Source organism: Lissotriton vulgaris, chromosome 7 (genome assembly GCF_964263255.1).
Source record: "Lissotriton vulgaris chromosome 7, aLisVul1.2, whole genome shotgun sequence".
In the NCBI taxonomy this organism is placed as follows: Eukaryota; Metazoa; Chordata; class Amphibia; order Caudata; family Salamandridae; genus Lissotriton; species Lissotriton vulgaris.
This window is the reverse complement of record NC_141695.1, coordinates 1,281,864,546-1,281,936,634: the sequence shown is the minus strand read 5'-3', so window position 1 is coordinate 1,281,936,634 and position 72,089 is coordinate 1,281,864,546. Positions and strand designations below refer to the sequence as shown.

The 72,089-nt window shown below is 46.6% G+C and overlaps 1 protein-coding gene across 1 annotated transcript; it reads left to right on the top strand.

The window, feature by feature from the left end:
* The first annotated feature begins 17,121 nt into the window (after nt 1-17,121).
* Nucleotides 17,122-59,794, top strand: PUS3 (pseudouridine synthase 3). Its single transcript, XM_086931858.1, has 5 exons — nt 17,122-17,279; nt 51,576-51,996; nt 54,180-54,727; nt 56,133-56,323; nt 59,175-59,794. The coding sequence occupies exons 2-5, from the start codon at nt 51,640-51,642 to the stop codon at nt 59,516-59,518; spliced, it is 1,440 nt and encodes a 479-aa protein (XP_086787984.1). The 5' UTR covers nt 17,122-17,279; nt 51,576-51,639; the 3' UTR covers nt 59,519-59,794.
* The last annotated feature ends 12,295 nt before the right edge of the window (nt 59,795-72,089 follow it).

The window sequence follows — 72,089 nt, the reverse complement described above, 5'->3', positions numbered from 1 at the left end:
CCAACTCGTCGGAAACGCGCTACCCCTAACCTTTAAAGAAATTCAGGTTAAGTTCCACCTCAATAATATTGAATTTTATAACTTCCTACACATTAAAGTAGCTATAGCTAAGACTAATCTGAAAGATGCCACTCCTTCACTCCTAGACTTATTCCCCTCCCTTAACAAACAAGGACACCAAGTCTCTAGCTTGTATAAATTAATGCGTCCGCAAGCGTCCTCCCTAAATGCACCCATCCAACAATACTGGGACTCATTTTCCTCCGAACCGAACTCGGACACGATTTGGGCCAGAACGTGGGAATCCACCACCCGCCACAAAATATGCCCTACACTATCTCAAACCAAGTTCTGGCTTCTACATAAAGCATTCTGGACTCCCAGGAGGTTGTTTCTTCATAAAATCAAGGTCGATGACACGTGTTGGAACTGCTCAGGGGTGGGCGGAGATCTGGAGCACCTAGTCTTCAAATGCCCCTGTGTTATCTCGTATTGGGACAAGATCTTTGGTTTCGTGAAGGAAGTCCTCCATATTACTCTACCAAGAGAATTCTCGTCGCTTGTTCTAGGTTTTGCCAAAGCCGTCACTCTCAATGAAAACGATAGAGCCCTACTGGACCTGCTGCTGACGGCTGGGGTTAAAATCATTCTTAACAACTGGAAAAGCACGAACAAAGCCTCCTTCCCTCACTGGTTGAACTGGGTATCGTACTTGAGAGGTGCTGACAATATCTCCTTGACCTCCACCCCGTGGAGACCCCCATCGAGGAAAATCTGGTCCTCGCTGGACACTCATTTTGATACATACAAACCTCCTTGAATCTCGTCTACAAGGCCTAGAGCGTGTCATCACACAATGTTCCATTCTGATTGTTAGCCAATCTATGTTTTTGCACATTCCTAACCACAGAGTGATGTATCCAGCTCCCGCATGTACTACAGGTTTGGGTTACGAAAATGTACAGCTTATGTAGCCTCTGCGATAGTGGGGCGGTGCCTATCTCCTTCAAGGTCAGGCTCTACATGACACCAGTTATTTCGGAATGTATGTGGACATTTTAAGGGTATTTTATGTAACGTGATGGACTCATTGTTTTAAGTTTTATGTTTTATGTACTCAATTGCATTATTGGTGACAATTTTCTGTATCCCTATTCATGTGACTGTAACTATTCGTACTGATCCGACTATTCATGTACTGATGATTCTCTTTACAGCTCCTAATAAAAAATCTTTTGAATTTAAAAAAAAAAAGTGAATATTTGAGACAAATATTTATGCATTTCCAGAACTTATAATCTGATGTTTGAATAAAAATGGTTGCATTTCTAAAATATATTTAATGCTGACATTTCAGTGATATGCCGCATGGTGTGGGAAAGAACTATATTGCATTAGTATAGTTCTTTACCTTGGTGCCAGGGGAGTATGTATTACCTATAGAGAGGCATTCCAAATTGATAAAGCTGGTTTACATTACTGGTTGCAGTCCTGTCTGGTGCACTGAGGTGATCACTGCTGGTAATCTTGAATGGGGGTCCCTAATGTAATGGTTTCAGAGGTGGTCACTATTACTACACTAATAATATTTATAAGTATCTCAGGATAATTTTCATTGAATATACGTAGTTCTAAGGTAAAGTAAAGGATGGCGATCCCCGATAGAAAACGAAACCCATATACACATATTCCTCAAACTGGACATATGCTTTGTGAGAGATCCGGTTTGTCCATGTACCTGGTATGTTTCATTGAGTGATGTATGCAGTACTGAAGAATGGAATAAGTTTGTTATTTGCGAGCTGTATTAGGCAACAGGGGCAGTCCTTGAACCACCTGGAGCTAGGGGCATAACATTATATAAAGCACAGAGGATTTTTTTTTAATGCTTACACGACAATATTATTTGCCCAACTGACAAGCACCACAGATTATGCATCAAACACAACTACCCATACAAAGGAAAAAATATAAATGTGTGCAACTTATTCCCCAACAGCTTGGTGCGTTGAATATTTCGACCTAATACAACTTTACCCAATTGGTTGGAGAAGCAAGTCAGGCCATCTCATTTAGTGAGCCTTGCTCTTTCATTAAGTTTTGAACCGACCTACGATGATCGCGATTTCTTTCAGCTTTGACTGCCCTTCCTTCAGACCAACATCCTGTGGCTTCTTTCATTAATCTAATTCTTGGCTATTCCTCCTAATCTCACAATGAAAATCTTCCTCATGCTCCAACCTACCATGTCACTAAGACGACCTTATGGTGGTTTTAGGGCAAAACCCTGTCGATGCGATTGGCAATTTGACTTTCACATGAAACATTGACCCTGGCGCTCACGATTAAATGTATGTGACTGTGCCTCTGACAGAAAACTGATGGTGGAAGTCCACTGTCTTTAGCTGTACACACTCCTTTGCAACTCTTTTTATCGTACTTGGTGAGCACTATGAGCACTGATCACCTTTGCTTCTAATTAAAAGTAAATTATACTCTTTCCACTAGTAGGGTTATAGTTGTTTCTGATGAAAAACCTGTGATGCTTGACAGCTCATAAATAGAATTGTGCAAACATAAAAAAACACTAAGAACCCCATGTGGTTTATCTGCTGTTATTTGTGAGAGGCAAGCTTGCGCTATTGCTGCTGTTCTGTGTTTGAACTCTGCTATGGTGTGGTCCTGTTCTGTACATGAGGGAAGCTTGCACATCAGATGAACAATACTTCACATGATCTAAGGGCAAGGGAAGCTGACTCTGCTGCTCCTATATTGTATTAGAACATTGGAATGTTGGGAGCTCCATTGAAAACAATGGAGTGCTCTGGGCTTATAATGGCTGGTATAAGCCTGGAGCTCCAACATTCCAATGTTTCTTTGTTCACAGCTCTGGCTGTGAACAAAGGCTTCAGGGAACCTGAGGAGATTCCAATCCCCTTACGCTCCCAAAAGTTTTTTTTTTGTTAGAACATTCTGTCCTCTAGTGACAGAATGTTCTAATAGCCTTATAGCCCTTCGTAGATGGGCTATACCGCTATTAAAGTCCCTCTCCCTTGTTAAAGGCCCTCGCCTTCGGCTCGGGGCCTTTAAAGCTGGAGGGGGCCTTTAAAGCTGGAGAGGGCCTTTAGCCCTCTACGGTGGGCTATAAGGCTATATTATTTGTCTTTGGAAAGCTTGCCCTGCTCCTGTTTTAGTGCAGTGGCCAGCGCTGTGCCAAATATGTGAGTAGTAGGGGACGTTTACGCTGTTGGTGATCTGTTGTACATGTTTTATGTGTTAATGAATCTTGCGCTAACCAATTGTTACTGTTCTGGGTCAGTGAAGCTCCACAAAACCTTTCGCTATAGGACCTAAAAACGCGACGCAGTCACTACTTATGTTTTTAGGTCTCAGCATCGAGACCTATTGCCACCGAATTCGCTCTCAAGGGAGACAGAGCGGTGCTCGAGCCTACCAGGGTCTGTGGACGCGCTTACCAGGCCGGCCGAAGGCACGCACACACACACGCGCAGACACACACACACACACGTGCCAAGCCCCACTTACCTCATCAGCGGCCTCAGCCGCCACTCCTCACTTCTGCTGCCACCGGTCCTCTTGGCCATGCACTCCGTGGGCGCGGGCTTCTCGCAAAGACGGAAGTCCCGCCCCACGACAGCGGTGAGCGTGCACATCCCGAAACCGGAAGTTCGGGAGCGTGCACGCTCACGGCTCGTTTGAAGTATGCAGTGAATTTCCTGGCACTTATTAGGCCTCGAGAGCCCCTGTCGCTGTTTCGTGCAGATTGCTTATTTTATATATATATCTCTTGTTTTTCCTGCCTGCCGGCTGTTCTCTGGGCCCGGTGCGGCCCGTCCTCCTCGAGCACAGACAGGGTGCTCTGTAACACAAGCCTGGACAGCCTTCCACCCATCATCCCTTGGGGCAGAATCTGGATGATACCGATGATTCGGTTAGCTTACAGGAAGTGCAGAAGACCCCGGGGCTATCCAAGCCAAGACTTGACAGCCAAGAAGAAATAGCTGGTCAGGAGAGTACCTGCCCCGGGGATAGTAGGAAACTCCTCGCCCAGCCTTAGACGGAGCTGCTGTCATGACAGATCTGCTCGCACCAGACTCAGAGGTATACCGCCGCTCAGCCCAGCACATCTCACAGCACAACCGGCTAGGCATCCGAGTCCTCTGCTTCCAACCTCACACGTGTCCCTGCCCCAGTCCCAGCCCCTCGTCAATCCAGACTCTGCCTCAGAGGGAGACCCGGCCTCGCGATTCCACACAGCACCCCAGACTGAGAGGGAGTCCCCCCAGCCCTGCACATCTCTCTGTGCGCCTTGTGGCTCAGCCTTGTAAGAGACCCCTACCCGCACCTCGCACGAATCACAGCCCCCCAGTTCAGCCCTAGAGGAAGCCACTGCCCCAGACCTGCCCACCTGCAGCGTTCACTCCACACATCTAATAGTACCCATCCTGCACCCCGCACAAATCACAGTATCCCTGCCTCAGCCCAGCACTGTTCATAGTTCCCTCGCCAGGGTCCAGTTCACACTTTCCCCGCTTCATCTTCGGAGGGAGCCGCTGCCTTGGACCCGCGCTCACCTCTCAGTGTCCCGGCTCAGTTTCAGTCCTGCACGCCTCATCGCTGCCCCTCTGTGTCCCAGCTCAGCCTCAGTCCGGCACGCCTCACCACAGCCCCTCAGTGTCCCGGCTCAGCCTCAGTCCCGCACGCCTCCCCGCAGCCCCTCTGCTGAGAATGCTTGCCTGGATCACCCTGTCCCTGGCAGGCTTGACTCTCTGCGGGAAGCTCTCCTCCTGCCATGGACTTGATTTCGACTACTCATTTGATGCCGCTGACGAGAAGAAGGCAGAGACGATAGACTACAAAGATCCCTGCAAAGCCAGTAAGTGACTGCGCACTCACGCACAGAGCCTGTTCTCATAGCGGGACCGAACACCGACTCACCTGCCCCACGCACTTGCACATCTAAAAGTAGTTTAAGTTTCTGTGATTGTGCTGAAGTCGATTCCTGTATGCCTGGTAGGGTTTAATAATAAGGGAATAATACACTTTTCGATTTTTGAAGATATTTATTTACATCAACGGTAAAGTGCAAAACATATCTCTCTTTCTTTGCATCATCTTATATTTCTGTCTAACCCTCTCTAATCTCTAGCTGTCTTTCATTCTAGCTCCAGACTCTCTGTTTCTACCTCTTCCTTCTTGGTCCGTCTCGGTCTCTGCCTGTCTTTCTCTCTACGAGGTCTCTCGCTTCATCCCTACCCCCACACACTATCTTGTTATCCACGTATCCTGCATTGTTATGTTCCTGAAGGTCCGCCCCCGGGGTCCGGAGGGACGGACAAGTTGGTCATGTGACCGCCCCATAATAAAAAGAGGTCGAGCACGTGAGAGGGCGTTCAGAGAGAGACGCGCCGACCGACCAAGCAACTTTATTCCCAGTGTCTGGCTGAGTTTATTCTAGGGCCACGTGTTAGGCCTAGTCAGGATAGATGCCCTTTGAGCGTAGATCCCATAGACATCAGCCCAAGGTCATCCTACTCCCTCATCACCCGACACAACAATTGGCGACGAGGGTGGTTGTCGATCCCCCGCTTGGGGTGCGTGTGTGTGTCCCTCTTGGGGTGAGGCGGCTGCGGGCACTCCCTCGTGTCCGCGGTGCTCGTGCCTTGCCACCGCACACCCCCCACTCTGCCTGCCGGGTGGACATACTCTGATCCCTGGCACTCATCAGGTGAGCGGCGCTGGCTTGCATCTTCCTGCGGCGAACAGGAGTCTGGTTAGTCGCGCGAGGGGCTCCTTCTGTGGACCCTCTACGCCTCAGTGCCACGCTGCGCTGGGTTGCACGGGCATACACCGCACCAAGATACGCCTGGCCAGGCGCTCCGGTTGCCGCCGCATCGTCTCCCGGCTGCCCGCGGGCATCCTCCCGGGAGTCCGAAGCGATGGCCAACATTCCGCCCATTGAGCCGTTTGTGGTGGAAGGTGCGCCATCCACTCTCGCACCGAAGTGGAAAGAATGGGTGGACAGGCTCTTCATATTCTTCGAGGCCACCAAGGTCCATAAGGAGCAGAAGCGTGCCATGATTCTCCATCTGGGTGGCAAGGACATCCATTCCATCGCCCGCACCCTTACGGAGGCAACTCCCAAAACCCACCACACACTAATAAACGCACTCAATGCGCACTTCGAACCGATGGCCAACCAAGACTATGAGCGCTTCATTTTCAGGCAAGCGCGGCAACTGCCAGAGGAATCACTGGACGCTTACCACTCGAGATTGAAGAAGCTAGCACTAACGTGTGGATTTCAGGACGTCACGGAGGAACTCAGAGGCCAGATAATTCAGGGTTGCGCCTCTGCTAAACTACGCGAAAGAATTCTGGAGGAGTCGGGGAAACCCCTACCAGACATTCTCACGCTGGGCCGCACAAAGGAGCTGTCCAAGGCCAGGGCAGCCCACATGGAAGCAGCTCTACAGGCCAACATGAAAGTGGAACCGGTGAACAAACTACAAGTCCGCCCACAACCCAAATGGGTGAAGCGAACAACAACTCCGCAGGGCGGAGCTTCGGCGCAATCATGTGGGTACTGTGGAGGCCCGAGACACCCGGCGCCAGAATGTCCAGCACGAGGCAAGATATGCTCCGGGTGCGGGAAAATGAATCATTTTGAAAAGGTGTGCCGGTCCAAAAAGTTTAGCAAACCACGCCAGACAATACACACAGTAGCGGAGCCCGAAGGCGCGGAAGGAGGACCCAGCAACAGTGATATGGACGACGACGAGGAGGAGCGGTCCGTACACAAGGTGCACATGATCGGCACGGCCACCCGACGCACCAGGACACTGCCCCAATGCGCAATACAAGTGGCTGATCAGGACATAATGGCAACTGTGGACACGGGCGCCTCAATAAACCTCATGAGTGCGTCCCTCTACGGAGACATGGCTACCCCTCCCAGCCTCCGTTCCACTCCGATCACTGTTTTTGCCTACGGCCAGGACACTCCACTCCGCATTCGAGGAAAATTTAAAGCAGCAGTCCGGCGCGGCGACAAGATCACGCGTGCCAACATTTTCGTGTCGGAGGAAGGTCAAGGCATGCTCCTGAGTTGTCGGACGGCAGAGGACTTGGGAGTGGTCTCTTTTGCGTTTGGGGTGCATGAGGAATCGGTGCAACAACTGATTGCAGACTTCTCTGACCTGTTTGAAGGGATTGGCTGTTTCAAGGGTCGGGAAATACACCTACATGTGGACCCCACTGTTCAACCGGTGGCCCTGCGACACCGGCGGGTGGCGTTTCATTTGAGGCCACTGGTCGAGGAAGAGCTACAGAAGCTGGAAGCAGCGGGTATCATTGAGAAGGTGTCCGGACCCACCCCCTGGGTATCGCCCATCGTGGTCACCAGGAAACCAAAACAGCCGGGAGCGGTCCGGATATGCGTGGACATGCGCCTCCCCAATGCGGCTATCAAAAGAGAACGGCATATCACCCCCACGATCGATGACCTGATCGGAGAGATGGCCGGGGCCCGGTGGTTCTCCAAGTTGGATCTCCGGGCGGGGTACCATCAGCTCGTGCTGGATAAAGAATCCCGGAACATTACGACGTTCTCCACCCACATCGGACTGCGCAGGTACACCAGGTTGAGCTTCGGGATATCTAGCGCTCCGGAGGTGTTCCAGAATATTATCCAAGAGCTCATCACTGGCATACCGGGGGTAATCAATGTCAGTGATGACATCATGGTACATGCGAGAACAATTCCCGAACACAACCAACGTCTGGCGCAGGTGTTCCGCAGGCTTCGCAGCGCTGGTCTCACTCTGCACCGAGACAAATGCGAATTTCTCCAGACCAAACTAGGGTTCTTCGGCTACGTATTCTCAGCCGATGGCGTCAACCCTGATCCTGACAAGGTCAAGGACATCAAGGATGCACCTCCGCCTACGACTGTTACGGAAGTCCGAAGTTTTCTTGGGATGGTGAATTACTGTGGTCGCTTCATAAGAGACTTAGCCAACCTGACCCTCCCTCTGCGTGACCTAACCAAAGACTCCACGCCATGGAACTGGGGACCCGAGCAGGAAAGGGCATTTCAAAACATCAAGAGTGCGCTGTCCAGCAACACCACCTTGGCATTTTTTGATCCAAGACATTCCACTCTCATTGCGGTAGATGCCGGACCAGCGGGATTGGGGGCTGTTCTAATGCAGAGAGCCAGAGACGAGATAGACTGGGCCCCTGTTGCTTTTGCCAGCCGGTCCCTCACGGACACTGAACAAAGGTATTCCCAAATCGAAAAAGAGGCCATTGCGATCCATTGGGGATGCCGGCATTTCCACTTGTACGTATATGGCAAGCCCTTCACAGTAGTGACGGACCACAAGCCGCTGCTGTCGCTGTTTTCAGGTACCTCCTCCAAGCCACCCCCTAGAATTGAAAAGTGGATCTTGCAGTTGCAAGAATACAACTGTGCAATCGAGTACCAGCCAGGGGCAAAGAATCCTGCGGATTATCTGTCACGACACCCCAGGGCGGCCACCCCAGAGGAGATGGACGAAGCTGAAGAGACGGAGGCCTATGTGCAGTGGGTTGTGGCCAGATCATGCCCGCGCCCCATATCCCTGGAAGAGGTCGTGAGCGCCACGGCTCAGGATGCCTGCCTACAACGGGCTAAAGATCTGCTCCGAACGGCTAACTGGCAGAAAGCCAAGGAGAGCTGGAAAGTGCTCACACCAGAGGCCCAGAAAATCATGGACAGTCTGTACCACGTGAGGGCTGAACTGAATGAAGACGCGACGGGGTGCCTCCTGCGAGGGCATCGCCTGGTGATTCCGACGGCGTTGACAGGACGAGTAGTTCAACTGGCGCACGTGGGGCACCAGGGAATGGTCAAGACAAAGGCCCGGCTGCGGACAAAGGTGTGGTTCCCGCTCATGGACGATATGGTGGAGAATGTGGTGCGAACATGCACGGCCTGCCAAACCACGGGCGACAGCCCCCGCGAAGCCCCCATCATCGTGGAACCCAGGCCCCGAGGTCCCTGGGAAAGGGTCAGCATGGATTTTGGCAGTCTACCGGACAGAAGACACACGCTAGTGATGATTGACGACCACTCCAAATATCCTGAGGTCGAAATTGTCACCAGCACCAGTGCAGACTGTGTGATCCCCAAGATAGAAAAAATTATTGCCACCCATGGAGCCATGCGAGAACTCAGGACGGACAATGGACCTCCCTTCCAGGGTCAGGACTTTGCGGAATATCTCTCGTCCCGAGGAACGCGTCACAGGCGCATCACACCGAGGTGGCCTCAAGCCAATGGGGAGGCCGAGAGATTCATGAGGACTTTAAACAAGGTCATCCGCATTGCGCATGATAAGGGACAGTCTGTGGAAATGGCCATTTTCACATTCCTCCGCAGTTACCGACAGACCCCGCACTCCACAACAGGGGTAGCTCCTGCACACCTTCTCCTGGGGCGGGTAATAACTGACTCCATCCCCCATCACCCCCAGTGGGCACCCGAAATGATAGATGAACATGCAGTGGAGAATAAGAGACGTTCCACATGTGACAAGATCAGTAAGAAACGTCGGGCTGTGGCCCCCCACTTCAAAAGAGGTGACTTAGTGCTCATCAAAAATCGGGCAACTGGTGGCAAATTCAAGCTCAGTTATGAAAAACGACCATGGCGAGTCAGTGGTGTAAAGGGCACCCGCATCACAGCCACTCGAGGACGAGACAGGGTGACTCGCAACGTGTCTCACTTTAAACTCTATCACCCCTCAAGCAGCGAGCCAAGGCGCCAGCAAGGCCACCGACAAACTGAAACTGCAACTACGTTGCCGTCTGGTGAATCCACATCTCAGCCCGAGGTCAGGCCACGTGACGAGCATCAGGTTTCTAGCGAGGAAGTGGGCGGCGACACGGAGGCCCTGGATGAGGCCCCAGATCCGGAGGGGGCCGACAGCGAGGCGCCAAGACGCGAGGAGGCAGTTGGAACAGAGCTGATGACTCATCGGGGGTCCCAACGCCAGCTACGTGACAACCCCACCCCCTCCGGCTGGCTGAGAGACTACTTTACGTAAGACTGTTCTCATTTACATATATGCACGTGATGTTTGAACTGAATGTACTGGCATTCAAAAGACGCTAAAGGCCTCGGCCCTGATGTTGCTAAGACCAAGAGTATGGTTAGACTATGTTCGATGTTTGCAGTTGGTTCTTGTTTTTTTGTTTCCTTGTTTTAGGAGGAATGTTATGTTCCTGAAGGTCCGCCCCCGGGGTCCGGAGGGACGGACAAGTTGGTCATGTGACCGCCCCATAATAAAAAGAGGTCGAGCACGTGAGAGGGCGTTCAGAGAGAGACGCGCCGACCGACCAAGCAACTTTATTCCCAGTGTCTGGCTGAGTTTATTCTAGGGCCACGTGTTAGGCCTAGTCAGGATAGATGCCCTTTGAGCGTAGATCCCATAGACATCAGCCCAAGGTCATCCTACTCCCTCATCACCCGACACAACATGCATGTCTCCTTACCCCTGGCCCTATAGCGTGTTTTATAGTTCTTTATCGGTCTCTCCCCTGTCCTTGTCTCTGTCCCATCTCCGGCCCCCACCCTCCCCTGGCTCAGCTTGGCTTTTTTTCTGTTTCTCTAGTCTTTCTGCGCATCTTCCAAGTATCTCTGTTTTGCGTTCCACCCCCTCTGTCTTTTACCTAGTCTTTCTCGTACATGAAGTATTTTAATCACTCAGAAGACCACATTGTGTGAATACACTCTGGTGTTCTCTATAATAAAGTGCGGACAGTGGGGGCAGGGAGAAGGTAAGCGTATGCAAAGCAGCTTAAATACTTAAAGTTCCACATGCAGCGTGGCTTCTGATGTGCTACCCTAGCATGCACGTCCAAAACAACCAACTGTGATGATACGTGGACGCGAGGCTTCATGCACGTATACTCAAAGGCAAATGGTCAACGTAATTCTTTTTATGTACCTTACAATTTTTTTTTTTATATAGTTCTTTCCATAGGGGTGGAAGCCTCACGTGGGCATAGAGGATTTTCCGTCAATGTCAATATGATATGATGACGCTCCTTATAAATGTTAGTTAGTGATACACATTCCGGGCAATCTCCCAAATGCACAGAGTGCTTGCTACGATCCTGCTCCAGCCGGGTTCCTGTAGAGCCACACAGCAGCCCTCACGGCGCGGAGACTGACACGCCCGATCAGGGTCGCCCCTCTAGATTCATATTATGTTCTCGGGTGGTGCAGATCTATTATTTCTCATCTACGCCTCAGCAAGCGGTCTCCCTCCGCTTCCTCAATAAAATATCTACTGCGCATCAAAACTGCAGATGAGCGGTGACGTAAGAGAAGGCGTGCGATGACGAAAGAGATTTCAACACTCATCAGATGCTCTCATTTCCCTGGATAACCTTTATCCTTGGAGCATACAGGGGAGGCCTGATTCCTAGATTTGGCTGTGACTTACTCTTGCAGTAGTCCTGGCTTACTCCTGCAGTCATGGAGTAAGCCAGGACCACTCCCAGCTTACTCCTGGAATTCAGGAATCCGGCAGCAGTAATTAGATCACACTTATGGCAGAATGTCAGTGAATCAGGCCAGTAATCTCCAAGGACCACTCTTCTTTACTTATTGTAGGTCTGTGGGCCTTTTAGATGCAACCTCCCCCACCACTTCTGGTGAGAGACTCCTCCATTCATCTACTACCCTGGCTGCCAATGGACTTTTATAACATTGCTAGTGGCTTTCACCCCTCCTGTATTATGCACTTAGTTAGACATGCCAACATTTCTCTCATCTGCAGAGTATCCTTTTCATTACTGAGCGCCTTGTATGACACCCCGCTTGAACCATGCACAGCATTGACCGCCCCTCTCTGGACTGTCTGTGATCTTTGCCCTTCGACATACGTGACCTCCGGGACTGGACCCAGTAATACGCCTCATGAGGCCAGTAGGGGCGCTCATGAGTAGCGCAGCATCCTTTCCTTCAGGTGACCATCTCACCAGGTTAAACATAGTAACCGCAACAGCACTCTCAGTTTGGTGGCTTTGGAGAGCTTACTTCACTTGCTCCAGCACGCTCTAATGTTGACTCCTCACGCACGCAGATTTCCAGTTCTCAAAGGTTTTGTAAACACTTACTCTTGTAGTACTCATGGCTTACTCCTTACAAGAGTAAGGCACACAATGCAAGTAATTTTTTATTAGGCCCATACAGGGTAGGCAGCTTCAACCAGCCCATTTCTCTAGTTTTGCTCATTTTCTCTCCATACCTCAGAGCACACATTGTCAGTCCTTGTGAGTCGCAGCGGGTGTGAGGGGTTATTCTCCCCTTCTTGAGACTCACAGTGAAATACACAGTTGAGAAGATGAAAGCTGAGCATCACACAAAGTGTAAGCTGTCAGTTTTTGGCAGTAGACACCAGGATGAGTCTCTGTGGACATTTCTAGGAGCAGCAAGGGTTTCACCCATGGGTGCTTTCTGTTCCTGATGCAACTCACAATGCGCCCCTCTTCGTGCCTGCACAATGTACATTTGAGTGCTGAGATGGTGGTTTACTGTACCAAGACGTTGGGGGTATACCCTAAGGCGTAAGATGACCCAGCCAAGGGGACTTGGGGGATATCTACGCTTTCAGAGACAAAATTATATTTCTTAAGTCAACATACAGTAACTCAATAGAGGCCAACAGTCAGTGTAGGAACCCTGTGTACAATTCACAACATTAGTTAAAAAACTATAATCTTCACCAGTGTTAAAAATAAACAGTTTATTATTAAAAAAATACAATCTTACAATCCATTAAGAAAAATTTATACAATCAAATACACATTTTAAAAAACCAAAAGTCGACGCGTGAGGAAGGGTCATCTTACGCCTTAGGGTATACCCCCAACGTCTAGGGACGTTTTGCTTGTTTTTCCATACTTGTTAACCCGGTCCCTTACTGGTTCTTAGGGTACCTCCCTCCTTGTGTTGTGGTTTACTGTACCACCCAGGCCTCCACACTAGCATCTGCAATAAGGCATTAAGTGGATTCTTGGCTCATTCATATTTATGAGCCGGACAGCCTGTGACTCACTGCACACTGTCAGATTATTACAGACAACCTCTTTGAAAATCTGGCCCCTGGTGCCCCTGTGACTTGGAGTAATCTGGTAATGCTACCGCTCGGATATCCATACTATCTTGCTGGTTCCATTGACACATTCAGTTTTGCATCCAGTGCCAGGCTGTGTCTCGCCTCGCCAGGGGCAGGAAGCGCTATATAAATACAATCACTTGTGTATCTTGTAAAGATCTCAAAGCCACAGCCTGGAACCAGCGCATCCACATTGAGGTTTTGGCATCACGGTATCATGAAGTACTTAGGGGAGTGATTTGCTGCTTGCAAATCCTCAATTACTGGGCTTGCAACAGCTAAATCAGATTTGCTCATGTACTAACCTCATTTTGAAATTTAGAAAACATTTTTCCAACTCGCAAAATTAATTTAGAATTACATACTAAATAGCAGTTTGGGAGGGGCATGTTAGGGGAGTACCTTCCAAATTGGGAATGTGGAGGGGACCTGTTTGGACCCTTTCCCTATCCGCTGTACATGCATTATCCCACTGAGCTATCTTACCAGTCGCCTTCCAGGCGGCCTGTCTTCCTGGTTAGGGGGCTTGAGGTCACATTGTAATGGATCCTGTGCCTTGAGAGAATAGATCGAGGTGTCCAGTGTCCCTGTTGAGTTTATACGAACTTTAACTGCCACCTTTCCAACTTGTAGTAAAAGTAGATGTTTCATGAAAGCCTGCACGTTGTACCCTGGCCCTCACATGGGCTGGATCTGGCCCGGGGAGAGACTTCATCTAGTGTGTGTCACTCCATTGAAAAAGAGAGTCCCCCCACATTCCAGCCTCTGAAAACCACTTCTAGCTTTTTGCAGTTTTAAAGAAGGCTGAAGTGAGGCTGCTTTCCAGTGGGCGAGACGCTGACAAAACCTTAAGTCATGTTGAATCCGTATGGCTGACGCTTTAATTCTTTTTCTCTCCGTCTCTCTCGCTCTTTCTCCCTCCACGTTCTTTCCACTCTTTCCAGGCCATCCCTCTTTTCTCTTCAATCTCCTTTCCATTCTCTCTCCTGCGCACCCTCCCCTATTCATGTCTCACTCTGTCGCCTCCTCGCGGTCTCCCGCCCCCTCAGTATGCCAGGGAGCCCTGTCGCCTGTCTCATCTCCCTTATCTCACTTGCTCCCACACCTCATCTCTTTCTTAAACAGTACAGGACCCCATTCACCAGTCTGTTCCCCCTCACCAGCGTTTGTTGCTTAGTGTCCACCCCTCCCCCAATATCTGTCCCTCATACCAGTGTCTATCCCTATGCATGTCCCTCCCCGGACATCTGTTGCCACCTACACTCATTTCTGTCTCCCGCCACTAGTGTCCACCCTCACCGCTGATGTCTGCTCCAACACCAGTGTCTGTCCTCACACAGGTGTCTGCCTGTTCCCATACACTAGTACCAGTCCCTCAGCAGCACTGACTGTTCCTCTTCACCAGCGTCTGTTCCCCTTCACCAGCGTCTGTTCCCCTTCACCAGCGTCTGTTCCCCTTCACCACTGTCTGTTCCCTTTAACCACGGTCTGTTCCCTTTAACCACGGTCTGTTCCCTTTAACCACGGTCTGTTCCCTTTAACCACTGTCTGTTCCCTTTAACCACTGTCTGTTCCCTTTAACCACTGTCTGCTCCCTTTCACCACTGTCTGCTCCCTTTCACCACTGTCTGCTCCCCTTCACCACTGTCTGCTCCCCTTCACCACTGTCTGCTCCCCTTCACCACTGTCTGCTCCCCTTCACCACTGTCTGCTCCCCTTCACCACTGTCTGCTCCCCTTCACCAGTGTCTGTCGCTTAGTGTCCACCCCTCCCCAATATCTGCCCTAACACCAGTTCTCTTTCCCTCATACCAGTCTCTATCCCCATACATATCCCTCCCTGTACATCTGTCGTCACCTACACAAGTGTCTGTTTGTGTCTGTTCCCCTTCACCAGTGTCTGCTGCTTAGTGTCTACCGCTCCCCCAATATCTGCCTTAACACCAGTATCTGTCCCTCATACCAGTACTATCCCCATACATGTCCCTCCCCATACATCCGTCGCCACCTACACTTGTGTCTGGCTCCTGTCGCCAGTCTCTGTTCCACTTCACCAGTGTCTGTCGCTTAGTGTCCACCCCTCCCCCAGTATCTGTCCCTCATACCAGTGTCTATCCCCATACATGTCCCTCCCATACATCCGTCGCCACCTACACTTGTGTATGCCTCGCAGCACCAGTGCCCATCCTCACCACTGAGGTCTGCCCCAACACCATGTCCGTCCTTACACCAATAAGAGTCTGCCTGTCTCCCTACGCTGCCACCAGTCCCTCAGCAACAGTGTCTTTCCCCAAATGTTGCAGTTTCTGTCTCAGCAAGGAGGGAGCGCATATTTGCAGACTGTAGACATGTGAATAGGTCAGCAGCTGTTAAGTGTCTGGGAACCACTAGAAATCCATTTCAGAAAGGCGCCAATGCCACCAGGAAGGCAACATTTTCCCTCTACATCCCTCCACCAGGCATGCCCTCCACGGACATGTAAGAGCAGTTAGAAGTGTGAGTGCATGGAAAGGAATGTGGGATCTGCCCCTTACGGACACCAACTGCTGGAGTCTGTATCAAAGGGTCGCCTCTTCCCCGCTTTCCAAGAAGCAGACTCAGTTATAGGTGAGACTCTATGTGTGGGTGGCTCTGTGTGTGTGTGTGGCTCGGTGTGTGTGTGTTGGTGGCTCTGTGTGTGTGTGTTGGTGGCTCTGTGTGTGTGTGTTGGTGGCTCTGTGTGAGTGTCTGGGTGACTGTGTGTGTGGGTGACTCTGTGTGTGTGGGTGGCTCTGTGTGTGTGGGTGGCTCTGTGTGTGCGAGGGTGGCTGTGTGTGTGTGTGTGTGTGTGTGAGTGGCTCTGTGTGTGTGTGGGTGGCTCTGTGTGTGTGGGTGGCTCTGTGTGTGTGTGGGTGGCTCTGTGTGTGGGTGGCTCTGTGTGTGTGTGTGTGTGTGTGTGTGTGTGTGTGTGTGTGTGTGTGTGTGTGTGTGTGTGTAGCTCGGTGTGTGTGGATAGCTTTTTTTGTAGGTGGCTCTATGTGTGGGTGGCTCTGTCTGTGTGAGGGTGACTCTGTGTAGGTGGCTCTGTGTGTGTGGGTAGCTCTATGTGAATGACTGTGGGTGGTTCTGTGTTGGTGGCTCTGTATGTGTGTGTGGGTGGCTGGCTTTGTGTGTTTGGCTCTGTGGGTGTAAATGCAATAGGTCTCGCATTTGCAAGCGATTAAGCTATTGGCATTGTAAATGACAATGCCATTTATTTAACGATTAAGCTATTGGCAATGTAAATGACAATGCCATTTATTTATGATTTTTTTTAAATTAAAAAAAATGTCATGAGCAATTACAATAGCTCTACCTTTAATAATGCCGAGACCATTGCATTGTAAATGCTTGTTTGTTACTGCACCTCATTTAAGGTCCCGAACATGTCAGTCTGCGTGTTCTCGATAATCGAAGCGGCTTAAATGTTGAAGTGATCACCCCGCAGCAGTCATTTCAATCCGACCTTGAGTCTGCTCCGAAAGCAGCAACAGAGTGTCCCTTCTCTAAGCAACTCTCGGACTAGACTAGGTTCTTGGCGGCTTCAATATATGCCTTTCTGCGCTGGCCGCACTGCACATGGATGTGGAAAAAGCTCACAGACGAACTAATCTCTTCCATTTCAGGGCTCCTGTGCGTAGCGCTGCGAAGAAGCGGACAGTCATTCAGGCACAAGCGTCTAAGTCACAAGGGGGCGCTCTAAGCGCATGAGTTGGGTCCGCTGTCAGAATGTCAGCAAAAAAAAAGAAACTGCTCAGATCGATCCATGTATTCTCTATGAAAATGTCCGACCTCTTAAAACCGCAAAGGTAACTTCCGGGGCACTAGAAGCAGACACTTCCGGAAAAGCAGGCCAAGCATTATATGCACGTTTGCGGCTCTTTTTCAAGGCGTCATTCACTTTTCCAACCAACCACAGGCTTTGTATGCGCTACAGCAACCGCATCGTAGATCCACCCCCAGCATGCTTTTCCGTTCAACCAGGTTTTAACTTATGTTGCTAGTTGGTTTTCTGAAGTACTTTTGAGTGTAACGAGGGACTGTTAAGCTTTTTCTACGGACCAGTCAGGTAAGTCTTAAATTCGACATTGTAGGGCGTGCTTTGTAGGGTTGATATGCAAATGTAGAAGAGGTGTGGCGCAGCTGCCAGAGCGGCTGACTCCGGAATTCTGGGGCTAGCAGTTCGATCCCCGGCGCCAGCGGCAGGTTAGCCCAGCACCATGTGAGACTGGGCAGTAGCTCGCTTAATCTTCCCAACGGCCCCCAGCGCCTAGTTAACCCTTAGAGGTAATTTTGCGCGATTTACAAATTCTGCTATTTCATTTATTTCAATAGTGCGCCTTGGTATAAGCATGATTACTAGTTCTGAAGAAAGCCTGTTTGCTGGAGGGCGTTGAAAGAAAGCAGAAACGCAAGCAGCGATGTAAGGGGAACAGTTTGTCTAGAACAGAGCAGAGCTCAAGTCACACTGGAAAGACTCCAACTCCAACAGTGACATCAGCCAACTTACTCAATAGAATCTGCTGATCAGTTCCTCCTATCCCATCCTGTAGTAGAACAGCTCCTTAAAGGCACCAGGACCTAGCACATTCCCTTTCCGACGAAAACGTAACTTAATTATTAAGCAAGACCATACAATATACTATCAGCAATCTATTATTTCTTTCTAGCATGCTTTAAAAAGTCCTAAAATGTTATCAGACCTGCAGGTCTTGTGACTTGAATAGTCTACTCGAGCTAACAGTAAGCGCTAAACCTGCCGCCCCCATAAACTGGTCTCAAATTGTGTGATCCTAGGCAAATATTTTACTTCATAGCCCATATGAGAGCACCTTCAAATATGCAAGTTCAACATATCCGCTCTACGAAAAAAACTATTTTGTTTGGTTTAATAAACCAAACTTTTGCTCTACATATAATAAAAATATAGCCCGAACAATTTACACCAATCTTACCTTTTTATTCGCTAATAGCATTATGATCAGGGCGAGGGGCGGGACTGTTTCTCAGATGATGTTTTAAAACTCCCACTTTTAATACATATATTTCTAAAGAATGCTGTGGTTGTGCACTGTAATTTACAGACAGTACATTTTATTTTGAAAGGACCACAATCTTTCCCACTGACATGTACTTTTACTGATAAACCTATATAGTGTACAAACAATGTATGGAACCTATATAGTGTACAATGTATGGAAACCTGGTTTCAGAAAATATATCTCATTTTCACATCACCAAGTAAAGTGATTAGATTTGTTTTGATCCTATTAAAATCTTTCACTAACTGCTGATATATTTTGAACTATATGTAGAGCTCATTTACAAGCTATTTAAATGTTGTGTGTTGGATAAAAACTAATATCCTACAGCCTTTTCCCATTCCCTGTGCCTGAGCATAATTGTCAGACAGTTCACTTTGCAAAATCCTCTAACTTTAAAGTTAGAGATAGACAAGTAAACATCTGTTTCCAAGATAAAATGAACAGTAATTTGTAAGAAGACATAAGCTGACATTGGACCTCAGTCTTTTGAATGCACAACAAATGTGACAGGATAATACCATGATTGCTCATTCATTTTTTTATGATTAGAACACGTGTTTTTTGCCTCTAAGCTCTAAAATTAGATCACCCTGATAAGATATGACTTTCCATAACAAGTGGGCAAGTAGATTTTTGAGGCTTGTCTAGGATGTAATAAACCGTGAAAGAGAGCCTGCTACCAACGCTCTAAATCCTGCGGTGCCCCTCACTCACATGAGTCGGGATGCCCTTTAGGTTTTAAAAGAACCCTCACCTACTAACAGTAGTTAGTGGCATGCTTCATCATAGGGTTACCACACGAGATACCTAATGCATCTGGGTGTGCTACAATGCCTGAGTTACAGCGGGATGGACTTGCTCTTAGAGTGGCATGTGATATTTGTGCATAACTAAGAATGGTGTCTGCCTTCAGAAAAAGGGAGTTCATCGAACTTGTCATTTTTAGCATAAAGTGGGCACATAATTATCTGGAGGAACTTCAATGAAGTAACAGGGTTTAACCTCCAAGCAAAAAACTCTCAAAGAAAAATACAGGCCCGAGATTACCCTGACGGGATCATAAAAACAACTCGAAAGTGAGCCAGAAACCAAAACAGAGAGGCATTTTTAGAGAACCATGCCCGTAAGAACACAACAATCCCTCTCATGTGTCATGACTTTTAACTCGGTGTCGAACCAGGTACAGAACATTGGTGCATTTTATGCCCAGGCAACCTGAAATGGGGAAACACTGTTTTTCTACAAATGAGCAAGAAACCTAAAAGTCAATTTGGTGTCCACTTGCCCCAAGAAAAACACAGAAACCAGAGCGACTGTCCTCAATAGCTAGGGGCTTCCGTAAATTGTAGGGCATTATGCCTGTGGGAGCTGCAGTATCTGCCACCTGGCTTACACCACCAAAACACTGGACTTTGCACCAAGGAGAAAGTGGACAATCAAAAAACAAACTAACCTTAATTCCGAAAAAGTTATCTAAATGATTACTTGTCCGTGTGGGCTTCGTTACGTGGGAATGACAAGCAGAAAAACAAAAACAAGAATATATTACAATGGGACATACAACAAATTATCTTAACTGGGTCTCCATTGACCAACTGGACAACTGGATCAGAAACACAGAGAAGTTACTCTTTGAAAATAAACAGCAGTGGATCTAGTGCTTATCAATCAATCAATCAATCAGTACATTTGTAGAGCACGCTACTCACCTGTGAGGGTCTCAAGGCGCGGGGGGGGGGGTGGGGGGAGTGCCGATACTGCTCAAAGAGCCAGGTCTTGAGGTGTTTCCTGAATGTGAGGTGTTCCTAGGTCAGTCGTAGGTGGGCGGGGAGGGAGTTCACGTCTTGGCCGCCAGGTAGGAGAATGATCTTCCTCCGGTTGTGGTTCTGCGGATCCGTGGGACGGTGGCGAGGACGAGGCTGGCGGAGCGGAGTTTGCGTCCTGGAGTGTAGAACGTGAGGCGGTTGTTGAGGTGTTCGGGACCTATGTCATGGAGCATTTTGTGTGCGTGGATGAGGAGCCTGAACATGATCCTTTTGTTGACAGGGAGTCTGTGCAGGTCTCTCAGGTGAGCTGATTATATGGCTGTGGCGGGGGATGTAGAGGATGAGACGTGCGGATGCGTTCTGTATGCGTTGGAGTCTTTTCTGAAGTTTGACTGTGGTTCCTGTGTATAGGGCGTTTCCGTAGTCTAGTCGGCTGGTGACGTGGGCCTGGGTGACCGTCTTTCTAGTTTTGGTAGGGATCCACCGGAAGATCTTAAGGAGCATGCGCAGGGTGTTTAAGCATGAAGATGAGATGGCGTTGACTTGCTTGGTCATCGTGAAAGAGGAGTCCATGATGAATCCCAGGTTGCGTGCGTGGTCAGTGGGTGTCGGTGTGGTGGACAGTTCTGTGGGCCACCAGGAGTCGTCCCAGGCGGATCGGGATGGTCCGAGGATGAGGACCTCTGTCTTGTCTGAGTTTAGTTTCAGACGGCTGAGTTTCATCCATTCAGCAACGTTTTTCATTTCTTCCTGAAGGTTGAGTTTGGTGGTGAGGGAGAGTATCAGCTGGGAGTCGCCGGCGTATGAGATGATGTTGAGGTTGTGTTTGCGTGCGATGGTGGCGAGGAGGCTCATGTAGATATTTGAAGAGGGTTGGGCTGAGCGATGAGCCTTGGAGTATGCCGCAGATTATCTCGGTGGCTGAGGAGCGGATGGGTGGGAGGCGGACTCTCTGGGTTTCATCGGAGAGGAACGAGGTGATCCAGTCCAGGGCTTTTCCTTGGATCCCGGTGTTGTGGAGGCGGGTTTTTAGGGTGCGATGGCAGATTGTATCAAATATTTACAACAAGGGGTGGTGAGGGACAGAGTCTCTGAATTAAACAGAATACTCTCACCCAGTCAAGAGATCAGGGCTAGATCCAACACCGTTTTTTAGCTCACTGCACCATCCCAGTTTCAGAACCTGGCTGTATGCAAATTAGTCTGTTCCTGTCCCAGTGCATGATGGGAACAGGGCAAACCAAACTACAAAAGCCAATTCTTACACTGGGAAGGAAACAAGCTACCGGGGACCGGTTTCTGGCATTTCAGCCGTCTTCGGCCCGGCTTGCTTGAATCCTGATGGTGCAATGAGCAAGGGACTCACATCTGAGTATACCCTTCCACGCTTAGGGTGGACAAAAATATTTACAACAAGGGGTGGTGAGGGACAGAGTCTCTGAATTAAACAGAATACTCTCACCCAGTCAAGAGATCAGGGCTAGATCCAACACCGTTTTTTAGCTCACTGCACCATCCCAGTTTCAGAACCTGGCTGTATGCAAATTAGTCTGTTCCTGTCCCAGTGCATGATGGGAACAGGGCAAACCAAACTACAAAAGCCAATTCTTACACTGGGAAGGAAACAAGCTACCGGGGACCGGTTTCTGGCATTTCAGCCGTCTTCGGCCCGGCTTGCTTGAATCCTGATGGTGCAATGAGCAGACATGAGTCCCTTTCTCACTGCTCCATCAGGATTCAAGCAAGCCGGGCCGAAGAGGCTGAAATGCCAGAAACCGGTCCCCGGTAGCTTGTCTCCTTTCTGGTAAAGAATTGGCTTGGTAGTTTAGTCTGCCCTGTTCCCATGATGCACTGGGCCAGGGACAGACTGATTTGCATATAGCCAGGTTCTGAGCTGGGATGGGGCAGTGAGATAAATAACGGTGATGGATCAAGCCCTGATCTTTGGACTGGGTAAGAGTGGTCTGCTCAATTCAGACACTCTGTTCATCACCACCCCCTTTTGTAAATCGAGATTGTATCAAAGGCGGCTGAGAGGTCTAGAAGGATGAGGGTGGTTGTTTCCCCGTTGTCAAGCAGGGTCCTGATGTCGTCAGTGGCTGCGATGAGGGTGGTCTCGGTGCTGTGGTTGGCTCGAAATCTGGACTGGGATGGGTCGAGGGATCCATTGACCTGTGGGTTTCTTCAGTAGGGCGTTGATCTCTGCGTGCTTCCAGCTCTCTGGGAAGGTGGCGGACGCAAGGGAGTTGTTTATGACGTTCCGTAGGTGGGGGGCGATGATTGTGTCGGCTTTGTTGAAGATGTGGTGAGGGCATGGGTCGGAAGGAGAGCCAGAGTGGATGGTGTTCATACCTTGGGCACTTTCTTCGGTGCTGATGGGAGTCCAAGCGCTGAGGGTGGTCGTGGGGGCGTTGGTTGGGTGGCTGGGGGCGGAGTCTGGGCACTGAAGCTTTTGTGAATATCGGCGATCTTGCGATAGAAGAACGTGGCGAGGGAGTTGCGGAGGTCTTGTGATGGTGTGATGTTGTTGCTGTTGGCTTTGGGAATGGAGAGCTCTTTTACGATGCTGAAGAGTTCCTTGCTGTTGTGTGTGTTGTTGTCCAGCCGTTCTTTGAACAATGTCCTTTTGGTGGTGCGGATCAGCTGGTGGTGTTTGCGAGTGGCGGTCTTGAGGGCTGTCATGTTTTCTGTCGTCTGTTCGCGGCACCAGGTTTTCTCGAGGGTCCGGCAGGATTTCTTCGATTCTTTGAGGTCGTCAGTGAACCATGTTGTTTTCCTGTTGCCGGACTTGCCTGGAGGGTTTTTCAGTGGTACAAGGGCGCAGTTGGCGATCCACTGTGTGAGGTTGCCGGCTGCGTTGTTGGTGTCAATGGTGGTGATTGGTGGGTTCTGGCTCAGTGATGTGGTTAGCTGGTCTGCGGTGACTTTGCTCCAGCATCTACGGGGGATCTGTTGCGGGCGGTGGTGGGATGTGGTCTTCTTAAAGGTGAAGTGGATGCAGCTGTGGTCGGTCCAGTGTAGTCCTGTGGAGTGGCTGAAGGCAACGTGGCTGTTGGCAGAGAAGATGGGGTCAAGCGTGTGGCCGGGGTAGTGGGTGGGGGTGTTCACCAGTTGCTTGAGTCCGAGGTTGGCGGGGTTGTCGAGCAGGGTGGTGGTGTTGTTGTCATTGTTGTTCTCCAGGTGGAAGTTCAGGTCCCCTAGGAGGATGTAGTCTGATGAGGCAAGGGCATGTGGGCTGATGAAGTCGACGATGGCTTCACTGAATTGTGTACATGGGCCTTGGGGTCTGTAGACAAGGGTTTCTCTGAGGGTGGTCTTGGGGTGGGTGTGGATCTGGAAGTGTAGGTGTTCGGCGGTGATGAGGGCATCTTCGGAGTTGGTTGTGATGTCAATGGTGTTCCTGTAGATGATGGCAATTCCTCCTCCGGTTTGGTTGACGCGGTCCTTTCGGGTGATCTTGTACCCTTCCGGGATGGCTATGGCGATGTCGGGGGCTGAGGAGGCGTTCATCCAGGTTTCTGTGAGAAAGGCGATGTCTGGTGCTATTGTGTCGAGGAGGTCCCAGAGTTCGACAGCGTGTTTGTGGACGGAGCGGGTGTTGAGTAGGATGCACTTGAGGGGGTTGTTGTTGTTGCCTGGTCTGGGTGGAGGAATGTAGGTTCGGATGCAGGTGAATTTGCAGGTTTGGCAGGAGAAGGGTCCGTGGGTGCGCTTCGGAGTGGCTTGGTAGCAGGCGGCTGGTCGGCCGGTGTTGAGTGCGTGGAAGGTGGTGGTGTTGTATCTCAGTAGGGTTTCTTGGTTTCGGCGGAGGCCAGGGGTTCTGGCGCTGGGCGCGGTCCAGGCACGGACGGGCGCAGACGGGCTTGCCTTTGGCGCTCCAGCAGCGCGCCTGCTGCGCGCGGCCTCCATAAGAAGGGTTGTGGGAGGGAGGAGCAGCTGGGAGGCGGGAGCGGGGCGGCGAATGGGGCACCAGGGAGGCGGGGCCGCAGGGAGACAGCGGCGGGAAGCGCAAGGGAGGGGAGCGGGTGGAGGGCAGGGGAGGAGGGCACAGGGTCCTGGGGCGAGGTGGCAAGGAAATAAGAAGTGGCAAGGAATAAGGAGAAAGGAGATCAGAAGATGGCACAGTAAGACAGATCAGTGGCAAAAGAAAAATCAGTCCAAAGTGGAAAAAGTAGGACTGCAACGAGGAATGCAAGGGCACGGTGGGCAGCGGGAAGAGGCACAGGGGGACCGTGTGGCGGCTGAGGGGGGACCTACCTGGTGACAGGGTCAAAGGTCGCACAAAACAGGTTCAAAAGACAGGTTCACACTAAACACGTTCAAAAGACAGCATACCATGGAATGCCATACAACTGGGATCCACTGCTAATGCATTAATACCCCTCTCACACTTCCATGAAGTACCTATTCGGAAGCACTTCACATTTGTAATTGAGATAACAGCACATTGAGGTTAGACTGCCACAATATTATTACCCTTAGTAATGGTTTTGATGTAACTTTAACCTCTCTAATTCAGGGGTTCGCCACGCTTGATATTCACCAAGGATCATAGTAATATGGTAACCACCACATGCACACTAGGTTACCATGGAGATTTGATGGGCTCTCGGATGTCCTTTGTACTGTATTAATTCCAAGATCCTTTAAAATTGAATTGAGTATTAAGGCTTATTTTAATTCTGGTTGCCATTGTATACACATAACAATTAAGTGCCTTCTACACGATGAGAAATCACCAGTTCATGGTCCCCTCTTTTGCTGAAGAATGACACCATTCTTAGTTATGCAGAAATATCACACGCCACTCTAAGGTTGTAAATATGCCACATTAAGAGTGAGTCCAGCCTGGGACACAGTTTAGAAAAAACTTTGGACATAGACTACAACCACATTGAGATTGAACCCGTTCAAGGACTCGCATGACCGTGTACATATGCTTAGTCAGCAGTGCTGGCTGACATGCCTCCACACCGCAGCACGCCAACGACAACCCACATGATGACTTTGCATGCCAATGTTCGTACACAGATTCTCTCTGTCCCTGCCGGTAACTGTATTTAGTCTTGTCGGGACATAGGCACAGTAAAATGTGGAACACTGAGGACACCAAAGTGGTAGTATGCAGCATGACACTTTGACAAAGTAGGTCTTGAGGATGGGTAGTGTTGGTATTTCCTTTGCGAGCCACCTGACATCATTATCTGGCATGTTTCTACTCCCTCAGTGTGTGACTACATGGTCTGCCCACCTCCGAGTATCAATGATGCAAAGGAATAATTAGAGTTACACTTTCCAAAATTAGGCAAAGTTCAGTGACACACTTAATGTCCAAAAGCGTTTCATCTAGTGGAGTTTGCGCAGTGACATGCACACTGAAGACGAGGAATTATCTGGCTATAGTAGCGCACACACCATGTGTTGGTCACTTTTTCATAACAGTGACACGCACACTAGTGGAACAACCTGTATGTCATCAGTAATGCAAGGTTACACAGTGATACGCACGCTGGTAGTGTTTAAGATTTTTAATTTTATTTGGAGCAGAGAATTTGACAAACCCTGCTAGGCAAAGTGTAAATGCACCACCTATTTTTCTCCAACCCCCTGGTGAACCACCTATTAATTGGAAAACGCGGTATAGGGCTTTCAGTAAATATTTGGGACCTATAGGGGGTGCCAGGTGACGCGCAGAAAGGAGAACATTTGTGTTAGTGCTCACTTTAGGTTTTGAGGGGCAGGCGATTTATGAACATTTGCCCCCACTACAAAATGTAGTAGATGTTGAAGAGGAGTTGGATGTGTACCAACAGGTGGTAAAAACAATGGAAATACAGTTTGATGCCCTACCAAATCTGATAGTGAACAGACACAAATTTTATACATATGAACTGCACCAGAAAGAATCTGTTGATGCATATGTAGCAGCGTTACATATGTTGGCTGCGGATTGTGAATTTGAAAAATTAAACACACAATTAATGACAGACCAGTTAGTTATCAGGTGTTGTGACAGGAAAATCCAACAGAAACTGCTTATTTTGAAAAATCCGTCATTAACAGAAACTATTGCCATAGTTAACCCCTTAAGCGCTGCCGTCGGCCAACGGCCGATGGCAGCGCTACCTCCCCAGTGCTGCGAACGACCGTTGGCCGACGGGCCAGCGCTCGTTATTCGAACGTTCAGCACTGGGTGCTGAACGTTCGACGCAGCAAAGAGGTTTATAGCATAGAAACTTCTCACAAAGCATCAAAAGAATTGTTGAACAAATAAAATGCATGTGTACATGTAGTTTCTGAATACAGTAACAAAGAGCAACACAAGAGGAAAGTTGGGTATCAGAAGAAAAAAAAATAATTCCAGTAGAGGTGACAAAAACTCATTTTTAAAACAAAATGCCCTGCCAAGAACGCTATGTGTATGTGCTGTGGAAAAGTAGGATACTTTGTGAGGGTCTGTCAGAGTAAAAGGAATAGGGGGAATTTCATTATGGAAGGTCCAGATGATGAGTGTTTAGAGATGGTGGAACGAATAAGAGATGTGGTATTGGTGGTTGCCAAAGGGAGTGAACAAGAATGTGTGGATCCAAACACAGAGATTGTGGTGGAAGGTAAAGTACTAAATCTCGGGGGCGTGGCTGAACCGCGAAGCGCGATGGCCGCAGCTTAGCGGAGCTCTGCCACTCCTAATCTTGCCCCTCGTCTATCCGGCATACGTATCCTGATTCAGTTTGCAATTTACCGATCGGAAGGCTCTGGGGACACGAACTAGAGTTGGCGGGCCCCCAACATCAACTAGGGGCGGAGTGTTTAACGTGACCTAAGCAAGGCTTGCTTGGGAGGCGGAGGCCGGGGCCTCGAGTAGTGGTGGTGGCGGTATGCGCGCCACTTTGCTGAGCGGAGACACTCGAGGCTCCTGGGCCGGGATGCTCCCGGAGTGCTTTCCTGTACCGGCAGACCCGGAGACTAGATCAAGGTCCCGGAGGTGGGTGCCGACGGAGCGGAGACCTCTGCGGCATGCAGCGAGCTGGGGACTTTCTTTAAGGCGGACAGGAGGAGCCGCCCAGAACATTAGCATAGGCCGACCCGGGTCTGCTGCCGACTCTCCTGGAGTGTGCCCTCCCTCCCCACAGGAGTGATGGCCAAGGAAAATAGTGGGGCCCCTTGGGGAACGACGAAGTTGCTGCGGCTTGTGGGGGCCAGCGATAGACAGCGGACCTGAGGAGGAACTGAGGTGGAGTATGGGGGTCTCCAACTGCCTTGTGATCCCGCGGCTCGTACTCTGACCATCGGAGCGGAGACACCACTCGCGGAGGACCGCAGCAGTGAGCAGGTACCGGGGGTGCCAACACGAGGGCCCAGAGTTGGGCCAGTGCCATCAGCGGAGCCCACCACACCATAACCTATGGCAGCGGGAAGACACGTGGTGGTATTGAGTGAGTGAGACTGCCAATACCATATCATAAGTGGTGTCATTAGCGATCTGAGCAGATAGTGATCTGCACGGGGGCGGCTTTGGTGCAGCGCTCTACTGACACAAAGAATCAGAGGGCGGCCATTCTTTCCCCGTAGAGAGCCGCCCATACATCCGGCTGAGCAACCCGCACTGCTGAGCTCTTCCCCACCCCCCACCCACACCCCCACGGCCCATGTAATGAGCATTGGCAGCACACCTGGACACACCAGACTGGAGCATTAGTCAGCCCGCCCAGGATAGACGCTAAGTACGGGTTGGGCACGGCGATCACTGACTTCCGCCCCCCATCCTCCCGAACTTGGGATCCTGAGTAGGGACGTGACCAACTGGACCAGGTGAAGTGGCAATCCTGCCCACATACCAGGGCACGTCTGAGTATCCCTGTTGCCACAGAGTTCTACCCATTGGATGTGCCTGGATCAAACACTTGATGCGCAATTTCGTCCAATAGAGACCGCAAACCTGGACAGCAGACCAAACTGGACAAGTATACACTTCCCAAAACATCGGTACCTGAACCATCCTCCACGAGCAGGAGTGGAGGTTCGACAGGGGAGGCGGACCCAGAACCCACGCTCAAGGACGTCCTAGAAGCAATTGCTGGAATCAAGTCTTCACTGGAGCACAAGCTGGACACCATCACGGTGGAGGTCAACGTACTCCGGGCGGACATGAACAAAAACAACGAGCGGATCAAACAAGTGAAGCTCACCATGGCAAGCCTTGTGAAAGACGCCTCCCAGCTACAAACTGAGGACAAGGAACTGCAGCAATTCCGGAAATTTGCTGAAACCAAGCTGGACGACTACGAAGGTCACCTTTAACGCAACAATGTGCAAATATTGGGTGTCCCAGAAAGATCGAAGGGGCAGGCCACAGATCTCTTCTTAGAGGATCTTATGCTGAATCACCTGCAACCCAGGGGGCTCGGGAAGTTTTTTGTTATTGAGAGAGCACATAGGGTCCCGGGGGGACGGACGAAACCTTATGCCCCCCCTCGACCGATCCTTGCTAGGGTTCTCAACTTCCGCAACCGAGACGTGATACTCCAACATGCCCGGACGGGGCCTCCCCTGAAACATGAAAACGCTGAAATAACCTTCTTCCCGAACTTCACCCAGTTGGTGCAGAGGCAAAGACGCTTCTTCCTGGGGATTAAGAAGGTGCTGAGAGACAAGGGGTACAAATACGCCATGCTGTGCCCAGCCAGGCTTCGAGTGGAAGCGGACGGAAAGGCCTGGTTTTTTGATAACCCAAATATAGCAGCGGACTGGCTGGAGAATCATTTATTGACTCCTCATGGGACACTGTGGTGAGGTGGTTTGGGGGGGGGGGTGGACTTGTGGTGGGAGTGCGGTTGGTGTGGGTTTATATTACCACCTGATCTTTGAAGGGAGCCGAAATTCTGGCAGGGCAACCTGATTATCATTACAGTGGATTGTATGAGCCTTTCATCAGAGTAGGCTTATTTGACAAGCAGAATTGTGAGATATTGCACGACTTTATTGATTGTGGTTGGGGCGGGGGACAGAGAGGGAACCACGTACCCCACTTTTCTACTTGTAGTATCTTGTAGGGCGACAGGCACTCTGCAAGTTGAGTCATGGGCAGTTTGAAGCACGGAGTGCGGGGGTGCAGGGATGGGTGAGGTTGGGAGGGAAAGTTACAGTTTTCAAGGTTTGAAATGTATGTAGAGTTTGTTCTTTCGACAACACCAACATGGGCTACCGAGCCTTAATACTGTGGGACACAGTGGGATGTAGGGGTTAGAGTCCTCAGCTGGAATGTAAACGGGCTGGGTGACAAGATCAAACGTGGCATGGTCAACCAATACATCAGGCGACAGCCTCAGACGTCATCCTCCTACAGGAAACACATCTTATTGGGAACACATGCAAGGCTCTGAATAAGGGAGGCTATAGGTTGGTTGCACATGCAGGCTTCACTACTGGGCCGCGAGGGGTGGGCATATTAATCAAAAACTCGTTCCCTTTCACTGTGCAAGCCACTTGATCTGACACACATGGTAGATATATCGGGGTCTCGGGTATATGGAAGGGCAAGACGGCCACATTTGTTTCAGTGTATGTTCCCCCCCCCCTCCAGAACGATGCATTCAAGGACCTGGGTATTATACTCTTGTCACTCCCTGTAGGCCTCCTAGTGATAGGAGGAGATTTCAACGCAGTGATGTCTGGAGCACTTGACCATTATCCACCGCGGGACATCGACCTGCAAAGAAGTGGTTACCAGACTTTCTCGAGTCCATGGGACTGGTGGATGGTTGGAGGATACACAATCCAGATAGGACTCAATACATGTACTTGTCTGGAGCCCACCGTAGTCTATCTCGTATTGACCACATCCTTGTCCCGGTGGCGCAGGCATTCAATACCCGGGAAATCCGCCACTTGGGTAGAGGCATCTCGGACCATTCTCCGGTCTAGATGAAGGTAGTCCTGGGTCAAATGAGTGCCGGGAAGATCGCTCCCTTTAATTCATGGTACCTGCGAGCCTCGGAAACCCAAAAGACCCAAAAGAAAATAGCCCAAGCTATGGACAACTACTTTCAAGGCAATGAGGGGACTACAGATTCCACGTAGACGTTATGGGAAGCCTACAAAACAGTAATTTGCGTGGAAACCCAATCCCTGATTGCGGGAAAGAAAAAGGACAAGCAGGTAGATTTAGTACGAGCAGAAGAAGAAATACTGAGAGTGGAAGAAGACTTAGCTCAGACACCCAAAAAACGACATCTCCTTAATTTGAAACAAGACAAATTCAAAAGCATTGCTTAGGACAGAGCCAGGGCACAGTGTAGAGACATACAGAGAAGAATGAGAATGAATGAGCATGGTGATAAGGCGGCGAAGCTAATTGCATGGCTGGATAGGAGGGAATGGGCTGCCCGTCTGGTGCCCGAGTTACAAGGCGAGGACACCGTCCCTATAACAGACCCGCAGGAGATAGCTGGCCAGTTTGCAGACAACTATCAAACGGTTTATCGCACGACTAGTAACTACACAGATGTAGACAATTATGAATTGCTCCGAGGTATCAGACTTCCTACCCTTTGTCGATATCATTTGCAGGGAAAAACCCACTTTCTTCAGCAGCACTTTTCCCTATTTTTCCCCAAGTATTTCCCCCCCTCCAAATGTAGCTGTTTTTGCCTAATTTCTTGTTCCCCTCCAAGGGGAATCCACAAACCTCTGATACCTTTTAGAATCCTCAAGATGTTGGAAGAAAAGGAGCAAATTTGGCATGGAAACCTTAAGTGGGCAAAACTAAAAGTTATGGGGGCCCAAGCGCAAACTACTATAAATAGTCCAAAAAGTGCGTGGCACGGGGGGGGTTGTAGGCCTGGCATCGAAATGGTTACGGTGAGAGATTGGGTATGTATACTAAATCCCAATCATGTACCAAAGGGGTCATGTAAATTTAAAGAACCAGCTATAGTGGATACAGTCTACTATCAGGATAAATGGGCATTAGTGGTGGAATCTGAGTTGGGTCGTGAAGGTGGACAAACTGGTGGGTCGTTCTCAAGAACAACAGGACAACGGTCAGTGTTTGCAATTTAAGGCAGATCTTTGTTATGATTTTACCAGAGGAAAGAGGGTGATAATAAAACTGTTGCAGTATTTACCCTGAAGGGACGTTGAAGATGTTACACTTGACGATGTCTCAAGTTAGGAAAATGTATAGAATTCTACAAATTCAATTTTTCATATCATTTTGTGGTAGATGTGTGTAAATCAGTGGCGGCTACCTTTAAACAGGGGTGGTGTGCCGGAGGTGGATTGAAAAAGAAATAAACTTACCTTCTCCAACGTGCACCAGCACACCTCTCTTCAGATCTGATGCAAGCACTGGAAGCATCCAGGCTTCTGGACTCTCCCAGGCAGTCACGACGCTGCATGAGCTGCGTCGTGATTGGTCTGAGCGGTCTGTTTGGCTGCTCAGGCAGTGCCTGGGAGGCTGGGCATGTTCTTCACTGGGCCAAACCGGCATGAGCAATTCGAGGAGTGCAAACCACTCCTCACTATGCTCTGGCTTCCCAGAGCCTAGCCTCTCCCCGACTCTGAGAACTGCATAGAAAAATAAAATGAGAACGTCCTGTTATTATTCATTTTATTTTTATTTTATCCACTGCTGAAGTAGCATTGTGGCGACACTCCTCCTTAGCAGAGTAGCAGCCACTGGTTTAAGTGTGTATGTATATATAATATATATATTCAGGTATCATTTATGTACTTTAGGTAAGCTTATGGGTGTTGATGTGTAAAATATATTTTGCTAGGAGTTATGTTCTATTGTTTAATTTATAGGTATAGTAACGGAAGGGAGATGTTGTGGTAACCTATTGTTGTAACATTTACCTTTGGAAATGTTCATCCAAGGGGTTCATGGAAGGCTGTGCACATAAGTGTTCCATTTGGAATGTGAGAGTTTGCGCCAGTGTCTTCCTAGTGATTTATGAAGGTAGATGAATAAAGTAACTCGACCTATAGAACAACTGGTGTTGCATGATTATTTGGGAAGACACCTCTACAGTTATATACCCCTTATAAAATACATTTCTAATAATTAGAATAAACACTTCTATGGGAGCCATACACATTTCCCTTATGGGCATACAATAATTTCTTATACCAGGAAATTTAATGCGGTTGGTTAACTGATATTTTTCCATCACACTTGAAATAGATTGCATGGCAGATGTGCGGGTAGCTTGCTATGGCCTAATGATTTACCATGACGAGCTACCAAATAACCCTGTATAATGTCTCTCTTACCTTACCCACTGCAGATTCATTCAAAGAGTGATAATAAAGATCATAAGTCATGAATTGTCTTACATGTACCACGTGTCATAATGTACATATGGATATCTATTAGGAGTTACTCATTGCTGATAAAGCTATTTTGGTCCTGAAGAAAGCCCTTCTGACCCTGGGAGCACTTATGGAGATGGCTGAGACATGTAGACCTAGGATGTGGGAGATCAATATTATCCATTTGTGTTTTAATCTTACCCGGGAAATCCGCCACTTGGGTAGAGGCATCTCGGACCATTCTCCGGTCTAGATGAAGGTAGTCCTGGGTCAAATGAGTGCCGGGAAGATCGCTCCCTTTAATTCATGGTACCTGCAAGCCCCGGAAACCCAAAAGTCCCAAAAGAAAAAAGCTATGGACAACTACTTTCAAGGCAATGAGGGGACTACAGACTCCGCGTAGACGTTATGGGAAGCCTACAAAACTGTAATTCGCGGGGAAACCCAATCCCTGATTGCGGGAAACAAAAAGGACAAGCAGGTAGATTTAGTACGAGCAGAAGAAGAAATACTGAGAGTGGAAGAAGACTTAGCTCAGACACCCGAAAAACGACATGTCCTTAATTTGAAACAAGACAAATTCAAAAGCATTGCTTAGGACAGAGCCAGGGCACAGTGTAGAGACATACAGAGCAGAATGAGAATGAATGAGCATGGTGATAAGGCGGCGAAGCTAATTGCATGGCTGGATAGGAGGGAATGGGCTGCCCGTCTGGTGCCCGAGTTACAAGGCGAGGACACCGTCCCCATAACAGACCCGCAGGAGATAGCTGGCCAGTTTGCAGACTACTATCAAACGGTTTATCGCACGACTAGTAACTACACAGATGTAGACAATTATGAACTGGTTCGAGGTATCAGACTTCCTACCCTTTCAGATGAAAATAGGGAATATCTTGAATCCACTCTCACAGATGACTAGGTGGCACAGGCAATACGGGGAGGGAACTCGGGGAAGGTGTCGGGTCCCAATGGCATTCCAATTGAATTGTACAAATTGATACCTGACACGATAGCCCCGTACCTCCGTTCGTTGTTCATAGAGAGCAGAGACAAGGGGATGCTCCACTTTGACCAACGGGTTACAAATATCGTAGTCATTCATAAGGAGGGCAAATCCTAATAAAGCTGTGCGTCCTACAGACCAATATCGCTGCTTATCGCAGAACCTAAGATCCTTGCAAAACTATTAACTATGCGCTTGATTATAGTAATTGATACACTAGTGCACCCCGACCAGTCAGGCTTCATGCCACATCAAAATACTGCCCTAAATTTACGTTGCTTGCATGGTGTTCTGAGAACAAGGGAGACCCAAAGGAATATCACTAGGGACCTTGGGCAGTTACGTATTTCAAAAGACAGTGGTCCCTAGTAGTTCAGGGATTAGGCAGAATTGATGGACATACACTCAATAGTCAGTATGACCTTTGTCCAGCAGGACAGGTTTTTATTTTAAGAGATATGGAAAACATAAAAGGATTTTTTACAAGGTGAGTACAACCAGTAACCCACAGGGGACAAGACAAAACAGGGGGGTAAACTTGACGCAACAAAGGCGGTCTGTGCTAGTATCTCAGTGAACAGACAATGGTAAAGTACAAAGCATCATTGTGAACAATTTTCTATTAGTAGGGTACATATGATGCTACTATGTCGACGGCGTTTCGATGCCTACACACAGATACATGGCATCATCTTCAGGACAAAGAATTAATTTGTTTGTCTTGAAAGCATAACAGTTTTTTGGGGCCTATAAGCATACATACAGTTATATTGGGGAAACAAAAAAAGGGGAGACAAAACATACACATTGGGCAATAACAAAAAGACTAGGCATGTATATAAATCTGACCAGTGATCATCTGTGGCATTGTGAACTGTTTGTGGCAGTTATTCATCTTTTAGGAATAGTAATTTTGTGAATTGTAACGTGGTGGCGTGACAGGCTTTTGTTTCCATGCAGCCTATTGTGAATTGTTTATGACAGTGGGGACAACATTTAAAATCCGACGCAGTGACGGAACTGTGGGGGGCGACGCATGAGATTAAAAAACATTCAATGAGTTCAGAGTTGGACCATGCAAAGTTTAAAAACGGGTGGCGAGTGGTGTAAGCGGCGAAGTGTTGGTAACCGGCGGTTACGTGTAAAGAGTTTTACATGCGGTTCAGAGGCGAAAGGAGTTTGTGAATTATCGTTTAGCTCTACGTGATCAATTTTAAAAGGAAAGTAGCGCGAGCACACAGATCGTGATTTACCAATATTGTGGTCCACAAAGTAGTCTGTTAAGCAGTACCTATGCTTTTGGAATCAAAGCAAGTAAGGAAATTGAAGGGTTTAGGAGCACAATAGTATCCTGCCAAAAAAGCGGGAAAATAAAAGAGTGAGTATAAACATATTGATGGACCGGTGAGAAGGTGATGAAAAGCTCAAAAAATAAAATAATTACCAAACCAGGGCAAGGGAGCCTCTAAATACGAGACCGGACCAATTGTGTCTCACTAAGAAGGAAGAAAGTAGATTTATATGAGTTATGGTCCTTGTGGGGTATGGAAAAGCCGATTTAGAGCATTCTGCAGGTACTTACTTCATGGTTTGGCTGCTCCTTGTCTATGCAGGATACAAAATGGCGGGAATCGCTGTCGTGCTCATGCCTGAGGGCTAGATATAGGGGAATTCAGAAATGGAAGAGGGACTAGTCGTGGTGAGTACGGCGGCCATGCTGGAAAGGTGTGGGAGTGTTTAGAGATAGATAAAGGACTAGTCGCAGTGAAACTGGCGGCCATGCTGGAATGGTGTGGGAGTGAGGAGAAGAGGTTATATATAAAACCATGTGCAATAAACATTTACATATTTACATGAATTGTTTAAGAAACATCGCGAAACCTAGGAGGAAGTCAGGTATGTATTACAGAGTGACTGATCACAGGAGAGATGTCCAATCTTCGAGACGATTGAGGCCTGTATGGATACTGTTGGTGCGCAGTATCCAGTGAAGTTCCTCCTTGTTCAGTAACTGAGTTACGTCCGCTCCTCTGGGTGGTGGTTTTACCATGGTGATGATTGTCCATGTCAGATCATTTTCAGTGTGTCCTTTTTCTTTGAAATGTTCGACAAGAGGGGCATTTGGAGTATGGCACCGGATCCTACTACGGTGTTGTCCGATGCGTAGCTTGACCTTCTGGCTGGTTTGTCCAACATATATCATCTTGCAGGGGCAAAAAATGGCATACACCACATTGATGGAGTTACAATTAGTGAAGTGTTTTCTTTCAAAGGAAATAGTGCCAAAAGTAAATGTTTTTCCCTCAATAGTGAAGTCACACACTATGCAACTGCCACATTTTGCATGACCCGTTAGGGCAGGTAACCCCCATGCATCATTGATGGTTGTTTTCAAATTAGGCTGAGGTAGGGAAGCTCTTACCAAATGATCTTTTACATTTTTTGCTCTCTTGAATGCAAAAATAGGGTGCTCAAGATTCAGTAGTCCGGCATTTAATACAGGCCAGTGTTTCAAGATGCTTTTCTTTATGGCATTAGAGGCTGGGGTAAAAGTGGTTACACACACTAGTCTGTCTTGGTTTTTCTTTGGTTTTGGTTCTAGCAGACTCTCTCTGGGGCAGTACCAAGCCCTTTTTAAAGAACGCCTTACTAGTTTTCGAGGGTATCCCCTGTTTCTGAGTTTTATGCTGAGAGTTTTTGCCTCGGAGAAATAGTCTTCTTTGAAATAACAGTTTCTTCGAATACGAAGGAATTGTGAAAATGGGAGTGAATCTCTGAGTGCTCGGGGATGGTGACTGCTATAATTCAGCAAGGTGTTTCGTTCAGTTGGTTTTCTGTGGAGGCTGGTGGTAAGGCGTCCTTCTGTATGTTTAATTTCTAAATCTAGAAATGGAATTGAGTCTTTATTCTGGGATAGTGTGTATTTCAAGCCATTACTGTTATTGTTAAGCCAATGTAGTAGGTGTGGTAATGCTTCCGGTGAATCGTTCCAAATCATAAATATATCGTCTATATATCGTTTCCACAGGGCAATGCCACTGTGGAAAGGATTAGATTCTGTCAGTATACAGGAGGTCTCAAGATGATCCATGTAGAGAGTCGCTAGGTTGGGGGCAAAAATAGCCCCATAGATGTTCCACGTACCTGGCCATAAAATTGACCCTCAAAAAGAAAAAAGTTTTTTGTTAAACAGATCTCCAGAAGTTGAAGAATAAAGACTGATGGGACATTGTGAGGGCGCGGACGTGTGTTAAGAACTGTCTCAATCACGCGTAGTGAATCATATTGTGGAATATTGGTATATAAAGATTCCACATCCAGCGTGCACATCGTGCTGGATGTGGGATCAAATGGGTATTCCTCAATCATAGTGATCATTGACATGCTGTCTCTGATGTAGCACAGTGTGTCAGCTACAAAAGGTTTTATAAAATAGTCAATATAGTGCCCAAGTGGCTCAAGGACAGAGCCACACCCTGACACTATTGGGCGACCAGGTGGAGATTCACAATTCTGATTGACAATTGACAATTGACGAAAAGAAAGCTCTAACCTCCTTGAAAAATAACTCCTCCATTATAATAAAACCTGCGGATAAGGGAGGTGGTATTGTTATCCAAGAATTGGATAACTATAAAAAAGAAATCCATCGCCAACTAGCTAACACTGAACACTACTGTAAGCTACCTCGAAATCCCACAGAAGAAATACAGAAACGGATCCAACAGGTCACTGCTGATGCCCTAGAACAAGGATACCTCTCTAAAAAAGAACATGAGTTCCTCAATACCAAAGCCCCACGGGTACCAGTTATCTACTGCCTACCAAAGATTCACAAGAACATCTCTCCTGTGAATTAAGCTTTCTTTTCGTCAATTGTCAATTGTCAATCAGAATTGTGAATCTCCACCTGGTCGCCCAATAGTGTTCTTGTCCCACTGCCCCAGAGAGAGTCTGCTAGAACCAAAACCAAAGAAAAACCAAGACAGACTAGTGTGTGTAACCACTTTTACCCCAGCCTCTAATGCCATAAAGAAAAGCATCTTGAAACACTTGCCTGTATTAAATGCCGGACTACTGAATCTTGAGCACCCTATTTTTGCATTCAAGAGAGCAAAAAATGTAAAAGATCATTTGGTAAGAGCTTCCCTACCTCAGCCTAATTTGAAAACAACCATCAATGATGCATGGGAGTTACCTGCCCTAACGGGTCATGCAAAATGTGGCAGTTGCATAGTGTGTGACTTCACTATTGAGGGAAAAACATTTACTTTTGGCACTATTTCCTTTGAAAGAAAACACTTCACTAATTGTAACTCCATCAATGTGGTGTATGCCATTTTTTGCCCCTGCAAGATGATATATGTTGGACAAACCAGCCAGAAGGTCAAGCTACGCATCGGACAACACCGTAGTAGGATCCGGTGCCATACTCCAAATGCCCCTCTTGTCGAACATTTCAAAGAAAAAGGACACACTGAAAATGATCTGACATGGACAATCATCACCATGGTAAAACCACCACCCAGAGGAGCGGACGTAACTCAGTTACTGAACAAGGAGGAACTTCACTGGATACTGCGCACCAACAGTATCCATACAGGCCTCAATCGTCTCGAAGATTGGACATCTCTCCTGTGATCAGTCACCCTGTAATACATACCTGACTTCCTCCTAGGTTTCGCGATGTTTCTTAAACAATTCATGTAAATATGTAAATGTTTATTGCACATGGTTTTATATATAACCTCTTCTCCTCACTCCCACACCATTCCAGCATGGCCGCCAGTTTCACTGCGACTAGTCCTTTATCTATCTCTAAACACTCCCACACCTTTCCAGCATGGCCGCCATACTCACCACGACTAGTCCCTCTTCCATTTCTGAATTCCCCTATATCTAGCCCTCAGGCATGAGCACGACAGCGATTCCCGCCATTTTGTATCCTGCATAGACAAGGAGCAGCCAAACCATGAAGTAAGTACCTGCAGAATGCTCTAAATCGGCTTTTCCATACCCCACAAGGACCATAACTCATATAAATCTACTTTCTTCCTTCTTAGTGAGACACAATTGGTCCGGTCTCGTATTTAGAGGCTCCCTTGCCCTGGTTTGGTAATTATTTTATTTTTTGAGCTTTTCATCACCTTCTCACCGGTCCATCAATATGTTTATACTCACTCTTTTATTTACCCGCTTTTTTGGCAGGATACTATTGTGCTCCTAAACCCTTCAATTTCCTTACTTGCTTTGATTCCAAAAGCATAGGTACTGCTTAACAGACTACTTTGTGGACCACAATATTGGTAAATCACGATCTGTATGCTCGCGCTACTTTCCTTTTAAAATTGATCACGTAGAGCTAAACGATAATTCACAAACTCCTTTCGCCTCTGAACCGCATGTAAAACTCTTTACACGTAACCGCCGGTTACCAACACTTCGCCGCTTACACCGCTCGCCACCCGTTTTTAAACTTTGCATGGTCCAACTCTGAACTCATTGAATGTTTTTTAATCTCATGCGTCGCCCCCCACAGTTCCGTCACTGCGTCGGATTTTAAATGTTGTCCCCACTGTCATAAACAATTCACAATAGGCTGCATGGAAACAAAAGCCTGTCACGCCACCACGTTACAATTCACAAAATTACTATTCCTAAAAGATGAATAACTGCCACAAACAGTTCACAATGCCACAGATGATCACTGGTCAGATTTATATACATGCCTAGTCTTTTTGTTATTGACCAATGTGTATGTTTTGTCTCCCTTTTTTTGTTTCCCCAATATAACTGTATGTATGCTTATAGGCCCCAAAAAACTGTTATGCTTTCAAGACAAACAAATTAATTCTTTGTCCTGAAGATGATGCCATGTATCTGTGTGTAGGCATCGAAACGCCGTCGACATAGTAGCATCATATGTACCCTACTAATAGAAAATTGTTCACAATGATGCTTTGTACTTTACCATTGTCTGTTCACTGAGATACTAGCACAGACCGCCTTTGTTGCGTCAAGTTTACCCCTCTGTTTTGTCTTGTCCCCTGTGGGTTACTGGTTGTACCCACCTTGTAAAAAATCCTTTTATGTTTTCCATGTCTCTTAAAATAAAAACCTGTCCTGCTGGACAAAGGTCATACTGACTATTGAGTGTATGTCCATCAATTCTGCCTAATCCCTGAACTACTAGGGACCACTGTCTTTTGAAATGCATGGTGTTCTGGGCAGAGTACCAACTATGCTAGAAAATGCTATATTGGTATCCCTAGATGCCACCATGGCATTCGATATGGTCGAATGGCCGTACCTCTTCGCTGTACTAGACAAATTGGGATTCGGTCTCATCTTTAAGAGCAGGGTCCGCCTGTTATACTCCAGCCCCATGGCTCAGGTTGTTGTGAACAACCACAAGTCTCCGGCTTTCCAACTGAGCTGTGGCACACGCCAGGGGTGCCATCTATCTCCGCTTTTTTTTGCATTAGCCTTGGAGCCCCTGGCGGCATGGTTTCGTAGAGATCAAGTGATTCGCGGGATGCGGTGTTCCCCGGGTTGGGAAGATAAGATATCGTTATATGCAGATGACATTCTGCTCTATCTGACCTCCCCAAGAGCCTCCTTAATCGGCCTCCTGGACATTCTCATGGTTTTTGGGAGGTATTCCAGATTCACCATGAACTGGTCAAAGTCTGTGGTGTACGTCCTACAGGGAGAACCACCCACCCTCCCGAGGGGGCCCGAAACGCGTTTGACGAGGCTTTGCACCCTGCATGCACGAATAAATTTCAACACAAGTGAAATTACTTGAAGTCTGGCTGTGGCGTTATTTGGTGTCCCGTTTCTTGTCCGCACGGAAAGTGCTTCACGTGACAGGCTGGAGTTTATTTATATATATATATATATATATATATAGCGTCGGACGGCTTCCGCTATCTCTGCATATTCATCACGTTGAGCTTGGAGCTCCGCTTTGCCCGCAACCTGGTACCACCTATTCAGAGGCTGAAAAGTGACGTTATGCACTGGAAATCTCTGCCCCTCTCGTTGTTGGGTAAAGCAGTCCTTTTCAAAATGCTGGCACTGCCCCACTTCTTGTACGCCCTCCAGAACTCAATGGATCCAGTTCTCACATCTTACTTCAAAGAAATAGAAAACCGTCAAAGAGATCTCTTATGGGATGGCAAGCCCGAATTGCCCTAACCAAAATGACCCTCAATTGGTATGACAGGGGCATCAGTCTCCCAGATATTCGAAAGTATTCTTGGGCGTCCCAGGGTATGCAATGGACAGATGGCTACTTCTGTGGGGGGGGGGGAGGGGGGTATGGCAGAGCCCTCTATGCCAGGCCCTGCAGGTACCCTCTCACTGGACCGACTGCACACTCAGTCCATGTTTGGCATGTGGCTTACAAACAGCTAGGATGGAACCGTAGACTTACCCTGGCAACTCCACTGTTAAACTCTGAGAAGCTGGGAAGTCTGAGGCAGTCCAAAGGCTTTGATAAATGGGACCTTATTGGTCTCTCACAGATCAAAGATATCTGGGGTTAGGAGACTATTCTTCCTTTCGCCTCCCTCCAACAGCAATACCGCCTGGCGGATACTGAATACTATGGTATCTCCAAATACGGCATGCCTTGCTCACTCATGTCACAAACAAGTCCACACTTCTGGAGGCCTCCCCCTTTGAGGACAGACTGCTCGATTGCCACCTCAATGAGAAAACCATCTCCCTGATTTACAAAAAACTGATTAACCATATGGAAGATCCACTGCAATCGCTTAAGGAGAAATGGGTTAGAGACGGCTCAGAACTGGATGATGAAGACTGGTGAGAGGCGGGTTCCTCCTCGAGAGAAGTGGCAGTCCAGGCAAGGCTACGATTGGTACAGCTCAAAATTCTACACAGGATTTACATCACAGGGTCGGGCTTGGTACGCACGAGTAGAAAATGGGGAGTGCAGACGTGGGTGCGGGGAGATCGGCACTCTTATACACATCTTATGGGACATACAGTCTTATTGGCAAGCCATACATCACACTCTACAGAAGGTACTCAATATAGACCTGCAGCCCAAGGCCCACAGGTGCCTCCTAAACATTAGGGAACCTACGGATCTCACCTCTTATACTACACAGTGGGCAACTCTGGTATTAATGATTGCGAAAAGGAATATTGCACAGCATTGGGGGGCCCATCAGTCACCTACACTGGGAAAGTGGGAGGAGGACCTAGATTAGTGTATGTTTAGGGAGAAGTCAGACTATGTTGCAAGAGGGTGCCCTAGGAAATGGAACGGAGTGTGGGGGCCATGGAAACACTCCAGAGGTGATATCTGTATTCCACCGACTCCCTTGCATGATTCTGAGACTCTTGAGACCTCTTGATTTGTCCTATATTGTAAAATGTGACTTGATTGACTGTGTTCCAGATTGGAAATTCGGAATTTGTATTGTCTCTTGCTCGAGAATTTAAATGCTGAATTTTGTCGATGATGTTTAATAAAAAGAATTATATTAAAAAAAAGTGCTAAATCTCTTGGTCAACTCAGACGCCAAAATGACAGTTATCACAGAGGAGTTGTTAATGCAAAAATAGGATAGGAAAGAGCTTTTTGAACCGGACAGGTGTCCATGGTCTTATGATGGAAAATAAAATAGATTTGCAGGGATGGTTTGAAACAAGTCTCCAGTTTTAGGAAAAAAGAATTGTTGGTAAGGTATATGGGCCAGGAAAAGGTTTAAATATTTTGGGATGGTATCATCAGTGTTTATTTGAGATGAAACTCGGAGATGGGAGAGAGATACAGGTGTCCCTTGTGAGTGTTGAGACAAGAAAAGGTACAAGGCAGTGATGGTCCACATTCAGTGTCTCTGTAGGAACAACCTTTGGGTAACAAGTGGTTTGCTAAGTACAGGAACATGTTCAGTAGGGAGGTGGGTAAAATCAAAGGTTTCAAATGGAGTATCGGATCCGGGTACAGGATAATGTTCCGGCAAAACAAAAAATATGAGGTGTGCCATTCAGTGTTAGAGAGGAGCTGGCTGAAGTGTTGAGGAAAATGTCCTTGGATGGTGTTATAGAACCAGTGGAGTGGGCTTCATGGCTCTCTCCAGTGGTTACATCTATAAATAAAAATGGTGACTTACGAGCTTCCATTGATTTGAGAAGCTTAAACAAAGCAATTTGGGTAGATTCCCAACCACTGCCATGTAGTATTGATGACATATTAACAACTTCTGCATCATCAAAGATTTTCACTAAATTAGACTTGGCGTCTGCATACCAGCAAGTGGAATTAGATCAGTTATGTAGACATCTCACTGCATTCATGTTACCTGTAGGGACTTTACAGTTTAAGAGAATGCCTTTTGGGTTGGCTTCGACCGCTTCCATGTTCCAACGTATAGTGGAAACAGTTTTAAGTGGCATCAAGGGAGTAGTTACGTTCCAGGACCACATTTTAACCGGTCCTAGGACGCTTGATTCCGGTCCAGGAAAGACATGACTTGGCAGTTCGGGCTGGACTGTTCCCATGAGGCACAGGGTCAAGGCTGATTTGCACATGGCCATGTCTGAACTGGGGTGGTGTGGAGTGCAAAAAAACGATGGATTTAGGCCCAGATCTCTGTACTGGGGTGAATGTATGACATTGTTCTGCATTCTGTCCATCAACTGTTGTTTTTGCACATTTTATCTGCGGCAAAAGGCAAACGGGAGCATGATGAGATGTTGAAAGTGGCACTGAAAAGGTTGGAACAAGCTGGAATAGTAGCAAACATTAAGAAATGTCTGTTTGGCACAACATCAATGGAATATTTGGGACATGTGATGTTGGAAAAAGGTCTGGTAGATGTGATCAAGGAGGCTCTCATACCGGACACCAAGGAGCAGGTTTCTTCATTCCTGGGTGTGTGTGAGTTCTATCCCAAATTTATTAAAATCTTCTCCAATAAAACAGAAAACATATGCAGTTTACTCAAAAAAGATAGTGTTTGATTGGGATGAGAGGTGCACAAAAGATTTTGAAGCACTAAAGGCAGAAATAACATCTGCAAAAGTGTGAGAACGGTGGATGCTAGCAACAGTGGATTAGGAGTAATGCTTTCGCAGTGTGCTGGAAAGGATGTTTGGGTTTGCGTCTAGAGCGTTAAGAGACCATGAAAGAATGAATTCGGCCTTTGAAAAGGAGTTCTTGGCATGCTGTTGGGCTGCCGACTATTTTAAAAGTTTTGTGTGGGAAAAAATTCACATTATTGACTGAAAATAAACAGTTGGTTAGCATTCCGAATGGAAATGTCAAAAAGGACCACACCCCAAGAATTGGTAGATTAAGTTCAAAATTGTTACAGAACAATTTAGATATTCATCACATTCCAGGGGGAAAGAACATTTGGGCAGACTATCTCTCAAGGGCACCTCAACCATGCGTTGTTTCATATGCTTTGGGCGACAATGAAGAAGATAAAGAATGCCTTATTGGGGCGATTCATTTGTGCAGTGGAAGTGGATTTGATGTGAAGGAATGGTTTGAATGTGTAAGATTAGATGGGATTTGGTGTTAGCGCAAAAGTATATCTGGTAGTACACGATAAGGTAGTACACAATAAGATAAGGTAGTACACCAGAGGTTGCAACCATATGTGAAGTTTGCGAAGGAGTTGGCGTTGTTGAAAGGAGGCATGGTCATGAGAGGTGATAAGTTTATTCCACCAAACTTATTGCGTGAGACGATCATATGTGCGGGTCATGGAAGTCACTTGGGCCAAACTATTGGGAAAAAGAAAATTCGATCAACGTTTTTGGGGCCGGGTATGAATGCTGATATCACTCAAGCGGTTAGAGAGTTTGTTATATGTTCTACTAGTGATAAAGCACTCAAAACTGAAATTACACAAAGTTGAACTATCAGATGGGCCATGGTTGAAACTCTCCATAGATTTCATTGGTCCAGTTAGGGTGCTACCACATAATTTCAAATTTGAATCTGTGGTTGTTGACTATTATAGCAAATGTTGAGACGTAGGTTTTGTTTGTGATCCGATGCGTTTCTTCAAAAAACATTTCTTAGAGAGGGAGTGCACAAAGAATTGGTATTGGACTATGGTGTTCAGTTCATGTCAAAAGAAATGACAGAATTTCTAAGAAAATGTGGGATTGTCCACAGAAGGGTTGCTCTATATTATCCACAGGTCAACGGTTTAGTTGAAATAATGAACCGTACATTGGTAGAGTGTATTCAGTGGACATGTAGGAATAAAATGGATATAGGAAAAGCAGTTACAGCATGTTATTCCTTCATCGCGCAAGTCCAAACAGAGTGACTGACAAAACACCTTTTGAAGTTGAGAAGGCGTGAGCCAGCATGTACTATGTGTCCACCTTGACTAAAAGGGGCTGCCCAAAATCAACATGCCAATGCACCCACCCCCAAATACAAAGGGACAGTCTTTCTGCCCCCCCCCCCGCACCCCCCGCCCCCGGGAGGCAGGTGGGAGTTATTACCCCCATCTGCCTCTCGAGGGCTGAAAGCCCACTAGGCACCAGGGATTATTGTTTTTTCTTTTAATATTAGAGGGATCGGGGTTGCACATGGGGGGCATATGAAGGTACTTGTGCCCGATCTGGCCCCCCAAGGGGGCAGGAAGCCCACTAGGCACCGGGGATTTTTTGCTTTGAATATGTAGGGGTGGGGGCTGCCCAAAATGGGCATGCCAATGCCCCCCCCACCCCACCCCCCAAACAAAAAAGGGTCAGTGTTTCTTCCTGCCTTGAGGGGATTGATAGGGGGTTATTAGCCCGGGGAAGGGGGGCAGAAAGTCCACAAGAGACCAGGGATTTTTTTAAACAAAAGATAGCTGTGGGCTGCCCATAATGGGCGATGCCAGTTCCCTCCTTCAGTGACAGATATGTGTATAGCCATGTCACGGGGTGGCCCCTTAGCCAAGGGTTGCTCCCCTTTTTTGTGTATACATTTTGACTGCTTTTGCTCCCCCTTGGGGGAAGTACAGCAATATGTTTAGGCTCATCTGCCTCCAAGGGGGCAGAAAACCACTAGACACTAGCAAAAGTTTCTGTGTGTGTGTTTCTGAACTGGAGTTCGGCTGATGGTCTGTGTGTACTGGAGTTTGGCTGGTGGTATGTGAACCTGCATTTTGCTGGTGGTGTGTGTGGACTTTCGCCTACTTGGCAGTGTGTGTGGACTAGCGCTTGGCTGGCAGTGTGTGTGGACTGTCCCTTGACTAGTGGGTGCGTGGATGGCACATGTCTGGCGGTGTGCGTGGACTGTTGCTTGGCTGGCAGTGGCGTGGGCTGTTGCTTGGCTGGCGGTGTGGCTTACGTGGATCCGCCAGTGTTTTATTACCCAGAATTCTCTGCAAACTGAGTTTAGCTACAAAGTCACACTTCCTTCCCATTTCTGTGCGGTAAAATTGTGGGATCACCACGCTGGTAAAGATTTCCCACCGTCCAGCGTTCCCATCGGTCTCTTGATAAAAATTATACCTCACTTTTGTGGGTGCCCAAAGGAGAGAACCTAAAAATGTATTATTTTTATCAGGAGACCAAGAGGAACGCTGGGTGGTAGGAAATTTGTGTCAGTGTGGTGATCCCAGACAGAAATGTAAGCAAAATGTGTTTTTTTTGTTTGTTTTTTATTGTTTTTTTAGCAGCATTCGTGGTTTGCAGGGGATTCTGGAAAATGTAGGAAAATGTTGTGGGATCCACCCAAGACACACATCCTTGGACTCCGCCAGGTGTCTGGTTTTCAGAAATGTCTGGGTTATGTTGGTTTCCCTACATAGCCGCCGTGCCCTGGAGAAAAAACACAGGTGACTTCTCGCAAAACCAGGTCTTTTTGGGATCCATGATTTTCAAGTCTCCACAGTACGCTTTGGACCATTTCCTGTCACAGGCACTAGGCCTACCCGCACAAATGAGGTACCATTTTTGTCGAGAGACTTTGGGGAATGCTGGGTGGGCGGAAGGTTGTGGCTTCCCACACATATCAGAATTTTCCACCGCAGAAATGTGAGGAAAATGTGTGTTTTTTTACAAAGTTTGAGCTTTGCAAGGGATACTGGGTAACAGTACCTGGTGAGAACCACACACGTCATCCCATCCTGAAATCCCCAGAGTGTCTACGTGTAAAAAATGTACAGGTTTGCTCGGTTTCCCCAGGTGCCAGCTGAGCTAGGGCCCAAAATCCACAGCTAGGCACATTGCTAAATAAGGGTCAGGTTTCAGTGGAAAAATATGATGTGTTCATGTTGCGTTTTGACCTGTTTCCTGTTGCGGGCACCAGGCTTACGCACACTGTTTTTAACGGGAGACCTAAGGGAACACAGAATAGTAGAACAAGTGTTATTACCAGTTGTCTTTCTATGCATTTCTACCTTCCAAATGAAAGACAGCGTGTTAAATAAAAAAAAATGAGATTTTGAAAAATGCCCTCTAATTCACATGCTAGTATGCCTACCCACAAATTCAGAGATGTGAAAATAACCACTGTTTCTAAACTCCATATCTTGTTCCCATTTCGGAAATTTCCTTGATGCCTAATATTTATATTTTACCAGATGAATTATTGTATACCCAGTGAGACACCGTTGCAAGGTGCAACTCAGTTATTGGCTCTGGGTACCTCGGGTTCATAGTGAACCTACAAGCCCTATATAGCGCTGGAACCAGAAGGGTCTTGCGTACGTAACAGTATATTGTTTAAAAAAATCTACCATACTTAAAAGAAGTTACGGGTGAAAATGTAGGCACAAATGGCAGTTTTTTCAACTCTATTTCAATATTCTTTTCATTTCAACTGTTGCTTTCTATAGGAAAACCTTGAAGGATCTACACAAATCACCCGCTGTTGTGTTCAGAATGTTATCTACTTTTCAGAAATGTAAGGCTTTCCAAGATCCATTATTGGTTTCACACCCATTTCTACCACTAACTGGAAGGAGGTTGAAAGCACAAAAAATAGGAAAAATATGCTAAGTCCCAGTAAAATGCCAAAACTGTGAAGAAGATTTTGGTTTTCTGACTAAAGTCTGACTGTTCCTGAAAGTTAGTAAGATGGTAAATTTAGCACCACAAACCCTTTGTTGATATCATTTGCAGGGAAAAACCCACTTTCTTCAGCAGCACTTTTCCCTATTTTTCCCCAAGTATTTCCCCCCCTCCAAATGTAGCTGTTTTTGCCTAATTTCTTGTTCCCCCTCCAAGGGGAATCCACAAACCTCTGATACCTTTTAGAATCCTCAAGATGTTGGAAAAAAAGGAGCAAATTTGGCATGGATACCTTAAGTGGGCAAAACAAAAAGTTATGGGGGCCCAAGCGCAAACTACTATAAATAGTCCAAAAAGTGCGTGGCACGGGGGGGGTTGTAGGCCTGGCATCGAAATGGTTACGGTGAGAGATTGGGTATGTATACTAAATCCCAAAAATGTACCAAAGGGGTCATGTAAATTTAAAGAACCAGCTATAGTAGATAGTCTACTATCAGGATAAATGGGCATTAGTGGTGGAATCTGAGTTGGGTCGTGAAGGTGGACAAACTGGTGGGTCGTTCTCAAGAACAACAGGACAACGGTCAGTGTTTGCAATTTAAAGCAGATCTTTGTTATGATTTTACCAGAGGAAAGAGGATGATAATAAAACTGTTGCAGTATTTACCCTGAAGGGGCGTTGAAGATGTTACACTTGACGATGTCTCAAGTTAGGAAAATGTATAGAATTCTACAAATTCAATTTTTCATATCATTTTGTGGTAGATGTGTGTAAATCAGTGGCGGCTACCTTTAAACAGGGGTGGTGTGCCGGGGGTGGATTGAAAAAGAAATAAACTTACCTTCTCCGACGTGCAGCAGCACACCTCTCTTCAGATCTGCTACAAGAACTGGAAGCATCCAGGCTTCTTGACTCTCCCAGCCAGTCACAACGCTGCATGAGCTGCGTCGTGATTGGTGTGAGCGGTCTGTTTGGCTGCTCAGGCAGTGCCTGGGAGGCTGGGCATGTTCTTCACTGGGCCAAACCGGCATGAGCAATTCGAGGAGTGCAAACCACTCCTCACTATGCTCTGGCTTCCCAGAGCCTAGCCTCTCCCCGACTCTGAGAACTGCATAGAAGAATAAAATGAGAACGTCCTGTTATTATTCATTTTATTTTTATTTTATCCACTGCTGAAGTAGCATTGTGGCGACACTCCTCCTTAGCAGAGTAGCAGCCACTGGTTTAAGTGTGTATGTATATATAATATATATATTCAGGTATCATTTATGTACTTTAGGTAAGCTTATGGGTGTTGATGTGTAAAATATATTTTGCTAGGAGTTATGTTCTATTGTTTAATTTATAGGTATAGTAACGGAAGGGAGATGTTGTGGTAACCTATTGTTGTAACATTTACCTTTGGAAATGTTCATCCAAGGGGTTCATGGAAGGCTGTGCACATAAGTGTTCCATTTGGAATGTGAGAGTTTGCGCCAGTGTCTTCCTAGTGATTTATGAAGGTAGATGAATAAAGTAACTCGACCTATAGAACAACTGGTGTTGCATGATTATTTGGGAAGACACCTCTACAGTTATATACCCCTTATAAAATACATTTCTAATAATTAGAATAAACACTTCTATGGGAGCCATACACATTTCCCTTATGGGCATACAATAATTTCTCATACCAGGAAATTTAAAGCGGTTGGTTAACTGATATTTTTCCATCACATTTGAAATAGATTGCATGACAGATGTGCGGTGCGCTTGCTATGGCCTAATGATTTACCATGACAAGAGATACCAAATAACCCTGTATAATGTCTCTCTTACCTTACCCACTGCAGATTCATTCAAAGAGTGATAATAAAGATCATAAGTCATGAATTGTCTTACATGTACCATGTGTCATAATGTACATGTGGACATCTATTAGGAGTTACTCATCGCTGATAAAACTATTTTGGTCCTGAAGAAAGCCCTTCTGACCCTGGGAGCACTTATGGAGATGGCTGAGACATGTAGACCTAGGATGTGGGAGATCAATATTATCCATTGTGTTTTAATCTTACCCAAGGCTCCCATTATTAAACGTTTACTTAATTGGTGGTAGACCTTAAGATAATTTTACCTTCTTGATCCCTGTGAAACCAAAAACTTGCTCCGCTGTAACCCAGGCATTGTAGCACACCAAGATGCATTAGGCCCTATGATGAAGAAAAACTAGTGTTAGTGGGTGAGGGTTCTTTTAAAAACCTAAAGTGTTATCAGACTTCTGAGTGAGGGGCACCGCAGGATTTAGAATGTTGGTAACGGGGTCTCTTTCATTGTTTGTTATATTCGATGGGGAAGCAAAGCGAGCCCTTACTCTTCTCACTCTCTCTTTGTTATTCACTAGGATGTGATAACAACAACAAAATATACAATTAAACAATCGAGGTTTGTGTCTTTTAGCCAGTGGTTTAAGACCTGTCATTCACATATTAGATCAGACCAGAGTATTGACTTCTCACATCTTATTTTTGGCTGTTGATATATCTTTCAGTCTCCTATTGAAGTTTTGCATTGGTGCTTAAAAGACTACTCCAAAGAGTACTCTAAGCCATCGCACTTTTGTCCCTTTCAATTGTGTATCTCATACATGCACTGCAATACCGGGTCAATGTTGTTTTATTTAAATTTTTCACTCCAACCAGTTTTTCTTTTTTTTTTTAATGCTCTTACCATGGCTCAAGTGCGAGCCTGACCCCAGCATGGGTTCTTATTTGACTTTTATTTAATATATTGGATGGCCATCTTGGGCCCAGGCCTTCCCTGGTGATAAGCAAAAGGCTTATAAGTTAAGTATTTCCTCCTTTGCTTTCTGATGGTTCTGTTCATGTTTGCTTAATATGAATGGTTTCAATAATGTGTTCTAGAGCTTATTTCTGTAAAATTGAATAACTCACGCAGAACCTTATATTTATATCTATCCTTCAGCCTTTTCCCTGCTGTTTCATCATCATTCCTTTTACTTTCCTTTATCCAATTACTTGAACTCTATTCTTATTCTTCCAATATCTTTTTTGGGTGCTTTTTGTCTATGAACCCTTCCCCTTCTAGTGTGTGGATCTGGTATCCTTTGATTACTTTTTCACTCATTTCTTTCAAATATTTTTTCAGTGCCATAAACCTCAGTCTATAATCTTGTTTTAGATTAGTTCAACATGTGAGAAAGAAGGGACATCCGTTGCTGGATTGCAGCAATTCAGTCTTATACCCTAGATTGTAGGTGTATAATGACGGTAGAGAACAAGACAAAGATTTGTGTCATTTGCATGTCGATGAGAGGAAAATACAAAAAGTGAAAATGCCAGGATGAGGGTGCTATGTACAAAAGGGCAGTGCCCTAGGCTGCTGAAACGGTGAGCTAAGAGGCTCTATCATAACTATTGCAACAAGAGTTCCCAAAGGGAGATTTGTTTTGTGTCTTATTTGATACTTGTGCATTACGGTTTGTGAGGATAGTGAGTTTGCATAATGGATCAAACAAAATCTAAAGTTGTGAAGATGGCAGAGAAGACAAGGAGGCCCAGGATGTGAGGGACAAGGCAATAGACTCTGAGAAAGTATTAGGAGAGAAGTAAAAGCTCTGAGGGACTCAAAAGGGATAGAGTAAAGGATGGAATAGGTAAAGGTCCAGGGAGGGTATAATGCCAACATCTTAGATTGAATGCTAGTGGATATGGCAGGAACAGAACAAGAGATAAAGAAATACTATAGCGTTGACAGAGCAAAGGTATAAGGAGGACAGAGAAGTTGATGAAAAATTGATTTATGTGAGAGACAAACCAATTAATACAGAGGGTGGAAGCTGCATAATGCAGATAATAAAGGGCTGGAAAAAGAAGGCTTATGGATTGACTTAAGGGAAGGGGATCGGCCTAGAAGAAAAACCTGGATTTAGATAGAGTAAGATAGTGAAAAATAGAAAGGGATGTCCGAGAAGAAACAAGGGAGCGGATGGGAGAGACTACAATGAAGCACAGTGAAAATGATCTAGGAACAGAACAGAGAAGGATTGAGACGGCTGGTAGAAGAAACGAGTTATAAAAGAGTGTAGAGGATAGAATTAAGTGGGAATTTTACAAAGGAGATTAAGAACGGAGGGAATGTGTTTCTCTGACTTATCTTTACAATAAAAGACAGAACATGGTTTCAAGCTTTTACCCTTTTCTTTCACTGTTCATTTCCATTTCAGTGACATAAAAAATATAATCCCCAACATCACAAAGTCTCCCATTGGGCGACTGAGCCTTTCAGTGATGGCTGGAGGTAGCTTAGATGAAGAGGAACGTGAACGGCTGATGACCAGAGTGGAGGATCTGGAGCTGGAGGTCAAGGAATTGCAGCAGCAATTGGCTGGTCATCCCACTGTAAAGGGTAAAAAGCGTGTGCAGCGTCCCTTCGACTTCAGTGGCCATAGTCGGCGGCATGTGGCCCTAAGGATAGCCTACCTTGGTTGGGGATATCAGGGTTTCGCCAGCCAGGAGAACACCACTAACACAGTGGAGGAGAAGCTATTTGAGGCGCTAACCAAGACACGCTTGGTGGAGACACGGCAGACTGCAAGCTACCATCGGTGTGGGCGAACCGACAAGGGTGTCAGTGCCTTTGGACAGGTCAGTATGACAAGGATACCTGTGACACTGCAGAAAATGCTCCATTTGATCATTCCAGTCATCCTCCAATTTGCTGATAACCTGTGCAGAATCCTGAGTCGCTTACTCTCAATTTGAATCTGAACTCTGAGTAACTGGCAGGGATGCCAAAGCTTTGCAAAGCTTTTAGTCTGATTCTTTTTATGGGTTTTTTCTTCAGTGGGAACACTGGAGAACTACCAATTACACATTTGTTTGTTATGGCTTCTACAGTATTAGCCAGGGAGACTGAAAGCTTAAATAAATAAACCATTACAAATGGATTAAACTTTTTAATGGTACCCCTTAAGTCTGTCTTAAATGACATGAGGAGTCCCACCTTTACCATACAACAAACATTTATTGTGTAGAGTGCCTCCAGTTTGTTGCAAATAAAAGAGCAGATGACATTTAAAAAATAAACACAATGAAATCTAAAATCTGAGGACATATCAGTAGATGCTTGCAAAATGAGGTTTGAGAAGGTGACTTAAGGTAATCTAGTGTGATAGGATAGTTAGGGCAGCATTTGGAGCCCGAAGGCAGCCTCCATGTCCCAGGAGCACAGTAGAGAAATGCTTAGTTGGGATTTTGATTTTTCCAGTTTATGGGTTTTTGTTTTGGTCATCTTTGATATATTGAACAGGGAGTGTGAAATGAAAGGCTATAGGATGTCAGTTTTATTCTAACACATGTAAGTAGCTATAAAGTGAACTGTACAAACATTTCAACATCAATTTCAGTAGTTATGAAAGCCCTTGGTTTGTAATTTTGTGTGAATTAAAAAAATATATTTTAATATGATGAAAACAAATCCGAACACTTGGTGATGTGCAAATGATAAATATGTTTGTTGAAACCCAGTTTCCACAGATTATTGTTTGTAACGTATGTGTTATAAGTAAATCCCGCATGTTAGTGGGAAAGTTTTTGGCCATTTTAATGGAAAATGTGCAATCTGTAAATAACAGCGCACTACCACCTCCTGCTTTAGTAATATATTTATTAAAAGTGCGTTTTTAAAGATGAACTGAGAAGCATTCTTGCCCCTGCCCTTATGGTGGTAATGCTATTAGTGAACTAAGAGGCAAATCGGGGGTCATGTGTACCCAGTATACAGGCTAGATTCTTATTATACGTGGAGCAAAGGTTTAGTCTATTAAATCAAACCAAATTGTTTTTCTGTACAGTGCTCTCATATGTGATAATAAAGAAAAATGTGTTTCTGCTAAATAAAATATTTGCCTAGAATTATATATTGAATTTGGTCGAGTAGATTGTTCAAGTTACTATATCTGCAGGTCTAGTAACATTTTTATGATTTTTCGAGGCCTGGGTAGGGTAGATTTAGGAACTCCAGCCCAGATAACATTTCTGCCATTGATGTGTCAAATGCGTTGAGCTTGGGATAAGTAGTTTTTGTGATCTGTATTTATATTGACAACACTGAATTTAAGAAATAAGTGACTTAAAGCAGCCAACCCCTACCTTCTTCGTTCACATGTTTAATCTGTCGAAATGGGTTGGAAGCTTAATCAGCATCATAGGTTCAGCTGTCTCAAACTCACACCGTTGTACTAACTACAACTAATCTCCAACAATTCTGACAAAAAAATTACAACTTGGATTTTTTCCACATAAATGAACTTAGTGAGCGAACCAGGTAGTTTATTCCAGGTAGATAATGTCTGAGTGCCAAGACACTCTGTAAATAAATGAGTGATTGTGCACTTTATAAATAACAATAAGTAAATACCTAAAACACTGATGTTTGAGAATAATATGTGTGTCATGATTGAAACCTAGAGATTTTGCCATGTAGGAGATTCTTCTAGAGGGTAGATTAGCACTGGCCAAGATTGAACTGTAAAAAAAAAAGGCACCTGAGTCTTGAAGAGCTTGTTTCAGTAAATTTTTCTCATCCATTTGAGGTGCTAATGTAATGTTGTTCTCTTTTTGATGTCCACAACACACATTAAATTAGTGGTTGGATATCCTGATTATGTGTTTAAGATATATCTGTACATCACAATATCTTCCTTGAAGCACAGTTTCAGTCTTAGTCATTCTCAGTGGAATCATAGGTTGTGACTTTGGTAATCTGTAGTCCATTCTATTTGTGTTTTTGAATTGTTGCGCTGATTATTTCCTGACTCCTTGTGTAGGTTATCTCCCTAGACCTCCGCTCGGCTGTTTCAGAGGGGAAAGGTGTTAAACCATGCGAAGGACCCAAAAAGACAGACCTGAACGTCACCGAGATCCGTTACGCCCACATCTTGAACCGTGTGCTGCCTCCAGATATTCGAGTATTGGCCTGGGCACCAGTGGAGCCGGAGTTCAGTGCTCGCTTCAGCTGTTTACAGCGGACATACCATTACTACTTCCCTCGCGCTGACCTGGATGTGGTACTGATGAATGCTTCAGCGCAGCGCTATGTTGGTACCCATGACTTCCGAAACCTGTGCAAGATGGATGTTGCCAATGGAGTGATGAATTTTCAGCGCACAATACTGTCGGCGAAGGTGGTGCCAGTCGCAGGAGAGGGTGGACCTTTTCAGCTGCACAAGTTTGAAGTGACTGGACAGGCATTCCTTTACCACCAGGTGCGGTGCATGGTGGCCATCCTCTTCCTTATTGGGCAACAGCTGGAGGAGCCCAACATTATTAATGAGCTTCTGAATGTGGAGAAGCACCCATGTAAACCGCAGTACAGGTGAGTCCCTGTTGCCCATGTTAAGGCTACTTTCACCGTGCTCACCCCTTTGCCAGCGAGTCCCACTCTCTACCCTCTCATGTGGAGCAGTACCTCCTCCCCAACAAGAAAATGGAAGACTGGGATGGCACCCTTCTCTTATCCTAGGTATGCCTCTCCGGAAATCTGTAATAAGGGTGAGACCACCTCTGCACGGCAGTTATCCTCCCCTCTGAGAGTAAAGGTTAATCTTCCACCATACCGTAGTTAACTCACCCCACAAACCCTAGTGTAGGTGACCTGTTTTTTTTCACAATGCTATAGACAGTGAGCTATCTCTCTGAAGACCCATAGAGGTGAGGCATTCCTCAATCCCTTGTTAAACCTCAGCACAGGTGATATCTCTTATGTTGCCTAACTCGCTCTGACCCTAACTCTTCTGCCCAGACATTAACCATAAACTGTGGTACATTGGAGAACTATGACAAGTGTACCACTACAAAAAATAGCACAGGTAAGACCATTCCACCTGTAGCACAGCTAGCCCATTCCTTGCAAACTAATGAGAAGAGATAACATTTCCCTCATACTGCAGCTAACACGCAACATGTGAGATTACCCACACAAAGTACTGTAAGTCCCTTTCAATAACCCCACTACTTGTGAGAATGCATATTCTGCTAGTTTCATCTATTCCAAACGTCCCACTGCAGTCAGAGCAAACTACCATGTGCCAGTCATTCCTTTCCCACAAACTGCCTTGCTGTCCCATACCTCAGCCAACCCTTTATCACAAACCCTGCACAAGAAAAGGTTCCCTTTTCCCTAACCCACACATCAACGACCACAGCCACAAAGTGAACCCAATGTAAATTATGCTAGGTAGCTCTCTTATTTAATAACTCATTGAATGCTTCTTAAATTATTCCTCCCATTCCATTTAAATGAAGCATAGGTGACAGTTCCCAGGTATGCTTCCCCTCAACACACTACCCTAGTAGAAATGAGATATAGCTATCTTCCAAGATCCTCCCCCAAATCTTGCTCACCCCACCACAACACTGCTGCATGCAAGACTGATAACCACTACTAACTCTTCTCTTGTTCTGTTGTATTTCCGAATTGAGATCCATGTCACCCTTATCTTGCTAGTTTGCCTGCTGGGTCTAGATGTACCTATCACTCAACACTCCACGAAGAAAGACCCTGTGTGGTTCAGCCTTTGGATTTGTGCATTCATTTTTTGCTCCTCCAAAGCCATGGGTCTCCTCTCTCTTGAAACCACTCCATGGGCCGCCATCTGTGCAAGTAGGGCCAGCGATCTCCTCCTGGAGTCACTTAATCGCCCTTTGATTTCAAAATTTTTAACATGGTCTTCCTCTTCCATGACAGTGTTTTCTAATACTATTCTTAATTCTTTCAATAGTATGGCTATAGAGTTACCCCTCGTCCTGTATGACTGTGAGTTTGAGGATGTGCAGTGGATCTACGAGGCAGACGTCCAGGAGTTTAATGTGACACATCTACAGCAGCTCTGGGCAAACCATGCAGTGAAAACGCATCTTATATACAGCATGTTGCAGGGGCTGGACGATGCCTCTATCTCCTCAAACGCAGGTAATGATACACCGCCATACAAAATGTTAGAGGGCTGGATAATGCTTCCATCTTTGTTATGTTATGTGTATTTGTGGGCGAACTATCAAAGGATATGCTGCTGCCTAGAATGTCTGTTTGCCTAACCGCCTAGGGCGAGGGGGTTATTTCAAGAGCCAGTTCTTCTGTTTGTTGCTGGAATCCAGAAGTGAGTAGGAGGTTCTGATATGTAGTGGGAGGTTGTTTCAAGCTTTAGGCGCGATGTACAAGAAGACCCGGCCTCTGCGTCTGTTAATGCGTTGCATGTGTGCGAGTAAGTGGCCAGCAGAGCGGAGGTGTCTGGGTGGTTAGTGGAAGAAGATGCTGCTGTTCATGTACGTAGGGTCAGGTGAGACTGGATGTTTCCTGTTCTGGCTATAAATCTAAAGACAGTCCTCTGAAACCCTTCCTCAAAGACGCTAAAATCACACTTGCATATATACAAGTGCCTGTTCTGCAGAATCTGTAAGGAATGTTGCGTTTGAGCTTTATAGTGTGCAGTTTTTCCAAAATAGATAGGGTTTATATTTTATATCTCCATTAGTAATTTGCAAAAGGAAAGGCCGATGTGCGAAACACCACAATCTGGTAGCCTAATATGGCAAATTAAGCATACAGATATCAACACGTATTCAAATGCTTCGGGGATGCTGTACAGCCGGACTAAAACCATTGGCAAAGCCAATGTGTCTCAAAGGCGAGATCTATTGGCTTTGCAGATGTTTGTTGAATATGTACAGGGCTGCAAATACTAAGAATTTAAAAGCGAATCATCAGTCACATATATTTTCTTGTGCAGACCACCATTTCTTTAAGCATAAAAGCAGCTTTGCATTTACATTTTTACTAAAGGAGAGATTTCCTATTCATGGATAATTGTAAAAAAAAAAAAAGAGGCTACGGAATCTTAAAAGGACCAACATAAATCAAGCATGGTATACTGTTTGTGCTCATTGAGGTGAAAACAATGAGAACCTTCTCAGCGCATGATGATAAAACAATACATCCTAAACCAAATGTTCACCCAACATAAGTACATATAAAGAAAATGTGGTGCCACCTTCATCCAAACTGTAATGTTTTTTTGGGGGGGAAATCAAGAGAGAGTAATTATGTAACCGCAAAAAGCAGACCATTAACCAGAGTTTTTCATCTGCTGTTCAGTGGCAGCAGAGATTGGGGATCATCACCTGGCACACTGGAAACTACAGAGTTTGTGGAGTTTCACAGTTTCAAAAGCCATTTTAGGAAAAGTGGCAAATTTGAGGGACTGCTTCAAATGCTGAAGGTTGCTTTTGTTGAGCTTATTGTACGCTCCAAGCATTTTTTGATTTGGTAAATGCATGAAACAGTAGATGGTTAGAGTTGTTGTCTTCGATGTCCCAGAACCCTTTGATGTATGGTTCTAGACGCTATAGAAATATACAACATTGATGCTGCAAAAAGTTATGTTTTTTCATCAACTGAACAAATTTGTGTTTTCATTTATGTTTGGTGTTTTGGAAGAGATTTAGACAATTTTTACTCCTAGGTTCTGCTTCTAACTACTGTTGTGTAGTTCCTATAAATCTATATAGGATCTGCACGTTCAGACTGATTCCAGGCACGTGTTAATCTGTAGACCAGCTAGCTCACAGTGCCACTATGAACCCCTCTTACCAATGAGCAATTAGCTTCTGGCAACTATCGAACATGACAACTCTGACCCCTCAGCGATTGTGGAAATAGTACAGTTCATTTTGCTCAGTCACTCGTGCTCACTTTGTCTCAGGAAGCTATACAGAATAAACGGTGGGGACGTTTTCAATAAACATTTATTGAATCCACGTCATTCAAGTATAAAATACGTGTGCTGCAACAGCAATGAGACAGAAACAGATATATATGGTGTAAGCACCAGCAGAGTAAAGAAAAGATAGAATTCTACCATAGTGCTAAACAATGAACATATGCAGGCAAATAGATACATGACAATAACAATGTGCAGTCCTAATATGCAAACTCTAACTAGATGTACCTAAGTGTACTTAGTATGTTTTGTATGTGTATAGCCAAGAATCCCCTTAGGATAGAGCCAACCCCATTACCTTATGTGGGAGAGCGAAGGACCCATCTTAGTCTCGAGTTGGGCAGCCCGCGAGGGATGTCAGACCACTGCATGCTGGAGTGTCTGTTTGCAAGGACCTCATCGTCCCACGTCAGCATGGAAGTCTTTCTCCTCTGGTTTGCCTAGCGAAGATGTGGTGGTTATATACCCAAAGGGTACCCTCGGGGTTTCTACCTAGCCTAGATGTGTACTATGGGCATGTCTGCTAAGAATGACAATAGTGGTGAACCTTATACATAGTTATTGTGCATAAGATGGTAATCCTGCTGTGATACTGGGATTCCTCATGCATAATAAATGAGACTAGATCTCGGAGAAAACCACATGACATTTATTCAGCACCTAACTAGGTAAAAGGTCAGCGCCAGACCCGTTATGTAGAGCAATGGTAGGACACATGTAGGAAAAGGGCTGTGCAACTACCTAGGCCAATATTGGGGTACATTGGGGTTCATAACACTACCTGCTTCTTCTGCCCTTGGCTTTTTGCCAACCAATATGTTAGCACCTAGGGTCTCTTCCGGACCCATTCTGGGCAGCATGACCTCCCTTCACTGGCTGAACATTTTAATGTATTTGCAAGACTTTCATTACAACCAGTCTTGCTATGAAGCACCTGGTAAGAGTCAATTCTGTTTGCAAAGCCTCATTCTTCATCTTTGAAATCAGTTTTAATTCCATTGGTTTCTCGTTGGACGGATCTGATATGCGCTGCCTCTCTTTCAGGTGCCACAGGGGAGGTGGAACCATTGGTGCCATGGAGAGACATCCAGCCTCCTCTTTTGAACCAGGTCAGCGCTTTCATCGAAGGTGTGAAGACGAGGACCTACAAACCCCTCCTGGAAAGGCCCCGTTGCCAGGGGCTGGAGTCACGCATCGAGCATTTCGTCCGGCGGGGCCGCATCGAAGCACCTGAGAGCATGAGCCAAAAAGCAGAGCACACTAAAAATGGTGAGGAGGAAAAACCCCAATCACCAGAGCCGGCTATCAAGAGAGGCACACAGACGCCAGAGCAAGCTTCGAAGAGAGTTTGTTTGAAACCCGTCATACCTTCCACCCACCTGGACTGACTTTGTCCGGCAGTTTGACTGTTTTTTTCTACTAGGAATTCTAGCAAGCAACTCTATGGCCAGCTCTGAGAGACATGCAACTATGTATTCAGCAATGACTGGTGTTTATTTGGGACAGACTGATCACTGTAGCTGACTGGTCTGGTTTTCATAAGAGATGCTGATAAGGGAATTTAGTTTTTTTTTACTTGATTTACGGCTGAACATCCCACATTTCAGGAAACCTGTAAATACTATATTGTAAAAGTATTTTTAAATAAATTAAATTCTGATGTGCTTGCGGTGAGTCTATATATGAAAAGAATCTAAGTGTCTTTATTAATTTTCTTAAAAGACAACCAAGACATTGACATGTTACTCTTATATACAGGCAAAATGTGATGAGCTGGGCATGCCCCCCCCGCCCCCCCCCCCAGCCGCTTAAAAAAAATACATTATAAGTTTGGTGCAGTAAATAAAAGTATTTTTAGCATTGCAGATCGAGCACGTTTGGACTTCCGTGCACTTATATCCATGTGTTTGTAAAAGACTAACGCAGCAAGGTAATTTAGGGCATCTCCAAGCTCTTCATCCATGTAACAAACAGTACACAATTAAATCTTATGCGACACATGAGCTCATTCAAGTTCCTCAGTACATTTCTACAGTATGATGGGCGAGGTTCATATACAACAGTCTCTCTTATACCGGATCCACATCTGCTGGGGGTTGAGCATGGTGGTACAAGCCCCAGTGTAGAAAAGTGATGTCCGTACAACTTAACCAGTGCCCAGTGGCTTCTGGGGGTCTATGGGTGTTGGTCATCTGATTTAACTTCCATTTTTTCGATGAGACGATCCCACTTATCATAAACCCCTTCCCCCATCCTTTGTCTCGCTATGTCTGAAGTGGCCGGTAATTCTGCCTTCGAGTACTTCAGTAAATCAGATTTTCACGCTTGTAACGGAGGTGCTGCCACGGACTTCCAGGCCATGGCGATCCTGCACTTGGCTAAGACTAGGGCCAGACTCGCAAATCGATATTCAGGCTGGTACTTTTTGGACACTGGGCATACACTAGTAGACACTGTACAGGGTGAAGAGGGAGGAGATTGTTTAGTAGCCCCTGGTATATCAAAGCACTTGCTCCCAGTAACCGGTTATCAATGGGTATTGCAACAAAATGCATCGTGGGCATGCCATTGTTGTACCAGGGTATATCCATCCCACCATTTGTAGTGTAAGGTATGTGTGGTGAATTAAATCAAGTATATTGCTGTCTGGTGTTCCTAAACTCATGCACCAGTTGGGGCTTTCACCAGTTCTTCAGTTGTCCCACTGGTTGCTCCATCTGCTGCTGTAGTACCTCATATATACTTTTGACAGCTTTCCGTTGGTGGTCCTGTGTTAGCCACACTGTTAAACCCGGAACCGAGTCGAGCACAACTTGTAGTGTTTCCCAAATCTATCTCAGCTCTGGAGAGGAGGCCCCATATAACAGAACTGCCCAGATCCAGCCCATATGTGTCTCTTATGCCCGCAAACGAGCGCCATTGCACATTCTCAACTAGATCTCCCCACACGGACACCCCTGCTTCCATCCATTTGCCTAGTATTGAGTTTTCAACGGTCTGGTCTGGGGCAAGGAGCAAATGGGTAAATCTGCTTAATGTGGTATCTGGCCTGCTCAGACAGGGACCTATATTTTCTCCAACATGCTCCTTAACAACATATTGTTGGGTTTAAGCCCTAGCGCTGCACCCATTAAATATTCCAAAATACTATGTTCTTCCAAGTTTGCCAACACATCTCCTTCCCATGTGGTAGCAGCAGCCATCCAGCACACAGTCCATTGCAACTGGGCTGCAGCGTAGTATAGTTAATAATCTGGTGCCCCAGCCCACCCTCTATCAGAGGAGCAAAGTTTTTTGACAGCTCTTCCCTTGGCCTACCTTTCCCCCGGATCCAGGATGTGAATATCCCTTGCAGTTTGTGAAAGAAAGAGGGGCTCAGTATCGCTGGTATAGCGGTATAGAAGTTCAGTAGCCCGGTTAAGATCAACATTTTTAGAAATTGTAATCCTACCCATGGGCGACAAAGGTAATTGAGCCAAGAAAGTTAGAGATTGTCTTGCTGCAGTGAGAACTCTCCCCAAGTTTCCATCAACAAGATCAGACTCCTCATGGTATACTGTATGTAACTCCTAGGTACTTAATTGTGTCCAATCGCCAGCGAGGCGGAAGGTTTGGTATGTGTCCCTCCGGAATATTTGGTATGGGGAACATACAAGATGTATTCCAGTTCATCTGCATATAATGTTATATTGTGCGTCTGACGGGTGATAGTAATTCCCCAGTCGGGCCCTTCGACCTCAAAAGGCATGCCAGGGGCTCCATAGCTATTGCAGAAATTATAGCTATTGCAGAAATTATGGGGGATTGGGTGCATCCCTGCTTGGTACTTCTCTTTATTGTGATGGGATCAGAGATTTCTGCGCCTGTGCGTACTCATGGTAACGGGTCTGTGTATAGTAGGGAAACCCATTTCTGATATTCTTGAGCCACCCCAATTCTTACTGGCACTGCGAGGAGTAATGTCCAATTCAGCGTATCAAATGCTTTTTCAATATCAAGCGATGCTATCCAGTGTTGGACATTGTTTCACCTGGCCCAGTTTATAATCCTGAGCAGGTGTTCCAAGTTAAGGAATGTATTCCAATCCGGAATAAAACCATTCTGGTCAGGGTAAATGATTGTTTTGTGCTATAGGCAAAAGGCAAGATGCCAATATATTTCCTAGTAATCAAGGTTGAGAAGCAAAAGTGGTCTGTATGATCCCAGCTCAGGGGCCCCTACCTGACTTGGGGAGAGCCACTAACAGCTCCTCTCTCATGGATGATGGCAACTACCATTTTCCCTGGCTTCATTGTATACCTGTAATAAGCGATGCACCAGCCCGGCAGTGTATGTGTCGTAGAATTTTACTGGGAATCCATCCGTTATGGGATTTCTACCCCTTACCATCTGCTTTATGGAAAATCTGATTTCTTGGATCGTGATCGAAGTGTCTAGTTCTAGTAGCCTAGTAAGGGTAGGCAGGGCTAGGGGGCTCTAGGTAACTCATCACTATTTCCGGGTTAACCCCTAGCGTGGCCTTGTATAAGTGTTTATAATAAGAGTGGTACACCCTAGCCTGTTGCGTATTCACAATCATCCCTTCGTGGGCACTTATAGCACTTTTTTGGGTTCTAGGTATTTCCGGCGTGAGCACTGAAACAACATGGCCCGCTTTGTGCCTGATGCATGTTGCTGCGCTATATATTCTTTGTAATCCAAGCAACAGAACTGTGCTGATGGATCCTTATATTCATTCCTCACCATCCCTAAAGGCACCCTTCCTTCATCCTGTGTCACACTTAAGTTCTCTAGATCCCTGAAGCGCGCTTCTGTGCATGTCCGCTCCCTGAGCAATGCTTTATTTCCCCACTGCCGCCTTCATGCATATCCCCCCCAGAGAACCACCTTAAGTGCATCCTATTCCACAGCAGCCCTGTGGTCATGCCTGTGTTATCAGTGAAGTACTGCTTTTTCACTATCCCTATCCAGTCACGGAATATCTAGTCCTGTATTGGCTCCACAGGCATGCCCCATACAGGTATGTTGGGGCACGGCCTCTGCCATTTGAAGGTAATCCATAAGAGATTGTGGTCATGCTGTGGCCGGTCCAAGTATTCTGCAACAATCACTCAGGCGCACCTCTGAGTACCAGTGGTCATGTCAATTCTGGTGTGCAGTGTGTATGTATACCCCTGACTTATCGGAGTATTCCTTAGTGTTCAGGTGTATCACCCTTGATAACGTCATTACCTAAGTGTGCATAGTCAATTGCTGCCGCATTCAAGTGCTAGTAAATGCCTGTGCTCCTGACACAGGCGGGTTGGACCTATCAAGGTGCAAGTCTTGGACTCACTTAAAATTGCCACACTGTTGGGTAAGTGTGCAGCAGTCAGTAGGGTGGGATTAAGTGATAAGAAGAACGGGGATTGATTGGCTTTTGGGGCATATAGTGCCACTAAAGCAAAAGGTGCCCATCCAGATCACCCTCTACCACTAATTACAGTCCCTCCATGTCCACTCGTGTGTGACTTGTTGCAAATGGGACTTCGGGTTATATCCAGATGAGCACCCCTCTGGCAAAGCCCGAGTAGGTGGTACCTTAAACTCTGCCTCTCTATTTTTTGGACAGTTTCTACAGTTCTCCAGCTATCAGGTTGGCTCTTGCAGACAAGCAAAATGTACATGTTTGCGTGTTAGGTACTCATGTTTCTTATAGCATTTCATGTATGTAGCCAAGCCATGCGCATTCGACGTCAAGAAAGTGTAACTGTCAAGCGCCATCCTAAGGTGTATTGTCTGAGTCAACTAATAAACACCAAGAGAGAAAGGGTAAAGGGGAACTACTCCTAGTCCCCTTAAACAGCAATAATAACTATTATAAAGGAGTTGTTCCGAAACAAAAATCAAGCCATTGTACGAATGAAAGTGAGGGAAAGAAACTTCTTATAAAGGAACCCTCACTCCCCAACCTAGTTGGTGACATGCTTCATCATAGGGTTCCATCCGAGCAGCCGCATGCTACTCGGGTGTGCTTTGACGCCTGATTACAGCGGAGCAGGTGTTTTTCTTGGTGAAAAAGTGAGTGTGTGTGAAATCGAGAAGTGAATAAAATGTTCTTTATTGTTCCATACATTTTTATGATGGAATAACCAGGCAAGATTAAAAGCAGCAGGGGATGTCATATGAGGTTTAATTGTCCCGTGACATCCCAACAGTGTGTATAGTGAAGTGAATCTTGGTCTACATGTTTCATCCTCTGTGTGCCGATTTTGCGAGGCTTTCTTCAGGACCAGGGTAGGCACGAGAGGTATGCACACGCTAAGGTGCACCCGTCTCTGTGTCACGAAATCAACCACAAACCTATGGTTTTCATTTCAGCATTCAATGAAAGGCAACAGAATAATCTGTAAAACAAACGTATAGGTTAATCTGTAGAAGTAGTGTACACATTATAGTCGAGTGCAAAACAACCAGTATTTTCATCCGTACCATCAAAGACTATGGTGGTGGATAATTGTATTGTGTATTCATAATGTGCATCCATCGTAACACACAACAAATTTGTGGTTCTTGTAACTATGCAGGGGTATTGTAACCTATAGACCCCGTATCCAGTAATGACATAGCACTCACTTGTGTGACCACTTACAGTACGGTTTCCAATCAGGTGACGAAATCAATAAACAAACATTGAAAAATCCTGCACATGGGCATACTAAAATGGGAAAATCCACTCTTCTCCTTTAGGAAAGCGAGGCGCCCGAGGGACTCTCTAGTCTCCACCCGCCCGAGAAATGTGTACAAAGATCAGAATCCCACTAAACTGAACGCCTGGGGCCTCCCCAATGTTGTTGGTCATTTTCCCTGCGGGAATTGCAGTGCATGCCACTTGACAACACCAGCAAAAACTTTGGATTTAAACATGACAAAGTGTGGACACTAAGGACACACACTAACTGCAATTTAATGAATGTGGTCTACCTCATTACGTGCCCTTCTAGCTTAAGATACGTGGGGATGACCGGCAGGAAGATGAAACAACGTATCTGTGAGCACCGTAGCACCATTAGGTGCAAGAAAAACACTACATAATAGACTGAACATTTCCTACATGTCAATCACACTACTAATGACTTGAGGTGGACTATCATAGAACATGTTAAAGTCCATGAAAATACGTAACACCCGCTATTAGAAAAGGAACAACGCTGTATTTACAGACTTTCCACACACAAATGAGGGCTCAATGATAACATTCCGTGGAACTCACTGAAACAATAAGAGGGACATTTTTGTGCACACCATCTATTAGTCCCCCTGGTTATACAGGGACTTCACCTGAATGACAAATGAACACCATACATGTTCTATTTTCTCTGGGGCAAGGGGGTGTCTGTTGACTGCTGTAAGAGAGTCTTTTTTAGCTGTTGTATACCAAACACTGCAAATGTATTTAACCTGCTCTGCTCAGGATTTATCCCAACTCTTCAAGGTTAATATTTACCTTGTTGATACACTCCCTTATAAACTCCGCCGCACTATGTGCATTCTAACACAGCTATGTGTGGTTATTCAAACACTACCTGTGTTTTAAATTAAGTTACGTCTTGGTACACTCACTTCTGAACTCTGCCATATTATGAGGATTCTAACACAGCTATGTGTTATTCAAGCACTACCTGTGTTTTTAATAAAATTACGTCATGGCAATTCGCAACCTTGCAAGTGAAGGTTTAAGTTTTAGGAGCCCTTGTGTCGAATTACGCGACATCACCACACCCCACGTGACCGGCGCGGAAGAGCCTGCTTCACAAGATTGAAATATGCCTTGGTCCCGGACGCATATATCCTCGGGATTCCGATCTGAGCAGACCATAGGTGCGTGAGGCGGGCGTACAGGCTTGATGACGTAAGTAAACTTGATGGTGGGCTGGAAGCAATCGCTTTCTAAACCTTGAGTGATGAGATCATTACTTCACAGCCTGCCCCGCTTTTTCTCCCCCTTCATGTAGAGTTTGACATTAGCCTTTGGCCCTCGACAGGATCCCTGGGGCTTGACGAATTAGCGTCCTATGTAAGCCTCGGACTGCTGTTCCTTTTATTTATCCTTCATGTTTGTTTGTCTTAGTTACACAGGAGTGGCGTGCCACTCGCTGTCTTAGCTTCATATGTCGCACGATCTCTTAATTCGTGAGCTCACTAAATTTAGAGCGCTTTGACACTCACACATTACAATGTCTGTGTGAGTATGGCAATATTCTGGTCTAGAAGTTACAATACCCCTACATAGTTACAAGAACCACAAATGGGTTGTGTGTTACGTAGGGTGCACAGTATGAATGCCCAATACAATCATCCACCACCATAGTCGGGATAGCCAATTGCACCTCTTTGACGGCATGGATGGAAATACGGTATGTTTTGCACCTGACTATAATGTGTGAACTACCTCTACAGATTAACCTATAAGTTTGTTTTACAGATTATTCTGTTGCCTTTCATTGAATGCTGAAAGGAAAACCGTAAGTTTGGGGTTGATTTAGTGACACAGAGACGGGTGCACCTTAGCGTGGGCATACCCCTCGTGCCACCCCTGGTCCTGAAGAAAGCCTCGCTAAATCGGCACACAGAGGCTGAAACATGGAGACCACGATTCACTTCACTATACACACTGATTGGATGTCACAGGCCAATTAAACCTCATATGACATCCCCTGCTGCTTTTAATCTTGCCTGATTATTCCGTCATAAAAATGTATGGAACAATAAAGAAAATGTTATTCACTTCTCGATTTCACACACACTCACTTTTTCACCAAGAAAAAACACCTGCTCCGCTGTAATCAGGCATTGAAGCACACCCAAGTGGCATTCGGCTGCTCGGGTGGGAACCCTATGATGAAGCATGTCACCAAATAGGTTGGTGAGTGAGGGTTCTTTTATAAGAAGTTTCTTTCTCTCACTAGTACAATTGGCTTGATTTTTGTTTCGGAATAACTCCTTGATTGTTGTTAGTATTGTCTGAGTCCCCATGCGGTTTTCCATCTCTCCCCCTCCTCCACACCTGTTTACCTCCACGTGTTTACCTGTGTCCTCTTGAGTCTCTTGTCCTATAAACGAATTCCCTGAATTCCCCATCCCAGGTCAAGTTCCTAAACTTACTCAGCCAAACAGAGGGCACATTGAAATCCACTCACATTGCAGGGTCTTGTGGCAATGTCCAGTGTGAGGCATCCTGCATGTATCTATGTGCACAACCCCTCGATACTGCTCCGCTTCTTCTCCCCCATCTCCCATGGGTAGGGCTGACACAGCAGCAAAGCCTCCGCGGGGCGGTCCACACGCATATCAGAAGAGAGATATCTACATTACCATTAGGGTGATGACTGGCCCTGCACGCAGGACTTGCACCATGTCATTGTCCAATTCTTGTTGATGAGTCACGGTCATTTTGGGTCTCTCTTCAGTCCGGGTCTTTCATTGAAGCAGTTCCCCGGTGTTCCTGCGCCCTTTCACATGCAGCCTGTTTCCTGGAAGGTTTGAGGCAAAACTTCCAGGAAACATCTTTTTTGTTCCTCACAGGGATCCATCCCCCGTCACCCTCCTGTCGGCCCAGGGTTGGCACCTTTCCTTTGTCCTCCCACCAGTCTCATGCCTCCTGCAGCATCTGGAAGAAGATAGTCTTTTCCTCATCCTGCATTCTGAGCCGTGCAGGGAACAGTAAAGCGTATTTGATATTCAGCTGGTGCAGGTGCTGTTTGACCTTTATGAATGATTCCCGTTTCTACTGAACCTTTGTGGTATAAGCATGAAAAGTCATTACTGTACAGTTTCCACCTGCCAGGGACCCTTCTTGCGGCCCAGTTGTAGTATATTAGCTCTATCATAGTAATTGAACATGGACGCCGCCACCGGGTGAGGACGAACGCCGGAAGGAGGTTGATGCCCAGGAACCCTGTTCGCCTGCCCCACTGAGAACATGGATGTTTTGCCCCCTAGCACCCTATGGGTTAATCAGTTTTCTATAAACAGTTCTATACTTGGTCCTTCAACATGTTCAAGAAGACCCACCACTCCTATTATTGCAACATTAACGTTCCTGCGCCTCAATCGGTTTAAGACGCAACTGCTGGATTGCCTCTTTTAGTTTTGAAACCTGGTCTTGAGCCTCAGCGAGAGACAGTCTCAACATGGCCAGCTGTAACTCTGCAGTGTCTACTCTGACCCACAATTCCATATAGTCTTTGAATAGAAAGCCCACATCTACAACCAGGGTATCAATCTTTGGGCCTAGAGAGGAGTTAATATCCAGGTCCTCCTGTAAAAGTTTTGCGAACTTCTCGGAGTGCTCCTGCGTTTTTCTCTCCACTGCAGTGACAAAGGGTTCCAGTGAAATCTGGGTCAGATGGGTGGTCGATTGATTGACCCCACTCCCCTATTTTGATGGTCTTTGGTTTCACCATACTGGCGCCCCACGTGCAAGCATTGTGCAGTGGGGTTGCCCTTTAGGATCAACTATTCAACTCTGCCTGCGTCCCCACACTGGGTCCTGGTGATAGGTGCCCCCAGCAAAAATCTGCACTGCAGCGTGTGTCAAAGTAATGGGTGTGTGGTCAGAGTCACACCACTCTCCCACACAGCAAACCAGGTCCACCGGCCCCTCCAATTGAGTCGTCGCAGGCCCCCGAGCAGCTGTAGACTTGGTGTGGCACTGCCTGTTTAGTTCAAGGCCTGCGAAGGCTCCCCCAGATCCAGCGTGCCCACGGTGCCACCCACAAGACAGATGTAACCCCTGCAGAGGTTGGGGCGATCGTCCAGCTCACCTCTTGCGATCTCTCATTGCAAAGTGACCCTCCAGGCAGGGAAGCTGCCACGGTTACTAGTTCCCTTGGAAGCTACAGATCCTGTGAACTGTAATTTGCCTGCTCGGAGGCCCAAGGTGGTTCCTTCAGCTTCCAAGCAGCACCATCCACACTTCAGTCACCGCCATGCCTTGCTCCCCGCACCACGCTGCCAGGCCTCCGTGACAACCAATGGTCTGGTCAGTTGTTCACAGTTTCGTGCGACTGTGCGTTCTCTGTGCCTTTCCTCTCCACCTGTGTATTTGGTTTTAGAGAGAACGGATCCCTAGGAACCTCGGGAGGGGGAAGGATAGGGGGTGGTCACCAGAGCCCCCTCCAGCGAGCAGCCTCCACACAGTATCGATTCGGCCACTGCGTCCAGTTCGTCTTCACCCAAGCTGGGGAGGACTGGCCAACGCCACGCTGGTACGCAGCCATCACAAATGAGGGCTCCTGGGGGTGGCTACTGCAGGATGTCCACCCCAGGCAGCTTTGGGCGGGTGTCCTACCAGGTCAGGTTGCAGGTTTTGGTTGAAGTTACTCTGGGCAGGGCTTAGGTGACCGGGTTTCTGTTCTGAGTGTGTCATTTTTTGTTTGCTTATAATTTAGGCCTATTTATGGGAGAAATTAATTATGGCAGAGAAAGCGGCTGCTGTGAGGGAAGCATTAAATGTTTTGTGCGAAGCAGGAAGGGAAGACTTAATCCAACCCGGTGTGCTTTCACAAGCCAAAGTTGGTATGTGTAAGGGAGGAGGGTAACTCACAGTGAGGGCCTACGCAGAGCATATAATTAATGACACCACACACTAGGATAGTCTCTGGGACCGGAAGCCACGAGCGACCTCCGGTCGTTTATTTATATCATTCTAATCACTCCTGGCCAGAAGGTGTTACATTGTGTGTGTGTGTGTGCTTCCGGGTCTCGGCCGAGACCCGTGAAACACTAGAGCGCTACATCCCTTTCCAAGTTGGTAAATGTTCGGAGGCTTTTACACAGTCAACATGCAAAATCGGCCAGTCTCTGACTTGGCCTTGGGTTCAGCCTTAGGTTGTGGCAACCCCGACCCCGGACCATCCAGGGGTCCGGTTCTTCTCTGGCCGGAGACGGTGGGGTGATCTCAGGTCCACCATCAGCGGCGGGGTCACCTGTGTCTTGAGGCTGGCTTGCGACTTCACTAGTTGACCTGGCGTTAACTCCCATGGAATCTGTCTCAGGAGGGATGCGTTTGAACCACGACACGTTCCTGGTCACCTCTTCTCCATTTCTCTGTGCGGTCACCGATGTGCCTTTGGTTGCTTTGATGGTCCAGGGTTCCGGTTCATACGGGGTCCTGAATTTCCCTCCTGGCCTCCGTGTTCGTATCAATACAGCATCTCCAGGGCCTAGTTTCCTTTCTTTTGCTTGTCTCCGCCGGCTCGCTCGTTCGTTGGTATTTTTCCTCCTTTCCTGGGTGGCCTCGGGCACATATGGTTCAGGGGTCCAACTATCCGCCATCGGCAGCAGATCTCGTCGGGGTCCTGCAAACATCAAAGACCAGGGGGATCTTTGTGTGGTACTGTGCGGAGTGCTTCGATACTCCCTCAGGAAATGCTGCAGTGCCTTTTCCGGGTCTGTCTCCTCAGCCATGGCTATTCTTAGGGTCTTGTTGACAGTCCTCGTGAACCTTTCTGGCTCACCGTTAGCTTGAGGCCATTGAGGCGTGACACGGTGGTGTTTTACTCCTAGGCTGTGTAGGAATTCCCTGAAGTCACTACCTTGGAACGGCGGCCCATTGTCTGTTTTGACCAACTGGGGAATTCCGAACATTGCGAAGACTTTGCTAAGTATTGGTTTTACATTCACAAAACTGGTGGACTGTGCTACTTCCACCACCGGGTATTTTGTATAGCTGTCTATTAGGACCACTGTCACTCTCCCATCCGGGAAGCTGCCAAAATCCAGGCTGAGCCATGTCCAGGGTGACTGAGGCGGGTCTTCCGTGATAATCGGTGCTGGTGTCTCCGGTAAACTAGTGAGCTGACATGCTCGGCAGTTCCGTACCACACTGTCAACTTTCTCATCCATGTTAGGAAACCACCCTTTCTCCCGCATCCGTGCTTTCATCCTTTTCGTTCCTTGATGACCCTCATGGGCTAGCACGGTCGCCTGATCCTGTAAGCTGTGAGGGATAACTACTCTTGACCCTCGAAGAATCAATCCGTTACCCGCTCTGCTGATCTCATTGTGTATCTTCCAAAATTGCGACAGGCGGGCACGGTCTGCTTCATTCAAGCCACTGACGTTGCGCAAGAAGTTCTCCCATGATCCAGTTTCTACTGCTTCCTTTACTCTCGTTATTACGGCATCATTATCATATTGGGCTACAATGACCTCTGCTGCTAGCGCTTGAGGGCACAACAGTTGAGAAACCATGTCCACGAATTCTTCTGTCAATGCTTCCTGATCCATCATTACACCGGTTTCACCCGGGGGATGTCTTGACAGGAAGTCCGCCGGGTTTTTCGCCCCGGGCCTGTAGACGAGGTCCATTTGATAGTGTTGGACCTGAATGGCCCATCTCTCAATCCGAGGCGGGGGATGTGGAGCCGTCCCTTTAAACAATTGTATTAGTGGCTGATGATCTGTAACCATTCGGAACGGATGACCCGTTATGTACAGGTGGAAGTGATTGCAGGCCCATTTCACTGCCAATGCCTCCCTCTCGATTTGTGAGTATCTGGCCTCCGTAGCTGTCAGGGCCTTACTGGCGAACGCTAAGGGAACCCACTCTCCCGGTTCCGCCTCCTGCGTTAGAAGTGCCCCCAGACCTACTGGGCTGGCGTTCACTAGTATTTCTGTCTGCCTCGCTGTGTCAAAATACACTGCCTTCACCTTGTCGAACGCCTCGGCTTCCGCCTTGGACCACCACCAGGGATTCTCTTTCTTCGTCAGATTTCTCAGAGGTTCTGCTATGGTTGCTAGCTGAGGGATAAAACGGGCATAGTACTGCGCCATGCCCATGAAGCTTCGCACTTCAGACGCTGAAGTCGGAGCTGGAGCACACTTTATGGCCGATGACTTTCCGGGGTCCACCTTAACACCTTCCGAGTCAAATACGTATCCGAAAAACTCTATGGACTGCTTGAAGAACTGTCA

Bases quoted from the DNA above. Each gene is read 5' to 3' on its own strand.
- PUS3 (XM_086931858.1), top strand. From the start codon at position 51,640: ATGGCTGGAGGTAGCTTAGATGAAGAGGAACGTGAACGGCTGATGACC. The intron at 54,728-56,132 runs GTGAGTCCCTGT...TTCTTTCAATAG, and splicing joins CCATGTAAACCGCAGTACAG to TATGGCTATAGAGTTACCCC. The intron at 56,324-59,174 runs GTAATGATACAC...CCTCTCTTTCAG, and splicing joins CTCTATCTCCTCAAACGCAG to GTGCCACAGGGGAGGTGGAA.